This window comes from Syzygium oleosum, unplaced genomic scaffold, assembly GCF_021117445.2.
Source record: "Syzygium oleosum isolate NSW1041296 unplaced genomic scaffold, Sole_v2.1 Sole_v2.42, whole genome shotgun sequence".
Classification (NCBI taxonomy): Eukaryota; Viridiplantae; Streptophyta; class Magnoliopsida; order Myrtales; family Myrtaceae; genus Syzygium; species Syzygium oleosum.
Window position 1 is genome coordinate 631220 of NW_026607526.1, and position 59863 is coordinate 691082.

A 59863-nucleotide genomic window follows, 5' to 3' on the forward strand; every position below is an offset into this window, starting at 1 on the left:
GGCGGAGTTGCAGCCGGCAATGTAGGAGTCCAGGAACCACGGGTGCTCAGGGCTACTGTTGACGGGCCAGTCGGCGAGTGTGTCAGCAATGACATCGTCGTGGTTGGCGAGTGTTGTCACCTATTTTTAATTGCCTAATTAAATTACACAAAATTAATAATTAAATTTTTGATTCCTAAAACAAAAATATTTTCATTGCATGGCATATAAACAATATGTGCATATTTAATTAATAAAAAAAGGGAAATTAAATTTAAAAATTATTTTTAAAAAAAGGGGGAGACTAGGCCGAGGAAGGCCCGACCCGACCTCCCTTCTTCTTCCCTTTCGTCTTTCTTTCCCGGGCCCAACTCTTCCTTTTTTTCTTTTCCTTGGCTCGGCCTCCTTCCCTCTCTCCTCCTCCTTCCCCAACCCGGCCACGCTCCCCCTCTTCCTCCTTCCTTCTCCCCTACAGCCGACCACCGTCTGGACAAAGCGGAGAAGCAGCTCCGCCACGCAAAAAATGGCCATCAAAGTCAAGGAATTGTTGTGGAAAACTCCTATTAATTTTGAAGTTGACAAAACCTTCCACATAATTATAAGTCTGATACTTATTCTGAACTAATTTATTCAAGGTATTTATGTTGGAAACTCGGAAGGAAATTATTCGGACTTTACAAAGCATCCAAGTATGTTTTGAAGACCCACATAATCTAGGTTACGAGATTCGGACGCGAAGTTATTCGGATCTGGATGCAAAAGCGAAGTTATTCAGATGCGGATGCGAAGCGAAGTTATTCGGATGCGGACGGCGAGAATTTCTTGAGCCGGAGAATTGAACGAAACACAACAGCTAGTGATCTGGCATGGATTTCACAGAAGGAATGTTCTGATTGTCTCAATCTCAATCAAATTGATTGACAATCAAACATCTCGACAAGAATGCATTACAACGGACAAAGCTCTACTTATGGAAACCAAGATTCTGATTGTATGGGCGACCAGAATCAGCGGGATTCAAAATCTGTCATCCAACGGCTACTCAATCCTTATTATACAAATCTGTCCAAGGTGAAGATTGGAAGATGATCCTCTGAAAGCTGTCCAACGGCTAGTAGAAGAGTATTTAAGGAGATCAACGAGCAGCAGAAGGAACACAAAATCAAGAATCAACAAGTCCAAAGTTTGAGCATACTCCAATCATTTCTCTTGTCGTTCTGAGCAAAACATTAAGATCTTGAGGGACACTTTGTAAGAGTGATTGTGTGAGATAGAGAGTCATATCATACACAAGAGTGTTAACACTCAGAAGTTGTAATTCCTCTTGATTACATAGTGAAATCCAGCCGGTAGGCTGTAAGCGTGGGAGAGTGGACGTAGGATTGCTATAAGCCGAACCACTATAAACTTGTGTGCAAATTCTCTATCCCTTATCTCTTACTTTACATTCTGCACATCAAGAGCACCGTCTATATAATCTGTCTTGAATCTGAATTTTATTCAGACTCTTCTGTGATTTATTTTGTTTCTGCATAAATTATTAAAAATTGGTTAAGATCACCTATTCACCCCCCTCTAGGTGATCCTTGCTAGCTACATCATGAATGAGGGTAGGCCGGTGCAGAGCAGTTAATGGAGAGGATAGGAGGGCAGAGGGCAGGTGGCCGTTGGCCATAAAGAGAAGAGGAGGGGGAGCTCAGCAAGAGGGGAGTTCAGTTTTGGGGAAGCGATAGAACAGAGGGGGCCGTGAGAGAGAGACCTAGAGAGATTCTGAGCAACAACCAGAGAGGGAAGGGCCTCTGCCGGCAACCACCACGCCTCAGCTTAGCCACCAATCCTCGCCGCCGAACCGGGGCGGCTACACATAGAGAAGGAAAACAGAGTCATGAGAGGTGAACGGCAGAACAGAGGGCCACGCGAGAGTGAAACCAGAGAGAGATTGGGGAGCCAAGGCGTGAACCAAGTGATACACGGGGTTTCCAGTGGCCACCACGTTGGAATCGCAACCGGCGAACCACTGCCGACTCAGGTAGAGAGCCCCTGGTCGACTGCCCCTGTTTGCCCTGTTTTTCGGGCGTCTTAGGCTAGAACTCGCAACCGTTCGGTCCACGCGAGCTCTGGCCCATGCCGCTCCCATATTTCATTCCCAGACCCTGCACATCCCATATCTAGGGTCCTAGCGGGAGTTCAAGTCTCCGTGAAGCCTAGAATGCTTCGTTTTGAAACGCTCGTTACCTGTTTGCTAAAATGCTCAAACGAGATTTGGTTTTAAGTTTTCTATTTTCGCCAGCATTGGGTCGTCCGATCACTGTCTCGTCCAATTGAGGTGTCTTGACGGCGTTTTGGCATATTTGGGTGTCAGCCGTTTGGCTGTTTCGTTGCATCCCAAGCATCCTTCACTGTGATCGTGATTGGTTGAGAAGAGGCGCTCTCAGCCGGTAGTGTCGGGACCGACTAGGAGGAGGCTGGCGTCTCTCGACCTGGGTCGACCAGCGTCAACCATGGCCGGGTTGAGGCATCGGATGCCCTTCGCGTCGATCATCTCTGTCCCGAGAGAAATGGCTGCACGGAGGAGCCGAGAAGCAAGGGAGCGCAGGGAACCGGGTCTGTGGCTGCTTCCGGGTTGGGTAGAGTCGAGTCGGAGCAGGGTTGGGCAAAAAGCGTGACCCGATTCCCCTTTTTTATTTATTTATTTTTGGGTTAATACACAAAAAAAAAACCCCAAACTATGCCCATTGTGACATATTTACCCTAAACTTTTTTATTTATACCAAAAATCTCAAACTATGCCCATTATAACACATTTACCTCAAATTCTTTTTTATGACACTAAAAACCCCAAACGATGCATTTTGTGACACATTTAACCTTCGGAATTGAATCTCCAAAATCCCCGTTCATCGCACTGTTCATCATCTTCTTCATGAAATTTTTTACTTTTCATCGTCTTCTCCACAGCTTTACGAGGACTGTTCATCACGTTCGCTTGGCCAAACTCCTCTGATGCTCTTTGCTTCTCTGCCCACTGCTACCTAGCATAACAAATTACTGTTCATCGTCTTCTCCGTGAAGAAGAACGGTACTTTCTTGTCCACAAAACGAAGCTTTGAGATGGTTGAGCTTGAGTGGTTGCCATGACTGCTCTAGCTTGAAGCTTGGCTTGAGGGTCTAAACTCGACCTTCGAAGCTCGCGGGCAGTCGCAAGTGGCCAAGGCCAAGCTTCAAAGCTCGCGAGTGGTCGCAAGCCGCCATTGCCAAGCTTCGAAGCTCGCGGGTGCCATGACCGCTCTAGCTTGAAGCTTGGCTTGAGGATCTGACCTCGACCTTCGAAGCTCACGGGTGGTTGCAAGCGGCCAAGGCCAAGCTTCGAAGTAGCTTGAAGATCAAGCTTCGAAGCTCACGGCCACCATGGCCACTCGAGCTCGAAGCTTGGCTTGAGGGTTGGGTCTCACCTCGATCTTCGAAGCTCGTGGATGGTCGGGCAAGCGCAGACAAGAGCCGCCGAAGGTCGAAGTAGCAGTGGGCAGCGAAGGAAGAGCGTCGAAGGAGGAAGAGTGCGATGAACAATACTTCACAAAGCTGTGGAGAAGACGATGAATTTCAGTAACAGTGCGATGAACGGTGATTTTGGACAGAATTGTAACGGAGGGTAAATATGTCACAAAATGCATAGTTTGGGATTTTTGATGTCACAAAAAAGAATTTGGGGTAAATGTGTCACAATAGCCATAGTTTAGGGTTTTTGGTGTCACAAAAAAAAATTGGGATAAATGTGTCAAATGGGTATAGTTTAGGGTTTTTGGTGGTATTAACCATTTATTTTTTAATTCCTTTCTCCTTCTGGGTCAGGTTTGGGTCGGTTCTGACCCGATCCGGATCCTCCGACTTGACCCGGTTGAATATTATATTAATATTATATTATTTTTAATTAAAAAATATTGTTTTTTTAAAAAAATTAATTAAATTTTTTATTAAATATATAAAATATAAAAAAATCTTTCTTTATTTTTATTTTAAAATTAGGAAATAGTTTAGAAATTAATATTTTTGAATATTTTTCTAAATTATGTGAATTATTTGATTAATAATCATGCTTAAATCGAATAAGCCTATAGGGCTATACGGTAGTATTTTGCGTGTTATTTTTACTACTGTTGTATTATTATTATACATGTTATTTCTAATTAGAATATAATTGCATAATTTGTTATGTTTTGAATGTTGTCGCTTTAGTTAGGATTAAGGCCTTAGGCTGCATATCTATCTTGACTGCTAGTCGCTTATGATCGTGCACTCGCTTGATCATCTCACATGTTAGGAGATAGATCCTAAAATTAATCCAAATTTCCTGACAAATGTTTTCAAAAATGAATAGGGTAAAAAGATACCGAAAGGGCACTAGTCACCCAACTAGTGTAAGCAAGTCCCCGAACTCATTTAATCTCTGGTTCATAGGATTAGGGTGATTCTCCCATCATCTTAATTGGGTTTCTAATCAACTCACTCCAAATTGATTGGTGGTGACTCTAGATAAAACTTCACTTGCAGGTTAAAAACTTAAATCATAAGTTGCGATATGGTATGGCTTGAGAGAGCCCGTCCCAGATCTAAACTTAGCGCATACCAGGCGAGACCTCCCTTTTTTAAAACCGGAGGTCGGTCACGACTGCGAGGAAGGCGAGAGGTAATTCACAATGTAGCGCGTCAGTAGGTGGATGCCGCCGTTGGGGACAGCTGATTGCTTGGCAGAGTCCTTCTGGATGGCTGCCTCAAAGTTGCCAAGCGTCCCGCGGACCACCTCTCCAAGCTTGATCAGTGAATTGATTGCATGGGATCGGACAGCGGTTGTTGCGGCGGAGGAGAAGGTGGACTCAATGTCTGAACAGAGGTTTGGCAATGGCCTTGTAGAGGTCGAGATGGCGGAAGATTTTCACTGGAGACCTCTCGATAGCCTTCGCTGCCCCCTCTGCGAACCCAAACAGTGCGACCACGGCGTCCCGTGCAATGTTGGAGAAGACGGAATCCCTGACCGACGCCACGGTGAAGACCTTGTCACAGAGGATCCTCTCACTAGAGAAAAGCCTCTGGACTGCCGGCTTCAATTTGCTCGGCTAGCTCTTGACCTTCACTTCCAGAACCTCCCCATCCATCTTTTGCATCTGTGAATGTCCAAATGACCTCTCGAACCCTAGATGATACAGTTCCTCGTTGACGACTGGTCTTCGCACGATTTTGTAGATGTTCATGCACTCTTTGCCGTAGCCGCAAGCGATCATGCAGTCTGCGATGGCCTTTAGATCAAAAACCCCTGCATTAGGAACTCGCTCATTGTTGACACCTATTTTTAATTTGCCCAAAATTAATTGCACAAAATTTAGGAATTAATTTTCTTTAATTCCTAAAACAAAAATATTTCAATTTAAATGCATTGCATATAGAAATTAGGTACATTTGCACTAATAGAGTCTATTATAGAGTTTATTTAAAAAAAAAAAAAAAATCGAGTCGGGCGGGTCGGAGCTGGGCCGACCCGGCCCATTTCTTTTTTTTTCTTTTTTTTCCTTTTTCCCCCCGGGCCCGGCCCCTTTTCCTTTTCTTTTTTTCCCTTTCGCACGGGCCCGGCCCGCTCCCTTTTCTTTTTCTTTTCTTCCTCCCCGCGCGGCCCAGCCCATTCTTTTTTTCTTCTTTCTTCCGCGCCGGCTGGGCCTGGCCTGGCCCGGCCCTCCTCCTTCCTTCTTCCCCCGTCGCTCTCGCCGCCCCTGTTCGCCTCTGTGCTCGACGGCAGCATGACGCACGGCGGCGCTGCTCCTCGGCGTCGCTATCCGGCCAGAGCAGGGCCGGATGAGCACGCCGACGGGACTGGCATTAATTGCCAGTCCCGTCCTCGCCATCTTCCCGGCTCGCCCTTATCCCCTCCTCTCTCTCGGTTATCTGTTCTCTCCTCTGCATCCCGGAACTGACACCCCCTCTGCACCGGCCTATGGCCGCGGACGTCGCGGGAGCCTAGGCCGGTGCAGGCCATCGTCACGCAGACGCCACGGAGAGGGAAGCCATCGTCCGTCGTCCGGCTATAAATAGCCAGAGGGAGAGAGAGAGCCCCGGTCGGCGAAATTGAGAGAGAAACAGAGAGAGAAAAATTGAGAGAGAAAGAGAGAAAATTGAGAGAGAAAGAAGGGAAAGTCGGTTTTGCGGAGTTCCCGGCCGCGTCGCCGTCGCCCCGATCAACGGAAAGCCCCCAGCGCGCCGTCGACGGTGAGCTCTCGGTCCGGCCCGAACCGCCTCTGTTTTGCTCTGTTTTTCTGCTCGGTATGGCGGGACTCGCGCCGGCCGTTTCGCGCGAATCCGGCCCATACCGTCATCCCCCGCCGTCCGTGTGTCCTCACCGAAGGTAGGTTGGTCGCCTGAATCCTCCGGTTCGCCGGAGCAGGTCGGGATTTGTTGTTTTTGGAAGCGCGCACCATACGTTCGACAAAAGTCCTCAATGAAACCGGTTTTTGTTTTGGTCGCCGGCCGTAGCGCGGTCGGACGGTGACCGGTGGGTGGAGAGGCTTGGTTTTACTCCCGGGAGGCCGATTTGGGGCGGCGCGTGCAGGTCGGCCGGTGAGGCCGTTTTGGCTTCGACGGGGGCTGCTCCCACCGGTTCGGCCTGACCCGGTTCAGTTGACCCGACCCGGTCAACGCCCCGGGTCGGATCTGTTGACCGGGTCGGTCCAGCCGACCGGTTTTCGGCCGGTCAACGGCCGGGTCGGATCAGTTGACGGTCGGTCAGGACCGGTTCGGCGATCCGACCCGGTCAACATCAGTCGGATCAGTTGACCGAGTCGGTTGGCTGAGCACGATCCGAGGATCCTTTTTATTTATTTATTTATTTATTTTTATTTTATTTTATTTCTTGCTTTTAAAAAAAAAAAATTTAAAAATTTCAAAAAAAAAAGTTTTTTTTTTTTCTTTCTTTTTCTTTCTTTTCTTTTTTTTTTATTTAAAAAATATTTCGTATTTTATTTTATTTTTTTTATTTTATTATTATTTTTTTTTAAAATTTTTTTTTTTATTATTTTATGTGATATATTGTTGTTGTTTTAATCTAATGTGATATTATTTTGTAAGTTTTTGTCTTATTTAAATTAGACAAGCTTGAGGTTGCGCGGTAGTATTTGCATGTTAGTTTTTATTACCGTTGTATTGTTATGCATGTTTTTAATACAATTGCATGAATGTTGTGTTTTTGAATGTCATCGACTTAGTTAGGGTTAGAACCTTAGGTGCATGAATTCTTTGTGTTCGATTGCGATCGTTCGATTATGCACTCGCTTGATCACCTCACATATTAGGAGAAAGGTCCTAAAATCAATCCAAATTGCACGACAAATGTTTTCGAAATGAATAGGGTAAAATGGTACCGAAAGGGCATTAGTTATCCAACTAGTGTAACCAAGTCCCCGAACTCATTTAATCTCTGGTTCGTAGGAATAGGGTGATTCTCCCATCACCCTATTTGGGTTTCTAATCGACCTACCCCAAATCGATTAGTGGCGACTCCTTGATATAAACCACTTGCATGTTAAAAACTTAAACCCTAAGTCGCGATATGGTATGGGCTTGGGAGAGCCCGAGTTAAGTCCCGAACCTAGACTTAGCACGTACCAGGCGAGCCCCCCCCTTTTTTGCATGTTGTTTAAAAAAAGGGCTCGGGAGTTCGGTCGCGACAGACTGGCGACTCCGCTGGGGACTTGTTTTTTTTAAAGTGGACTTAGGCCAAAAATTTTATCCTGTTCAAAATGATTTTTGTTTGGCAGCAAGGACTCCAGGTATGAACCTGACATTAAGGTGTTATTTGTTCTTGCAGGTTCGAATTGATTGTTTATAATTTGTTGTGCATGCTTTAATGATTTAGCACTACACCGTTGCACACACAACCACGCTGCCGGACCTGGGCCGCGATAGGGCATCCTAGGATGGTGTTAAGAAAGATACGACCTCGAACGCGAGTCCGCGATGTAGAGGTTGCCTTTCTTTTCCCCGGAATTTATTTCTAAAAAATCGTAAAGAAGTATCTTTAGCCGCTATTCGCGTGACTATAAGATATTCCTTTCGATTCGGCCGAGGTTAAAAGGACTTGACACCAACGCGAGACTGCGACGGTCAGGCACCCTTTTAACTTCATTTTGCTGGGCCAGTCTAGATAGAAATCGAACCTCACTCCTCATGTGTATGTCATTGTGATTGCCATGGTTCAAGGAAAGGTATATATTCTGTCCCTTTTCATTTTATTATCCAGCGTACTTATTCATTTGATTCGTTTTTTTTAGGCCACCCGTTGATTGCATTTTATACACGATGGGAAGAGCTGATGTCCAATTTGTCCCCACTCCTAAAAAAGAGCTTCTGGCATGGTGGGACCGACTCGATCAAAATGGCCAACAGTATGTTAAAGCAAGAATTGGTCGCCTACTCCCCTTGCTCAAAATCAACATCCATTCTGGCATGATGCAAGCATTAGCACATTTCTGGTGTCCACAAACATCCACTTTCATATTCGGTAAGTTTGAGATGACCCAGACCCGGAGGAGTACAGCGTTGTCATTGGAAAGCCTTTGGGATCGAACTCATCAAACCACTTTTGGGTGTGTCCCCTCTATCCGAATTATCCCAGTTTTTGCGAACCGATAGCAATACCGTGAAAAGAGTCGTTAAAGCCTATTGCAATGCCTGCCCCTGGTTTTTCCTAAATGAACGTTTTGAAAGTCAACCCATGAGCCAAAAAGCTAAAATTTTTATCCTTGCTTTTGTTGGGTGTGTCATTTTCCCCCATCGTAGAAATTCAATAAACCCTTCAATTGCGTATGTGGCCAAACAAATTTGCACCGGCTTGGGTTATGTTAACTCGGTTCTAGCAGAAACATTTTTGTCTTTGAACCGTTTTAAACAAAATGATGATAAAATTATGCGGGCCGCCCCAGAGATTTTACAAATCTGGTTTTTATCTCATTTGAGAGGTTTTGGGCATCTCATGCAGCTTTTTGAAGTCGATGACTTCATGCACCCGATTCAAAGGTTCGAGGTTTTAGAAAATAATTCCCCTCATAAGGATTATTCTACCTGGATAGATTTTTTGAAAAACCCCGATCCCGAGGCTTTCTTGTGGCATGCTAAATGGTTCCATGAGGGTCAGGTTCGGTATGCTCACCAGTTTCACAACCCTGTCCCTTTGCTCGGGTTATCGGCATCACTTCATACTACCCCTACCGGGTAGCTCGCCGATCTGAGGGCCCTCGGGAGATCCCGCCACCTCTTACGACATTTGCTTCGAACCCGATTCACTCGCTCAAATTATAATTACGCGACGAAATTGGTGTCATCCAGAGAAAATGGGTGAATGTCAACTTGAGATCATTCTTGTGCCTAAACTGTTGAAAGGGCAAGAAAAAGTCCACCATGCCTCTTTATTCTACATCATACATCACAAAATCCCGGCAGAGCTACAGCCAAAAGTCCCGGATGTACCCAACAAGCCCAGTCGCCAAACACAGATCGACCAGCTCGAGAGGACCGTGGGGACAAAGGATACGCTTATTGCGGAGCTTGTCCGTGAAAATAAACGGCTCCGAGAGACTGTAGCTTCCCCATCGTCTATAGAATGAGCATCCGGGAAAGGGCATCTTCTTGTTAAAAGCCCTGTCTTTTATATGTCCCTGTATTTATGTTTAGGGGTTTTGAATATCTCCTGTAAAAATGTTTATGGTTTGTACAAATGTTAATATAGCTCGGGCCGCTTTTTATACTTTAAATAATTTTTTTTGCCCCGTACTGACACCACCGCGGCCTTCGGCCCAGTGGTATCCGGGGATGTAGCCTCAGGGTCCGAGGCGACCGGGGTTCGAACCCCGGGGACGCCACCTGTAATGATATATAAATAAAACCTTTTTTTTCTCTCTTTTTTCTTTGCAAATAAGTACATTATGCAATAATAATATGACTAAGTCATAGAATGATTCTTTATTGGGCATTATACTCATTCATATACGCGTTTTCACAGGTAGTTACAAAAAATGGCCGAAGAAAATGTCCGCCTCAATAATATGGAAGATGAGATGAAAATGGTCATCAATGCGATCCAAAATCTCACAAAGCAGGTGGAATCCATTCATGGCAAGCTTACACCTACGCCTGCAGCAGTTGAGGTGGTGTTATCACCACCGTCTACCGGAAAAGACAAAGCTTCTGCCAGTGACAATAAAATGCCCCCGCTAGAGGACGATCCGCTTCCCCTTGCTGTTAGGAAGCCTGAACTCGAAGCTGTACCAGTGACGGAACAGGACAAACGCCTTGCAAAGGTCGAAGAAATGCTGAAACAGCTACAAGGCCCGCAACATGCCGTTCCACTTGACCTGTCCATATACAAACGGGTCAAAGTACCAGAAAAATTCAAGATGCCGGAATTCGAGAAGTATGATGGCACTTCATGCCCCAGACATCATTTGCACATGTATCATGTGCGGATGACCCAGTACGTTGACAATGAACCCCTCATGATTCAGACCTTTCAAGCGAGTTTGACGGGGCCAGCCTTGACGTGGTATATGTCGAAAGATGTGGATGCTTTTAAGTCTTGGGATGATGCCGCTGATGCATTCCTCAAGCAATATCAGTTCAACCTTGACGTCACCTTCACTCGTGACGATCTGGAACGCACGGAAAAGAAGAAAAGCGAGTCATTCAAGGAGTATGCCACCAGATGGAGGAACTTGGCCGCCCAGGTTACCCCACAGCTCATTGATCATGAACAAGTAAAATTGTTCATAAAATCGCTTCCATACGAATACAGACACCGCCTGGTTGGCGCCACTGCTGAATCCCTTAATCGTCTCGTCCCTGTGGGTGAACGAATTGAAATGGGACTGCGTGACGGATGGTTCACAGATCCCACTTCCACAAGTAAGAGACTCCACACACGAAAAGAGAAGGAGCCCCTGACGGATGGAAACATTGCGTATACCCAGACTGTTCATCCTCCTCGGACAGTCCAGGTGAACAGTGAGCAGCAGCCTACCTCAAGTCGCCAGCCTCAGAGGCGATATAAGAAAAGACAATTCACTCCCCTGCCTGGATCCCCTTCTCAAGTCCTGGCCATACTCCGGAAGAAAAACCTGCTTTCTACCGAACCAAAACGACCCAACTCAGAAAGCTTTTCGAATTATGATCCGTCAAAAAAATGTGACTATCACATGGGCGAGGTGGGGCATTCGACTGATGACTGCTATACCCTCAAACACCGAATCCAAAACTTGCTCGACACCAAAGCCTTTTCATTCCAGACATCCAAGCCAAACATACAGAACAACCCGCTACCCGAACATGAAAACAGAATCAATGCCATATCTACTTTCAACGTCGTCGATTCAAGAGTGAGAGAGCACGCCTTGTTGATGTTTATAATGCTCTAGTGAAAGCGGGGTATTATCCCTGCGGTGAAATCTCGCCTCTGTCCCTAATGAAAGAAAGGGTTGCCGGCAAAGCGAAAGCGAGGTTTGATTGTGTACGCCGACTATACCGATATAGTAGCCACCATCTCTGAGGTTATCATCGACTGGGACAAAGAATTTTCAGCACTGAAAGCCGAAACAAGTGAAACCATCCCCACGCTTGTGAACGAACCTTTGTCTAATAGCCCAGACGAGGAGGAGGAGCTGACGATTGAGGTACCCTTATCCGCAGAGCATATAGTGATCGAAATACCTCAGCCCTACCATTACGAGAATGACAAAGCGGTCCCATGGTCCTACGAATTGGATGTGGACCTAATCACCAGGTCAGGACGAACGTATGCCCAAGCCGACGCTCAGCCTCCGAAGCCTGTTACCGACGAAGAAGCCAAAGAATTCCTGGCCATCGTTAAAGCCAGTGAATATAATGTGGTGGATCAGCTACGTAAGTTGCCCGCTCAGATTTCCTTATTAGAGCTCCTCCAAACGTCCGTAAAGCATCAGAAAGCTCTGATGAAGGTACTCAGCGAAGTAAACGTACCAGAGACAATCGAGCACACCAAGCTAGAAGCATTTGTGGGGTCTATCCTTTTGAAGGATCAGATAACATTCTCGGAGGATGAATTTCCCGCTGAAGGAAGGGGACATACTAAAGGTCTCTACATTTCCGTCAAATGTAGAAACTCCCACGTAGCTCGAGTTCTGATAGACAATGGGTCCGCACTGAATATTTGCCCGCTGGCAACCTTGCGCCGTCTTAATGTGGACACATCTAAGCTCCGTGCCTCCAAAACATCCGTCCGAGCTTTCGACGGAATGAAGAAAGACACTGTGGGTGAGATCGATCTTGATGTCCAGATTGGCCCAACAGTATTCAGCATCCTGTTTCAAGTAATGGACATCCCCACTGCCTTTAGCTTTCTACTGGGGCGTCCCTGGATTCACTCTCTGCCGGAGCTATACCTTCAAGCCTTCACCAAAGTGTAAAGTTTGTGGCCCAAGGGAAGCTGATCACGGTCCTTGGAGAGGAAGACCATCGAATCTACCAAGAAACCGCCATCCCGTATGTCGAACCAAGCGGTAAAGTCGAATCTAGCTATCAGTCCATCGAGCTTGTTTCGACTGTACATGGATATCGAGGAACTGCTCCTCTTGTCCCCGATATGTCAAAAGCCTCGGTCATGGTAGGGAAAGTTATGGTTGGGAATGGCTTCACCCCAGGTCAAGGACTCGGCAGAGGAGGCCGGGGCATTCGAGAGCCTATTCAGGCTGCCAAGAATCACCGCACTGCTGGTCTAGGGTATCGCGGAGGAAACCCATCAGCCAACAAGGGGCATATAGCGGGTCAAGTCGGTTTGCCACTTCCCCATATCCGGGAAACTTTCCCGTCACCTGCTAAATTACTGCAGGATGAAAAAATTTATCTTAACCTCTCAGGACAATCAGGAGAGGGGTTCAAGCATCCTGCCGAATCTTCAAGTCAACCGAACTCCTCGATGCTTCCCCTAAATATTGCTATTGACCGACATCGGAACCCAGACGAGCTACCGATTGAGGAAGATTGTGGACGAGAAGAAGCGCTGGATAATGTGGTCACCCTATTTGACGACATCTTTATAGGAGCCATACAAGAAGACTCGGCCTCTCAGACAAGTACAAACCCGCCTGATTTGTTTGCACGTTTGCAGTGTCGGTTAGGGGAGCTACGAGATTTGCTTGCGTCGTTAATGGATACTATCGGCCAAATCTCGGATGTATTACTGCCGTTTCCCGATCAGGAGCAGGTGACCCAAGTAAATCGTCCCGAAGAAAACCCGCCATCGGGAGCCCTTCCCGACACGACTTGGCGAGATGTCCAACTCCTACAGTGGCAGGGCAATGTACGACGATACTCGCCGGTTCCCAAATCCATGGATGTGATATTTTCTATCCTTTCGCGAAAGGGGCTGATCACAAGGAAGCCAAAACACCCTACTCTGAATACTTCATTAATTATGATCCCTCCGGATCTTGTGACTTTCACTCGGGAGAGGTCGGGCACTCATTGGATGATTGTGACGCTACGAAGAATAGAATTCAAGATCTCTTGGATGCTAGGGCATTCACTTTTCGTGCCCCATGGTTGTGTCATGGTGAAGATGACCTCTTGGTGGTACCTAGCCTTCGTGTGTGTGCCCCGAGCTTTCGATAAGGCACGCAAGGGAAAGAAAATTATGGATACCCTGGGCCAGCCCAGTGGTAAGTTCGATTATTACGTTGACTACCAGATGCCATCAAGTTTTTATGAAGACCAACAGAACAGCATTCCTATCGGATGGGACGACATGGAAAAGCTGACACCAGTGAAGAGAAGAGCCGATGAGCTAGACTCCTGGAACGATGATTTCGAAGATTTCTTCGTCGGCGCAATAGACGAAGGACCGGTGGAGGGAATGGGCGCAAGCCCGCTTGAGTAGAATTCCTCTTCTCCTTTCTGCATGAATCCCTGGAAAAGGGGCTATCCTTGTGTTTTGTTTTTCGTAGTCATTTCTGCTGGAAGGAATGTCTTTTTGAACTCACCCTCTTTTGAGGTTGTAAATCCGTGTATTGTAAATAAATAATGTTTTGAGGGCATGAGGTAGTATACCAAACCGGCCCGTTGATGATATCCAGCCACGAAAAGGAAAGTATTCTGAGGCCCGGGCTATCTCATGCTTCCTCATTTTAAAAAGAAAAAAGAAAAAAAAAAAAAAAAAAAAGCCTCTTTGAAAATCAAAGACGTTTCACAATTTCCTCAAAAAAATATCCTAAGTGGAAGAGGACAATGAAAAAATCCATATCTCCATTTGTTTTTCTAATCAAGTTACCCTGTGTTTCAGGTATAATCTTGCGACTTGCGAGGGAGTTAGTACGGTCCAGCCTGATGATGTAGATATTGACGGCAGCGATTCTGACGATTCAAGCGATGATCCCGCTGAAATCCAAAGAAATTGGGAGCAATATGAACAAATTAAACCCCTTACAATCGAAGATACTGTTACCATCAATTTGGGTGGTACTCAGAAGCCAAAAGAAGTGAAGATTGGGGCCAACCTTCCCGAAGAGAAAGCCACACGTTTAACTGCTCTCCTCAAAGAGTATCAAGACGTCTTCGCATGGTCTTATTCTGATATGCCAGGACTGGACCCTCGGATTGTGGAGCACAGTTTGCCTACTAATCCCGACATGCCTCCCAAAAAGCAAAGGTTACGAAGGACCAAACCCGAACTGTCGAAAAAGATCGAAGAAGAAGTGATGAAGCTGTTGAAAGTAGGGTTCATCGAAGTTTCGCAATACCCTGATTGGGTAGCGAACATCGTACCAGTGAAGAAGAAAGACGGTCGAATTCGAGTTTGTGTGGATTACCACGACTTGAACAAGGCCAGCCCAAAGGACGACTTCCCGCTCCCCTACATAGACGTCCTTGTGGATAGCACTGCTGGTTTCGAATTATTTTCTTTCATGGATGGATTCTCTGGATACAACCAGATAAGGATGAACGATGAAGACAAGGAGAAGACGGCGTTTATCACTCCATGGGGGACTTTTCACTACAGGGTTATGCCTTTTGGTTTGAAAAATGCTGGGGCAACATACCAACGTGCTATGGTCACTCTCTTTCATGACCTAATGCACAAAGAAATTGAAGTCTATGTCGACGACATGATCGCCAAAACCAGGTGCGGAGAGGATCACATTGAAGCTTTGAAGAAGCTATTCAGCCGGTTGCGTGAATTCAAATTACGCCTGAACCCTGCAAAATGCATATTCGGGGCGACCTCTGGTAAGTTACTCGGATTCATCGTGAGTAGCAAGGGGATTGAGGTCGACCCCTCGAAAGTTAAAGCAATATGTGAGTTGCAACCCCCGTCCACAGTTAAGGAAGTCAGAAGCCTTTTGGGAAGGTTGAACTATATTGCTCGGTTCATCTCCCAACTATCTGAGACTGCGCGGCCTTTCTTCAAACTCCTCAGGAAAGGCGCTCAAATCAACTGGGATGAAGATTGTCGGGAAGCATTTGAAAAGCTGAAGCAGTATTTGATGAGTCCCCCCGGTACTAATCCCACCAGTTCCAGGGCATCCTCTAACTCTCTATTTAACGATTCACAGTGAATCATTAGGAGCTCTATTGGCCCAGAGCCACCCCGATGATGGAAAAGAACGAGCAATCTATTATCTGAGTAAGAAGTTCACCGTTTCGGAACAGAATTATTCCGAATCAGAAAAAACATGCGTCGCATTGGTGTGGGTGTTGCATAGACTCCGACAATATACTTTGCACCACCGGACGTTCCTCGTGCGAAAACGACCCTATCCGGTATTTGCTCAACCGACCAGCATTAGTGGGAAAATTAGCTAAATGGCGGATTCTAATTTCGAATTTGACATCCAAACGTCATCGCGAGAGGTCGGTGAAAGGCCGGGTGATCGCGATATCTTTGGTTGAATGCCCTGGGGAAACGCATGAGGATGGTCTTCCAGATGATCGCATTTTATCAACGGAGGAACACACATGGACCATGTTTTTCGATGGAGCAGTAAACCTGTCTGGCTCTGGCACTGGGGCGGTCTTGATATCCCCAGATGGGCAGCATTATCCTGTGGCCGCGAAATTGGTGTTTCCTTGCACCAACAATATAGCCGAGTATGAAGCATGTATTCTCGGTTTACAAGCAGCAATTGATATGAAAATATCCAAGCTAAAAGTGTTCGGCGATTCTGCCTTAATTATACTCCAGTTGTGGGTGAATGGAAGACCAGGGATACTAAGCTAGTACCCTATCGTGACTATCTGGAGGAATTGGTTTCAGAATTCAACGAGATCTCGTTTGACTACCTATCTAGATCTCATAACCAATTCGCCGATGCACTGGCTACACTATCATCCATGTTGCAGGTTACCAATGGTTTGGAAATAGAACCTCTGAAAATTGAAGTTCTAACCAAACCGGCCCATTGCATGACCTTGACTGAAGAACCCGATGGTAAACCATGGTACTCCGATATCATGAATTACATCAAGGAGCAGCAGTTCCCTGAAGGGATTAGCTCTACAGACAGAAGGTACATAATGAAGATGGCGACGAAGTTCTTCGTCAGTGGTGAAAGCTTGTACAAGAGGTCCTATGATTCTATTTTGCTAAGGTGCGTCGATACAACTGAAGCAACACGAATTATGCAGGAATTGCATGAAGGAGTATGCGGTCCACACATGAATGGACACATGTTGGCTAGGAAAATAACAAGACTAGGTTATTACTGGCTTTCCTTAGAAAGCGATTGCATCCGACACGTTCGAAATTGTTACCGTTGTCAGATCCATGGAAACAAGATAAATGCCCCACCAACTGAATTACATCAGTTATCTGAGCCATGGCCATTTTCAATGTGGGGCATCGATGTGATCGGCCCAATTAATCCGAAAGCATTAGATGGACATCGCTTTATCTTGGTCGCAATTGATTATTTTTCTAAGTGGATCGAGGCTACGTCATATGCCAATGTCACTGCTCGGAATGTGATGAAATTCATCAAGCGGGATATAATCGCCCGCTATGGCGTCCCTGGAGCCATAGTTACAGATAATGGGACAAATCTGAACAACAAGATTGTTGATGATTTACTCAGTGAATTCAAAATCCGCCATCTGAATTCGTCTCCTTATCGTCCCCAAATGAACGGAGCTGTTGAGGCTGCCAACAAAAACATCAAAAAGATCTTAGCCAAAACTGCTGAGAACTACCGAAATTGGCATGAAAGATTGCCTTTCGCATTAATGGCTTACCGAACATCAATTCGGACTTCCACCGGGGCAACCCCTTTTTCCTTGGTATATGGCATGGAAGCAGTCCTGCCTGTTGAGGTAGAAATCCCCTCACTGCGGGTATTGTCCCAAATGAAACTGTCTGATGCAGAATGGAAGCAGCAAAGATTGGAGCAGCTGAATATGATTGATGAAAAGCGATTGAAGGCTCTTTGTCATGGACAATGCTATCAACAGAGGGTAGCCAGATCGTTCAACCGGAAGGTACGCTCCAGACACTTTGAAGCAGGCGATCTTGTCCTAAGAAAGGTGCTACCACTACCCCCTGAGCTTGGAGGTAAGTTCGCTCCTAACTATAAGGGTCCCTATGTCGTGAAAAAGACACTCCCGGGAGGAGCTTTGATTCTGACTGAAATGGATGGACGCCAATTCTCCAACCCGGTCAACTCGGATCTTTGTGAAGAAGTACTATCCTTGAAATAACTCGTGTCCCAACTTATAACAAGGGAATTGGCGCGAAAAGTTATTGACAAGGACAGTCTTGGTGGCAAATCTAACCGGAAAGGATTTCGCACATGACAAAGTGGCGTCAAGGCAGATCCTGACAACCACAGAAGTATCGATGGTAGTCATGCCCATGTTCGTCAAAGACCTTTAAAGCAGAGATTAGCTTTGCTGCGAAGTTCTCCATGCAAGCAATTGCACATGCCTTGCAGTCTAGAATCAGAGCATCCACAAGAAACTCCTCAACATGCTGGAACCACATTGACACAGCATGCGCTGACAATAGAACCCTCTATTCGGGAATACCTCTAATTATAGAGGATCTCATTCGAGCTTCGTGACCAAGAGTATGGAGGAGCAGGCTGAGACAGAGAAGGCTGAACAAAGTAAAGAGGAGAAAAGACTCTGCTAGCTTTGAAGGCAAAATGGAAGAAGGGTAATCTGTATCGTTCTCAATTTACCCTCAATCCTCTCATTTCTAACATAAGCTCCTGTTTTTGTTAGGAGGGAATTATCGACATCCGAGGAAACTCAAGGAGTTGCCAATTTAATTTCAAATGAAGGGAATCACGAAGGGTAATGTGGTATCGTTCCCAATTCCTGTCCCTCAAAGAGCATTTCATTAACACGGTCTTTCTCATTACCTTGCAGGTTTGCCCTACTGTTGCAGCATAGGTAAGTATCTCTTTCTCTAAAAAATTCTCTCATACGAGTACAAAAAAACAAAGGAGGAGGAAACATGTTAAAGCAAACAAATGTTTAACCTTCCCCCAAGTGCATTGCATGTCTATTGGAAAGAATTTCGCATGGTAATTTTACCTGTTTAATTCACCAATTCCCTGTGAAAATCTGGACAATTCAACGAATGGTGTCGAACTGCTCCGATGTACTGAACGAGGTGTCTCAGGATGATGAGAGGCAATCCTTAGCCTAAACACATTCTCAAGTACCAAACCCTTGCAAGATGAGCAAAAAGGTTTCACTTCTACAAGGTAAAGAGATTTCTCGCATAAGGTACGGTAGCCAAAATGACGAGAGGCAGTTCATTTCTCTGCCCCTTACACTACCATTAATCCTTTGCTTGACCATTTGAGCCCATACACTTGGAGGTTCTTTTTAAATCACCCCTGTCAAGAACCACCCCACATTGGGGCAGCTTGAGGTAAATCAGCATCACAGGGAGAATTCAAATTCAGAGGGAGCAAGAGGAGCGTCCCTCCCTTTCGATCACTACTCCCGTGGTTTCGGCCTTGTCGTCCTTACGGATCCGGCGGTCCTCGACAGAGTCCTCCAAGACAAGCACACCATCGCAATTTGAACAATCGAGGCTAAGAGGGCTTTGTCAAGAGAGAAGCTGACAAACTAAAGCTTGTCCAAAATGCCAACATCTTATTGATAATGGTGATGAGCAAGACAAGAAGGATGAGGAGTTTGTAATATCTAAAATTTTCTATGATCATCAGCTGCATCAGCTCACACAAGGTGAAAAGATGAATAGAAATTTTCTTGCTTTCATTTGCATTAATCTTTGAGTGTTTTTATTGCAGATGAACTCTCACAATAATTTAAGTGCCCTAGGATGACGAAGAGCGGTTCTTCTTCTATCCCATACACTTATATCCCTTGCTAGCCCAATTGAGCCGGCGATTTCATTTCGTACCAACCCAGTTGGTGATCATCCCCTACACCGGGGCAAGGCAAAAGTCACCACAGCTTGAGCATCAGGGTCTAAAGTACCGAATCAAGATGAAGACTCCAAGAGCCTAATAACATTGTTCTGCTCAAACTTGTTTAGGCTAGTCCTGACAATACCAAAAGAGCAGCAAAAAAATGCTGAAAACTAGGGGCATGAAAAAGCAGTGTGCCTGGTAAAAGCAAGGCCAATGCCCATGAATAAAAAACAAAGAAAAAGAAAAAGGAGAAGAAGAAAAACGATGAAAAGACGACCCCAAAGGGTTAAACTTGAGTTCTTCTTCGATACAAATTCCTACTTTAGGAACTCTGTCTTGACAAAGATCGTCACGAGAGATAGAATGGTATCCGAGGAAAATGCTTTGGACGCGAAGCTTCTCAAGAAAAAGTTGTCAAAGAAGCTAAAACAAGGGATTACCCAGGGAGTTTTCCAAAAGAGTCCCAACGGTGGAGAAAAAGGCTGGTGACAATGCCAAGATGATCACCAACTCTCACCCTTACACACATTTTTGAGCCTAACGATCCTTTCGTTTCTCAACCTGTGAACCGAGCCCACGTTACGTCCCTCAGGAAGTCTCTTCTGAATAGGACACTTGAATTAACGTGGAATTTCAAATGTTTATAAACAACGCTCGAGGAAGTGCGAGCAAGATTATTTCTATCTCGTTTTGCAGGGTTCTTGACTTGTAAACCCGGAGATGATTGCAGAATATTTTCTTTCATGGCATTGACTTGAACAGTCACCTTCATTAAGCCATTGACCAAGCCTACATTACGACCCTGAAGAAGACCTCTCAGATTGGCAGCGTCGTACCGCTTGCGAGAAAACTCAGACCCTTGCGGATGTGATAACGGTCAGATTGAGTGTTTTCGATGGTCCCGCATTAATGGACGGGACAAATAGCCCTTTTCAACGAGAGCGAGTGGAAAGTCCTTTCTGACTGAGAATCCCTCGTTCAGCATCTTGAGAAGTCCACCTCCCGAGTGAATATTGTCTTGATTGACCCTCAGTGGATGTTTGGTGATGCAAACATGGCGAAATCATCATGCATGAATTTTCAAATGCGCATTACGGAATAGCATAGCTTGTCTATCCTTGATGAATGCATGCATGTTTGCGCTAACTCTCTTTGAGTAAAATATTTTCAAAGACTCAAAGAACATATGACCTTTGGAGCGTCTCCAAAGATGTCACAAAAATTTCTTCGTTCCCCAAGTGGAATTGACACAATGCTTTGCAGCTCAAAGTTCTAATCCTCGGTGATAGAACACGCAAATTCGGGCCTTGGAGAAGCCCGATTATCATCACAAAGAGATGCCCCGAAAAGGTCGGGTATTCAAGAGATAATACATCAAACCTCCGGGTAAGAAATCCCAGGTATTTCATCAAATTTCTTTTCAAACTACCCAGAAGGTAAACAGGGTATTTCTTTGAAAAAGAAAAGCATCTTGACCAGCTGGTCAAGATATTTCATACGATATTCAAGAATAGCCTCAGTTGTCTATTTCTCCGATGAATACGTATGTCTTTGCACAAAAAAATTTGTCTGACAGGAGACACGCCCTTAAGAGGCAGGAACGTGCCCAGGTAAGTACATTTTACCCATGCCTGATTCCAAAAATCCATGTACCTACGATTGTTATGGTACCCTTTGAACATCGGAGTGACCCCGTTGTTCACCCTCTGAACATCGGAGTGACCCCGTTGTTCACCAACTGAACATTGGATTGACCCCTTTGTTCACCCTCCTGAGCACAGGAATAACTCCCTCTGTTCACATCAAGTCTTTTCAGGTACCCCTTATGATGCAGGTACTTTGGTAAAGCAAAACCCAGTCAGTCAAGGCGACCGAAGAAAGGTTCGGGTCCTAGACAGGCAAAATCCAGTCAGTCAAGGCGACCGAAGAAAGGTTCGGGTCCTAGACAGGCAAAATCCAGTCAGTCAAGGCGACCGAAGAAAGGTTCGGGTCCTAGACATACAAAATCCAGTCAGTCAAGGCGACAGAAGAAAGGTTCGGGTCCTAGACAGGCAAAATCCCGATCGATCAAGGCGACCGAAGAAAGGTTCGGGTCCCGGGACGAGACAAAATGAAATCCAGTCAAGGCGACCGAAGAAAGGTTCGGGTCCTAGGTAAGCGATTTCCCGGTCGAGGCAACCGAAGGTAGATTCGGGTCGAGACAAATGAAATCCGATCAAGGCGACCGAAGATAGGTTCGGGTCCTAGGCAAGCGATTTCCCCGGTCAAGGCGACCGAAGAATGGTTCGGGTCCGAGACAAATGAAATCCGATCAAGGCGACCGAAGATAGGTTCGGGTCCTAGGCAAGCGATTTCCCCGTCAAGGCGACCGAAGAAAGGTTCGGGTCCTAGACAAAAGCAATTCTCGTCAAGGCGACCGAAGACAGGTTCGGGTCCTAGACAAACCATTTTTTCCGTCAAGGCGACCGAAGACAGGTTCGGGTCCTCGACACACAATATCAACTATCCGGAATTACTCTACCCTTCGGCAAGGTAAGTAGCCCCAGGTATGTTTTTACTTGCTTTAGCATGCATCATCTTATATCGCATCATAAAAATGGGACTCCGGTCTCGCCAAAAATAACATTCATTGAACATGCATGGGCCAAATTTAGGTGTCATTTTATCTTTGAACGTAACCTCTGCGAGCTCAATCTCTGCGAGCTCACCTTCAAAGAGGGGCAGCTGTTGACACCTATTTTTAATTTGCCCAAAATTAATTGCACAAAATTTAGGAATTAATTTTCTTTAATTCCTAAAACAAAAATATTTCAATTTAAATGCATTGCATATAGAAATTAGGTACATTTGCACTAATAGAGTCTATTATAGAGTTTATTTAAAAAAAAAAAAAAAAAAATCGAGTCGGGCCGGGTCGGGGCTGGGCCGACCCGGCCCATTTCTTTTTTTTTCTTTTTTTTCCTTTTTCCCCCCGGGCCCGGCCCCTTTTCCTTTTCTTTTTTTCCCTTTCGCACGGGCCCGGCCCGCTCCCTTTCTTTTTCTTTTCTTCCTCCCCGAGCGGCCCAGCCCATTCTTTTTTTCTTCTTTCTTCCGCGCCGGCTGGGCCTGGCCTGGCCCGGCCCTCCTCCTTCCTTCTTCCCCCGTCGCTCTCGCCGCCCCTGTTCGCCTCTGTGCTCGACGACAGCATGACGCACGGCGGCGCTGCTCCTCGGCGTCGCTATCCGGCCAGAGCAGGGCCGGATGAGCACGCCGACGGGACTGGCATTAATTGCCAGTCCCGTCCTCGCCATCTTCCCGGCTCGCCCTTATCCCCTCCTCTCTCTCGGTTATCTGTTCTCTCATCTGCATCCCGGAACTGACACCCCCTCTGCACCGGCCTATGGCCGCGGAATTCGCGGAGCCTAGGCCGGTGCAGGCCATCGTCACGCAGACGCCACGGAGAGGGAAGCCATCGTCCGTCGTCCGGCTATAAATAGCCAGAGGGAGAGAGAGAGCCCCGGTCGGCGAAATTGAGAGAGAAACAGAGAGAGAAAAATTGAGAGAGAAAGAAGGGAAAGTCGGTTTTTGCAGGTTCCCAGCCGCGTCGCCGTCGCCCCCCGATCAACCGGAAAGCCCCAGACGCGCCGTCGACGGTGAGCTCTCAGTCCGGCCCGAACCGCCTCTGTTTTGCTCTGTTTTTCTGCTCGGTATGGCCGGGACTCGCGCCGGCCGTTTCGCGCGAATCCCGGCCCATACCGTCATCCCCCGCCGTCCGTGTGTCCTCACCGAAGGTAGGTTGATTCGCCTGAATCCTCCGGTTCGCCGGAACAGGTCAGGATTTGTTGTTTTTGGAAGCGCACACCATCTGTTCGACAAAAGTCCTCAATGAAACCGGTTTTTGTTTTGGTCGCCGGCCGGCGCAGCTGCGGTCGGACGGTGACCCGGTGGGTGGAGAGGCTTGGTTTTACTCCCGGGAGGCCGATTTGGGGCGGCGCGGCGGTCGGCCGGGTCGGCGGTGAGAGGCCGTTTTGGCTTCGACGGGTGCTCCCACCGGTCAACTGCATCGACCGGATTGATTGACCTCGAGCCAACGCCCGGTCGGATCCGTTGACCGCCGGTCGGTATCCGACCGGTCAACGGCTGGATCCGCTGGGTCGGTTCCGACCCGGTCTGGATCCTTTTTTTTTTATTTTATTTTATTTTATTTTATTTTACTGCTTTTAAAAAAAAAAAAAATTTAAAAAAATTTCAAAAAAAAAAAGTTTTTTTTCTTTTCTTTCTTTTTCTTTCTTTTTTTTTTTATTTAAAAAATATTTCGTATTTTATTTTATTTTTTTTTTATTATTATTTTATTTTTATTTTTAAAAAAAAAAAATTTTTTTTTTATTATTTTATGTGATATATTGTTGTTGTTTTAATCTAATGTGATATTATTTTGTAAGTTTTTGTCTTATTTAAATTAGACAAGCCTGAGGTTGCGCGGTAGTATTTGCATGTTAGTTTTTATTACCGTTGTATTGTTATGCATGTTTTTAATACAATTGCATGAATGTTGTGTTTTTGAATGTCATCTGACTTAGTTAGGGTTAGAACCTTAGGCTGCATGAATTGCTGTGTTCCTGACTGCTGATCGTTTCTGATTATGCACTCGCTTGATCACCTCACATGTTAGGAGAAAGGTCCTAAAATTAATCCAAATTGCACGACAAATGTTTTTGAAATGAATAGGGTAAAATGGTACCGAAAGGGCATTAGTTATCCAACTAGTGTAACCAAGTCCCCGAACTCATTTAATCTCCGGTTCGTAGGAATAGGGTGATTCTCCCATCACCCTATTTGGGTTTCTAATCGACCTACCCCAAATCGATTAGTGGCGACTCCTTGATATAAACCACTTGCATGTTAAAAACTTAAACCCTAAGTCGCGATATGGTATGGGCTTGGGAGAGCCCGAGTTAAGTCCCGAACCTAGACTTAGCACGTACCAGGCGAGCCCCCCTTTTTTTGCATGTTGTTTAAAGAGGGCTCGGGAGTTCGGTCGCGACACTCATCTTCCTGCGTCACTGGCTTAGCAGCAAACTGCTTCGCCGATAACTCGTCCTCCGACTCATATTCAAAATCCGAGAAGCTTGACCGGGTAGAGGTTTGCGAAGACCGGCTTGAGACCGATTCGGCATGGTCAGAATACTGGAGATGCAACGACAGGACCTGGCGGAATTCCTGAGAGAGCCATCTCACTGCAGTCTGCAACAGCTCATGAGGCCACACGATCACGCCTGTCTTCACCGATGCAGTGTAGCATCGCAGAGTGCAGGTCCTTGACGCGGCTGAGGTTGAGCTTGGCTTCGTGGCAGCCTTCACGGAAGAGATAAGCCGCACAGGCGTATCTGGAGGTGGACGAGGACGGCGAGGGCTTGGGATTGGAGGAGTTGATAGCCCACTTTTCGATCAAAGGCTTTGTGCTTGCGATTCTGTTGAAATAATGATCCAATTTCTAGAAGTTTCTAGCATGCTCAAGATCTTTGCAGAATAGATATTTAGATGAATAGTCTAGAAAGTTGTGAGAAATATCTAGAAGAGTTTCTAGAAAATATCTATGATATTTCTAGAAGACTAATGTGATATATATATAGAAAACTTTAGAAAAATATCTATGTAACATGCTCTAGATATTTCCTTAATGGCAGTGGAAGAGGGCTATAAATAGCCAACCCCTCTCCACTTGAAGGATACGCCCATCAGAAGAAAAAACTAAGTCCGTTGTACAGTTCTGTTCTATAGTTGCTCCAAGTCCGCGTACCAACACTTGCACTCACTAAATCACTCACTCACTTACAAAACAAATCACGCTTCCGTAAACACTAACAGATTCGCTCCGCCATTAATGTGTCAGCAAAAGGGTCGTGGCCGCGCATCGATGTAACGGGTCTTGCAGGAGAGTCGGAGGGCGATGGCTTGAAGAAGCCGGTCCTCATTCCTTTTCTCGGCATGTCTTGTGTTGTACGTGAGTGTGTCTTCGTATCAGCTTCTCTGAACTCTGCAGATTTCAGAGAGAGTTGTGTTGCGGTGAGGGTTGATTTGAATGGTGAAGAGGGCTTGGAAGGGGGATATATATAAAGAGAGGGAAAGGGAGACAGAAAGGGAGGATTGTGGGTGAGGAAAGCGGAGAGATTGTGGGGGGAAATTGGAGGCATAGCGAGTGAAGCTTGACTAGAGATGTGCGTGCGTGTGGGGATCGTGTGGAGTGGAGGACTGGAACGCGGATAACGGCTACGTGACTGTGTTTGCTCACTTGGGCTGACGCCACCAAAAGGACACGCCATGAAAGCAACGTCACGACTGTTTGTTTGCCCCAGAAATTTCTACACCACAGTACACAATCTGCAGTCAAACCGAGAGGAAAGGGTCGAGTGGGTCGACAAAGACTCTGCAGCAGAAATCGTTGTGGGTCGGAGCGGAGCAATACGGAGGTGACACGATACAAAGCAGGCAAGCAGGAGAGACAAAACAAAAGATGAAACGCTAAACAAACACGAAAAGACCGACCCGCGTATTCTCACAGCTAACCATTTCCCCCTCACCGAACTGCAGTTTGTAACCGCGCGTTTTCTGATCCGTTCTCGTTCGGAGAAACTTCAGTGGGGACGTACCCAACACAAAGAAAAGGCTAAAAGGAGGAAAAGAGAAGCTAGCTCCAGACCAGTCAGGGAATTAATAATGGTCTGGTGTGAGGATTAGGCGGTCTTCTTGGCAATTATTTTTTAAACGAAAGCACCAGCAGAAACACGAAGGAAGATTAATGCATTGCCAGCACCAAACCCAACTCAGCCACTCCATTTAAGCATATGAAATGGACATCATTATATAAACCCAACTATTTCTTCCTCCGATCATCATCTTCACAATCATTATCAATTCACCAATATCTCCTTCACAAAGGAAAGAAGAAAGCTTCTCAAGAGCCATTTTGCTTAATCCCTCTTGATTTTGCTCAATGACTGCTCGCAAGTCTGTGCCCGCTCAACTAAAATCCGCAGCTTCTTTCCTTCTGTCCGCTCTCGTCATCCAATGCGTCACGTGTTCTCGATCTCTCACCGATGATGCGACTTCATCCGCTCCCAATGCCGTGCCATCATTAGCAAATCCAGCTAAGACGGCACCGCGCAATCCCGCTGCTCCTGTGGCACCGCCTGCGACTACAACCCCCACCACAAGCACCACGGTGGGAGGCACCGAGCTTCATCAGCTGACGTTCTACATGCATGACATACTCGCGGCTCGAATCCATCAGCTTGGGCCGTGACTGGCATTGTGGCTAATCCAGCGCTCAGTGCGCAAGTCCCCTTTGCCAAGCCTAATGGCGCAAACCTCCCTATCAATAATGGCATTCCGCAGAAAAGCGCCACTAACGGACTCATCAACAACAACAACAACAACAACGTTCCTGACTGGATTGAGCGGAAACACAGGTAACGTGATTTAGAATCAAAACACTCACCGCGAAACCTTGAAAGACAAATCTTTATTTCACAAGAAAACTGAACCATGAAAGACAAAATCTTTTTTTCACAAGAAAACTGAACCATGAAAGACTTAATTTTATCCACAGGCCAAGCAAAGCACTAGAACAAGAAGAAACAAATGAGAAAAGCGAAGCATCTTCTTTAACCGGTTTCCTCGTCCTCCTCCTCGTCCTCATGTTGCTCAAACACATTCACGAACCGTCTTGGCCATACGATCCGCCCCCTCGCGGTATTTTCAACCACGAGATCATCTCGCTCCAACCAATCTCTGAACTCTTGTGAACTTTCCTCCTCATCACTGCTCTCATCACTGCTCTCATCACTTTCCATTACAAGGTTCAGCCAATTGGGTGCGAACATGAGGATAGCCGGAAACGCCACGGGGTAATAAGAGAGATACATTAGTATTAGCGCCCGCAGGATGTCCACTGGGCGGATAATCTCCCCATTACGTTTGCCTATCAAATCTTGATGGGGTGTCATTGTCCCCCTAGGATCATCCTCATCAGGACCAGGAGTGTTCATTTCCTCCGGCTCAATTTCCCTTGTTGCAGTTTGATGATCGCCGGCCCTCGAAATTTCTTCACGCATTTGTTGATCAAGAATCTTTTCTCGATCTGTTGTTACTGTTACCCTTGGCTCATCGTCATCGCTGTCTATGTTTGGCATGGACTGGGGACTATCCCGTTCATCACCCGTCGAAACTTCTTCAGGCGACTCGCCCGTGACGACATCGTCCCTTTCCCTTTGGCGCGATCCCTCCGCCGATTCTTGATCTTCATTCCTTGCCGTCTGGTCAAGCTCAAAGCAATTACCAAAGCAATCACCCATTGCTTCTTCCTTACAAGAATCTGTGGTAACCGGCTCTCTCTCTCTCTCTCTCTCTCTCTCTCTCTGTCTCTCTCTGTCTCTCTCTGTATCTCTCTGTGAAAAATGATGTCAAGGTTTAACGAAGCGCGAGCGAAGGTTTTGAAAATCAGTTGAATATCAGAAGGTTTTGAAAATTAGTTGAATATCAGTTATGCATTTATTAACGGTTTGTTTCGGTGAAGGAGGAGGAGGTGGTGGGAAGCAAGAGAGAGAAGAAAGGCAAAGATCGTAGCTTTGATGTCTAATAACAAAACTCATAATCCTACCAAAAAAAAACTCATAAGAATTATAAATTAGGGAAGGCAAAACATAATTTTGGATTCTTAATGCAAAGACGAGGAGAATTCTTTCTAGTTTTTCTGTTTTTCCCAACTTTTAAGTAGAGAAGCTTGCGCATGTAATGGACTAGAAGATATTCTATATAAGTATGGCAATCGGTCGAGTCTAATAGGGTACCGGACTCGTCCCGAATCCTAATAGGGAATTAAATTGGTTCATGGGATGGGTTTGGGATTTCATCCGCAAATCCCATAGGGTTCGGGACGGATTTAGAAAATTTTCTTGTGGATAACCCGAATTCGAGAGCCATTTTACTATAGTATTTCTACCCTTCTGATGAACATAAGGCCACATAAGTAACAAGATAGACTGTCTTCGTGCAGGCATATAGCACGAGACAAAGGGTCTAAAGCGGCCCCGAGTCAGAACTTCCTCATCGGCCCTGCTTTGGCGAACGTTATCTTTGCGTAGAGCATGATGGGTTACGTACCTCGAGTGAGTGACCAAGTAGAGAATGGGAGGAGGACCTCGGGAGGGTGGAAATTCGGCGAAATAGATCATGTGACTGTATAGCTAGCATTGTTTGTAGTTGTATGGGAGACCAAGGAGTTATTTTCCTTCTTGGAAAGATTTTGTGCTGTTTTCCATTCCGTTCGACGGTTCATACATCTCACGAGGGAAGCATTTACATGCGAAGTTTGATAACTACATATGGTGAACAACATGGTATTTCTATTTGTTAAATCACCTCAACGCTTTCGGCGGAGGACTCGGAGGAGAAGATCTTGCCGCGGTTACCGGTGGAGTAGAATACTTGAAAAAATGTTTCGTCATTACTAATGGCATGTTATATAAACAGTATCGTTATTATACTAGACTCCGCCGCATAGGTAGGCATACCACACCAACATAATCTTGGGCTTTGTTGGACTTGTGCGTTGGAAGTAGAATTCGAGTACTAGTAGAAATTCGGATGCTAAACAAGCAACTCTCATTGGCACTGTGATGCGTTCGAAGTAAAATTCGAATACTAAACAGACATTTTATACACTCTTCGAATGTCCCAGGCGAAATCCGAATATCTCAAAAGGTTAATATCATGAAAAACCCCAAACCAGAATACATGTGACAGATTTACTCAAAACTAATTTTTTAACCACTAAAAACCACAAACTGATACACTTGTGACAGATTTACCCCAAACTAATTTTTCGTGGTATTAATCCAATTTAACAGAAACTAATAGAGGGCAAATTTGTCACATATGTACCAATTTGGGGTTTTTGGCAGTAAAAAAATTAGTTCGGAGTAAATTCGTAACAAATATATCAGTTTATGGTTTTTCGTGGTATTAACCCTATTTAAAATTCATTCTAGATAAGATTTGCATACTTAGAAAAATATCTAGACTTTTTTTTTTGGTAAGGAAAAGACAGAAATAAAAAATATCTAGACTTTCTGATCAGGTTTTCCTAAAAATAATAGGATTAATTTAAATTATTTCCTAGATGTTTTAGGATATTCTTCATTTATTGTAGTTTTCATTTCATTAAATTTTAATTACGAATTTTAAAGAAAAACGCCAAAAATATCATTTGCATGCATATCACATAATATAGATTGCATATTTGCCATGTCATTTAGTTTGCCATGTCGTACAATCGCTATGTCATGCACGTGCCATGTCATTTAGGGTTGCCATGTCATTATGCCATGTCACTCATTTCATGTCATGTCATATTGCCATGTCATTTTTTGCCACGTCACTATGTCATGTCATCACAAGTGTGCCACATCATTGTCATGTCATTAGTCTTGCCATGTCACTAATGCCACTTCATTGTCATGTCACTATTTGCATGCTATTTAGATTGCATGTCTATATTCATTCATTTAGTTTGCATGTCTAAGTTCATTAATTTAGATTGCATGTTTAGGATCATTTAATTAGAATTGCATATCGTTCTAAATAAATTCCATTTTTTGCATGTCATTAAAGTTAGGTCATTTAAATAAATGTATTGCATGCCGTGTTATAATAGCAAGCATTTTTTTATGTCATTTTAGTGTAACTGCATTTAGCATGAGTTTGCATTCATGCATTGCATATAGAATAGTTTTCATTTGCCTAATTGAAAAAAAAAAGAATCAATTTGAATTGCTATGTGAATGCTAGGGAATTAGGTTGCTTGCGTCGAGGTACGTCAATTTCTTCCCTTTACTAATAATTTATTTATTGCTTTGATTTTTTAATATTAAATAATGTTTGTGCACCCGCACAATTACTTCGCATGTTAGTGCTTAAGTTAAAATGAATCTTAATTGCTGCAAAAGCATTTTCATGAAAGAAAAGGTACCGAAATTGCATTAGGGTAACCTAGCGTAACCAAGTCCCCAAACTCATTAATCTCTAGTTCGCAGAAATAAAGTAATTCCCCGATCCTTTACTTAGGTTTCTAATCGACCCACCAAAAAATAGATTAGCGACGACTTCAAATTGAAAATCTTTGCATGTTAAATAACTTGAATGATAAGTTGCGAATTGATAAGGGCTTGAAAGAGCTCGAGCTAGGTTTATACTTGGTAATCCATTAGCCAAATAGGTAGTTTACCTCATGGTAGGTTACCACATGTCTATTTTTGTGGATACAAGCACTTATTATTAGAAAAATATTTTTTAATTTATTTATTTTTCATGAAACAAAAGTAGTCGTGGTCACCCTCAAACGGATAATCCCTCTCTCGAAGCCTGGTGAGTTGCTTCTAAAATGATGCTGGGCTTTAACGGGAAAAGTACCAAAAAAGTCATAAATTTATTGTATTTGTACGAATTTAGTCCTAAACCTTTCAATTTTGCGAATTTAGTCCTAAGCTTTTTCATATTTGTACCAATTGGGCCAATTTAGACCAGAATTGCTGACGTGGATGTCGGCAATTGTACTTGCCAAGTTGCGCCTGGGCAAAGGCGAGCGCCGACAATGCCCCCTTGCTAGAAAAAGGGAAGGGAAAAAAATAGAAAAATTATAAAAATTATTAAAAAAATTGTCCTTGTCAGCACCAACTGTGCCACGTAGGATGGCCAATATCAACATCAGCAATTTCCGGCCCAAATAGACCGGATGGACTAAATTGATACCAATGTGAAAATGATTATAACTAAATTAGCCAAATTGAAAAGTGTATGATAGAATCAGTACCAATGAAATAAATTTAAAACTTTTTTGGTACTTTTCGCGGACTCTAACCACAATGTGTGGTTTGCTCCTCCCTGTACCTGTCTTTTGTCAGAATACTTTTCCACTTTACTCCCAAGCGAGATCACTGTTTGAGCGTTGGGGTCTTTGAGGAATATGAATTTTACATATACTTCTCATTAGATTATATTGCTCACAGAAATAAATAAATGAATGAAAAATATTTTTATTATCGACATTAATTTTTTAAGTGATTTAATTTATTATTTTTTAAGAAATATTTTCTAAATCCTGAGTTTTTCGTGGAACAAAGGCACCCATTAGATTATAATGCAAAATCATCAATTACCCAATAGGTTATAGAATTGATTTCCAAGATGTGATTATTGTGAGTTTTGGTAGATTGTTTCGACTACGATTTGGACATATGTATTCTTCACCTTAGGCTTGATGTATGGGGTTGATCTAATCTAATGCGTAATGATGCACATTAACCCAGAGGGCGTATATGCGCAAGAATTCTTTGCATCAAATTTGAGATTTGAGGGTTTGAGCCAACGTTCTCGTTGGAAGAACATGCAAGTTTCGATTATGTTGCATTTGATATCGGCTAATGATAAATTTCTTATGCAAATGAAGACTCATTCGAATCGAATCCGATGGATAACGATTTGAATCCATTGTTGGTTTTGCTTTCTCCATGCTCACTTAAGTTTGCTTCGATCGTGAATAAGACATGCCCGAGTTACATATTATACTGTAAATATTCTAGGATCTTCAAGAGAGAGGAAAATAGACTCAATAAATACTACACTTTTACTCAATTGGCTTGACTTTACAAGTGATTAGAGGAGGGTATTTATACCCGAACAATATGCATAGGAAAAGAAATAGCTATCTTGGAGAATCATGAAATATTAAATAATATTCCCAATATCTAATAATATCTCTAAAAATCTAATCTCCATAAATATACTTCATCACTCCTCCTCAAACTGGTGCATCCAGCTTGCATATGATTGGTTTAACTTTCTTTGAAAGACTGTGATCAAGCGTCGTGCAAGCCGGACCTTACACTCAACAAACCATATTTGACAAGCGCTAAAGCAACACATACTTAGGAAGTTGACATTTTTCTCACACAACCTTGATAGAATTGTGTAGAAACCCAACTTGAATTGTAGCAAACTAAATAGCATCACCCAACAATGCTCATCTTTGGTTACTTGATGAAGGTATGCTCATCTCCGGTGCTCATAGCTACCTTGATGACATCCCCCCCACAACGCTCATCTTTGGCTGCTTAATAAAGGTGTACTTGACTCTGGTGCTCACAGTTACCTGGATATTTGATGGCGACTTCGCTCGTCGACATTGCTCGCAATTAGAAGAGAGTATCATAACGAATAACGTCCGTAGTAGCGTTGTTGACTGTTGACAAAATTAGACAGCATAAAGGAAGAAAAAGCAAAGGTTTGATTTAATTCCTTCTCTTACTAGGATCTTCAAGAGAGAGGAAAAGAGAATTAATAAAGACTACTTTACAAGTAATTAGAGAAGGGTATTTATACCCAAACAACATGCATAGGAAAGGAAATTAGCTATCTTAGATAATCATGAAATATTAAATAATATCCTAAATATCTAATAATCTCTCTAAAATTATACTCTAACAAGGAAATATCTAATCTCCATGAATATACTTCATCGTGAACCTCCAATTCGTTTCCACAGGAGCCCAACATCGTCTTCTTGCGATTATAAAAAAAACACTTTAAATACAAATTATCTTTATAGAAAACAAATCAAGACTCCCCGCTCTATCCTATTTTCTAATTATTTGAACAGATAGTGATTATCTTTATAATAGAGATGATAATTATGATCTTATTATTTTCTTTCTTCTTCTTCTTCTCCTCCTCTAGCCTTAGAAAAGGAACATTTCAAGCCCCACTCCTCTCTCGAATCCCCCCCGAGCCCTAGAGTCTTAGATTCTTCGTCGCGATCGGCTTCGTGTTCGTCTCCTCCTTCATCGCCGTCCGTCCCTCCTCCGTTCTCGCGAGCGAGCGAAGATGGTGTTGGCACAGTTAGGCGGGACCATAACCCGCGCGATACAGCAGATGAGCAATGCGACGATCATAGACGAGAAGGTTCTGAACGGGTGCCTCAACGAGATCAACCGCGCCCTCCTCAGTGCCGACGTCCGGTTCCAGCTCATCCGCGACATGCAGAACAACATCAAGCGCATCGTCAGCATCGACGATCTCGCCGCCGGGCACAACAAGCGCAGGATCATCCAGCAGGTACGTGTTCTTTTTTTTCTCTCTTTTTTTTTTTGGATTGAGTTAACTATAAGCTGCCCGTGAATTGACCCGGTTTTCTTCGACAAAAAAAAAAATTGGCCCGGTTTTCCTCCGGGCACTCCGATTAATAATTTCTTATTTTTTTCTTTTCAATTTTTTTAAATTTTTCTTTTTCTTTTTAGCGAGGCTCGAACTCTCCTAACGAAGAAAAAGAAAAAGAAATAAAAAATAATTTAAAATTCAATTTTTTTAGGAATGAAAAGACAAATATAAAATATAAAAATGAGTGTACAGAGGAGAATGAGCTTGGTCTGGGTGAAACAAAGAGTACAGAAAATATTTTCCTCTTTTCATAAAGATGTTTGAGGGTGTTTTTTGCATTGACGGAAAATGTTTTCTTTGACTTAGTTTATTTTCCGTGAACCAAATCCCGAAAAATCCGGAAGTCGGAGCCTAAGTTTTCTTTGACTAAAGTTGGAAAATATTAAATTTTATTTCTTCAGGAATATGTCAATTTTGAGGATGTTTTACATTTCGGACTCCAAATTGATAGGCTCACATTCTGAATATGTGCCTTGATATGAAGCGTTGATTAGGAAACGTCCTACTTTACTAAAGACTACTTTAGAAGAGAGTACCATAATGAATAATGTCCATAGTAATGTTGTTGTGTGTTGACAAAATCAGACAGCATAAAGGAAGAAAAAGATAAGGTTTGATTTAATTCCTTCTCTTACTAGGATCTTCAAGAGAGAGGAGAAGAGAATTTTTTTTTTGGTCGAAAGAGGAAAAGAGAATCAATAAAGACTACTTTACAAGTAATTAGAGAAGGGTATTTATACCCGAACAACATGCATAGGAAAGGAAATTAGCTATCTTAGATAATCATGAAATATTAAATAATATCCTAAATATCTAATAATCTCTCTAAAATTATACTCTAACAAGGAAATATCTAATCTCCTTGAATATACTTCATCGTAAACCTCCAATTCGTTTCCACAGGAGCCCAACATCGTCTTCTTGCGATTAATAAAAAAAACACTTTAAATACAATTTATCTTCATAGAAAACAAATCAAGACTCCGCTCTATCCTATTTTCTAATTATTTGAACAGATAATGATTATCTTTATAATAGAGATGATAATTATGATCTTATTATTTCCTTTCTTCTTCTTCTTCTCATCCTCCTCTTGCCTTAAAAAAGGAATATCTGAGAGATCAGAACCTTTCAAGCCTCACTCCTCTCTCGAATCCCCCCCAGCCCTAGAGTCTAATATTCTTGGTCGTGATCGGCTTCTTGTTCGTCTCCTCCTTCGTCGCCGTCCGTCCCTCCTCCGTTCTCGCGAGCGAGCGAAGATGGTGTTGGCACAGTTAGGCGGGACCATAACCCGCGCGATACAGCAGATGAGCAATGCGACGATCATAGACGAGAAAGTTCTGAACGGGTGCCTCAACGAGATCAACCGCGCCCTCCTCAACGCCGACGTCCAGTTCCAGCTCGTCCGCGACATGCAGAACAACATCAAGCGCATCGTCAGCATCGACGATCTCGTCGCCGGGCACAACAAGCGCAGGATCATCCAGCAGGTATGTGTTCTTTTTTTTTTCTCTCTTTTTTCTTGTGGATTGAGTTATCTATAAGCTGTCCGTGAATTGGCCCGGTTTTCCTCCGTGCACTCCGATTAATAATTTCTTATTTTTTCTTTTTAATTTTTCTTTTTCTTTTTAGAGAGGCTCGAACTCGCCTTATGACGAAAAAGAAAAAGAATAAAAAATAATTTAAAAATCAAAATTTTTAATAATGAAAAGAAAAATAAAAAATAATTAAAATGAGTGCACGGAGGAGAATGCGCTTGGTCTGGGTGAAAGAAAGAGAGAGAAAATGTTTTCTGTGTTTTTTGCATTGATGGAAAATAACAGAGCCTAAGTTTTCTTTGACTAAAGTTGGAAAATATTAAATTTTATTCTTCAAGAATTTGTCAATTTTGAGGATGTTTTACATTTTGGACTCCAAATTGATAGGCTTACATTCTGAAATAAGGTTCTTTGATATGAAGCGTTGATTAGGAAACGTCCTACTTTACTATCTAGGTGTGTGGTTAATTTTGATTTGCTATATGGGGGATAAAATATAATGTATCGCTCCCGGTGGCATCTCGTTTGGAAGAACTTTAGCTCATTAAGACATTAATGTGACTGTAAATGCTGGTTATTATGTTTAGTATTGATGTGATCTTTGCTTTCAGCATAGCTCTATTACAATTACTTTTTCGTGTTTTGGGGATGGGTGGAATATCCTGGAGATGTGTATATTGTGTTATTTGATCTGTCTGGTCATTTTTTAAGGACATATCTGTCACTGTTGTTAGACTTTAGTCTCTCATCCGTCCGAATGTGATCAAGAAGTACCCATGCGGTTCGCTTGTGGCTACTTTTGTTGCAGGCCATATTTAGTGAGCTGTGCAACATGTTGGATCCGGGGAAGCCTTCCTTTACTCCTAAGAAAGGAAAGACAAGTGTCATTATGTTTGTTGGTTTACAAGGTACTTAAAGATCTCCTCCAACTTGAGTTGATGTTTGCGAATTTAGTTACTTGGGATATGGATTATTCATTGTTGCATCCATGCATTCTGATCAAGTGGTTACAATTTGTTTGGAGGCTTTATATACTGCTTATGCTTCGATGTGTGAATATGCATTGTTATGACAGGATCGGGTAAGACCACGACGTGTACCAAGTATGCACATTATCATCAAAAGAAAGGTTGGAAGCCAGCTCTTGTCTGTGCCGATACTTTTAGAGCTGGTGCCTTTGATCAGTTGAAGCAGAATGCCACCAAAGCTAAAATTCCATTTTATGGAAGGTACTTTCTTTCGCGCGTTGCATTTTGATCTGCTCCTGTATGCAGACACCTAGTTCCTCAAACAAAATGAGTAGGACTGTCAGATTTCGTAAAAGTAAACTCAAGGTCTCCAAGTGCACATGTTTTCATCATGCATAAATTCTTTCTCGTGTTGATTAGTTTATCCTTCATTTACTCACGAGTGGGCTCACAGAATTTAACATTTAGGACTGTCATGTTTCGATGCAATTTCTTGGCCATCAATGATGCAAGTTCTGTGACAGTTACACGGAATCGGATCCTGTGAAAATTGCTGTTGAAGGTGTGGAGACACTTAAAAAGGAAAATTTTGATCTCATAATTGTTGACACAAGTGGGCGTCACAAGCAGGAGGCTGCTCTTTTTGAAGAAATGCGTCAAGTTTCTGAAGCAACGGTAGCATATGATCCTTTTGGGCATTTTCAGTCGGATCTCTGCTTCTTTAAGATTTTAACATGTTGCATGATATGCTGCAGAAACCAGATCTCATTGTATTTGTTATGGACAGTAGCATTGGTCAAGCTGCATTTGATCAAGCACAGGCATTCAAGCAAAGTGTTCCTGTTGGGGCTGTCATTGTGACTAAGATGGATGGTCATGCAAAGGGTGGTGGTGCTCTTAGTGCGTAAGTGTTATTTTGGTTAAGTCAGAGACAAACAATTCCATTTTCCATATTTTCCCTCTTCACAGTCGCCACCATTGAAGTGGTTTTCTAGTATTCAAATGGGGTAATGGAGTGGATTCATGCACAAAATGTCTGTAAACGGTTGCAATACGAGTCTTCGGAGTAGATTGCTGCTATCTTGCAGTCGCATATATATGTCGTGCGTATGTCTGTGTGTGTTTCTTTAAATGGCGGCGGCTATGATCCTATTCTGAATTATAGCTCACGAATGAATATCGCTGGTTATATTCTTCGTCGGATTCTGATCGTTAGATCTTCGTACTTTATGGGTTATGTTAATATATGTCAGTTTAGGTGAAAGATCACATAAAGAAACATTTATACTCGTTTAATTGAAAGCGATTATTAGTTTCATGGGACCGAAGGTGAAGTATTCTCTACAGAAAAAAAAAAAAAGAAATTTAGTTGGGAATCCAGCATGGATAAGTTTTACCCGTCGAAGGTTACTTAGACTTGAGATACTTTTGGGAACATAAAAATGCTTACGGATCTTCCTTTGGTCTGAGTTCATTTGTTTGCATTTGCAGTGTCGCGGCAACGAAAAGTCCTGTGATCTTTATAGGTACTGGAGAGCATATGGACGAGTTTGAAGCGTTTGATGTTAAGCCTTTCGTCAGCCGGCTATTAGGTAGGTAGTTTCATTCGGGTTCTGTCTTTCAATGTGTCTTGTTTATATGCACGCATTCTTTTAGCGGTTCAATATTTTGGTGGAAACTATATTCTTCCACATAGGTATGGGCGACTGGTCTGGGTTTATGGACAAAATTCGCGAAGTGGTGCCTGAAGATCAACAGCCTGAGCTTCTACAGAAGCTTTCCGAAGGGTACTTTACCTTGAGAATTATGTACGAGCATGTTCAGAACATTCTTAAACTGGGTCCGATAGGCCAGGTTTGTGTTCCTTCCCCATCATTGGATACGATGCTCTATCTTGTCATCCCGTGCTTTTTTGTTTTGGAGATTCGCGCAAAGTTGAATTATTCGTGCGTGCATCAGAATGCACGAGCATGCACCGTGTCAAAGATCAGTCGATGATCTAGGCTAATACGGTTTGGTTGTCTCGAATCAAGGTTTGCTCCATGCTGCCGGGGTTCAGTTCTGAAATGATGCCGCAGGGTCGAGAGAAAGAAAGCCAGGCGAAGATCAAAAGATACATGACCATGATGGACTCAATGACAAACGAAGGCAAGTCATGCTGTAGTATATACATAGTTCAGCTGTTTATGTTATTTTGTCTTACGGTTGCGGCGAAGGTTTTAAAATTCAAATCCTTGCCTCCGAGCCTTGATTAAACTGAGTTCGATTTGTTCCAGAGCTAGACAGTTCAAATCCAAAGATCGTGAACGAATCGAGAAGCACGCGGATAGCGAGGGGTTCTGGTTGTGACGTCGGCGAAGTCACGGAAATGTTGGAAGAGTATAAGCGGCTCGGGAAGATTTGGCACAACATGAAGGGGCTTAAGATCCCGACGCGGGGCGCTATGAATGCGCGGTCTCGGAACATGTACGCGCGACACATGAGCAGAGCTCTCCCGCCTCAGATGCTACAGCAGATGGGTGGCATGGGAGGTTTACAGAAGTTGATGAAGCAAATGGAACAGTAATCCGTTTGGTGACGCAATTTCATTTTTCTATTTTCGAGATTAAATTGTTAGTCCGGAAATAGATTTAGAACAGAAATATAAATTTTTGACTTCATCGAGTGACAAGCGATACGGCGCTATGATTTAGACTAGGGAGAGCGAGTTCTGGTGGGAAGGTTCGATGCATTTGATTCGCATTCTTGTGTAACTAATCAAAAAGCTGCCTGGAATAGTTAGGTACAGTATTTTTGTTCTTTGAGTTAGGACGATGGAAGAGCAAGTGCATATTTTTTTCATAAAGTCAGCTTAAATGTATAAATGAAGTTTTTCCGAGTTTTTCCTCCCTTTGTCGGGTGAATTTCTTGGTGCCATCTGACAATGCTCGGTGGTGGTACGGGTGTGGAAACCAAAACCGAACCGAAATTTCGTGCCATCTGGCAATGCTTAGTGGTGGTAGGGGTGTTGCGACCGAAACCGAACCGAAATTTCGTGCCATCTGACAATGCTTGGTGGTGGTAGGGGTGCCATCTGATTCGTTTTGGTTTTGGAAAAATAACCGTTCTTTTTTTCCGGTTCGGGTTCTCAACAAAAAATTGAAAGAGGACGGAAAAATCGAAAACCGAACGGTGTTCGGTTCGATTTAGTTGATTTTGTTTCTCTGCTTCAGGCCAGGCCAGAATTTCAAAAGGACAGTCGTTCTTCAACGAGATGATGTTTCAGGGTGAAGTTCAAAAAATTTGCTCGATTCGTCTATTTCAACCAGAAAGGAACACGGAATGTTTGCAAACATCTTCGATCTCCAAAGCATATAACTGTCTTGTAGTAACATTCGTTTCATTAAAATATCAAATAATGTTCCTTTCCATTTAAGAAAAGGAAGAAAGAATCAAACAACATTCTCCACAAAAATTTCTGTCCTTTTTTTGTTTTATTTTATTGTTCTAACAAAAATCACGCATCGCCGGCTCTCGACTTTTCTCAACGACGCCCTTTGACCAGACGAAACGGGGACAGCCAGTGACTGGGCGACCGCGACGACGGACTCCCTGAGCCACCGCCGCCGCCGCCATCGCCCCCGCCACAGGTGGCACACAACATGCCAACCAAGTAATTATCCAAATCATCAGGGGAGTATTTGACCGCCGAATCTCCGGTCGGACAGTTGTTGTAGAGCCGCCGATAAGCCGGCACGAGCTTCTCCGCCGGCGACAGCGTGGTCTCGTCCCTCAGCTTCGAGTCGGGCACGGCCCATCTCGCCTGCTTGGCCCGAACCTCCTCCAGCGCCGCATTGAACTTCCTCAGTGATTCCTTCGCCTGGCCGAAAGATATCTCGACGGTGAGATCGGCCAATGATGAGAAGACCTTGCTCCATCCCATCCGTTCGTAGTTGCTCGCGTAGAGCTTCACCTTCGACTCGTGCTTCTCCACCCAGTGCTCACCGAGGAGGTGCCTCAAGTTCGACCGAGCCACCTTGTCGATGACGTACCAGAGGTTGTTGGCGAGGAAGAGGCAAGAGAGAGCCACGTCCTTGTACTGCTCGGCCTTCACGTCGAGCTTGCACAGCAAGACGAGAACGAGCCATGAAAACCGCGCGAACATCGCCGACGCATCGCCATCTCTGGGCGGCGACGGAGGCGGCGGAGTCGCAGCCGGCAATGTAGGAGTCCAGGAACCACGGGTGCTCAGGGCTACTGTTGACGGGCCAGTCGGCGAGTGTGTCAGCAATGACATCGTCATGGTTGGCGAGTGGTGACACCTATTTTTAATTGCCTAATTAAATTACACAAAATTAAGAATTAAATTTTTTATTCCTAAAACAAAAATATTTTCATTGCATGGCATATAAACAATATGTACATATTTAATTAATAAAAAAAGGGGAATTAAATTTAAAAATTATTTTTAAAAAAAGGGGGAGACTAGGCCGAGGAAGGCCCGGCCCGACCTCCCTTCTTCTTCCCTTTCGTCTTTCTTTCCCGGGCCCAGCTCTTCCTTTTTTTCTTTTCCTTGGCTCGGCCTCCTTCCCTCTCTCCTCCTCCTTCCCCAACCCGGCCACGCTCCCCCTCTTCCTCCTTCCTTCTCCCCTACAGCCGACCACCGCCTGGACAAAGCGGAGAAGCAGCTCCGCCACGCAAAAAATGGCCATCAAAGTCAAGGAATGAGGGTAGGCCGGTGCAGAGCAGTTAATGGAGAGGATAGGAGGGCAGAGGGCAGGTGGCCGTTGGCCATAAAGAGAAGAGGAGGGGGAGCTCAGCGAGAGGGGAGTTCAGTTTTGGGGGAGCGACAGAACAGAGGGGGCAGTGAGAGAGAGACCCAGAGAGATTCTGAGCAACAACCAGAGAGGGAAGGGCCTCTGCCGGCAACCACCGCGCCTCAGCTTAGCCACCAATCCTCGCCGCCGAGCCAGGGGCGGCTACACATAGAGAAGGAAAACAGAGTCATGAGAGGTGAACGGCAGAACAGAGGGCCACGCGAGAGTGAAACCAGAGAGAGATTGGGGGAGCCAAGGCGTGAACCAAGTGATACAGGGTTTCCAGTGGCCACCACGCTGGAATCGCAACCGGCGAACCACTGCCGACTCAGGTAGAGAGCCCCTGGTCAACTGCCCCTGTTTGCCCTGTTTTTCGGGCGTCTTAGGCTAGAACTCGCAACCGTCCGGTCCACGCGAGCTCCGGCCCATGCCGCTCCCATATTTCATTCCCAGACCCTGCACATCCCATATCTAGGGTCCCAGCGCGAGTTCAAGTCTCCGTGAAGCCTAGAATGCTTCGTTTTTGAAACGCTCGTTACCTGTTTGCTAAAATGCTCAAACGAGATTTGGTTTTAAGTTTTCTGTTTTCGCCAGCGTTGGGTCGTCCGATTACTGTCTCGTCCAATTGAGGTGTCTTGACGGCGTTTTGGCATATTTGGGTGTCAGCCGTTTGGCTGTTTCGTTGCATCCCAAGCATCCTTCACTGTGATCGTGACTGGTTGAGAAGAGGCGCTCTCAGCCGGTAGTGTCGGGAACCGACTAGGCGGAGGCTGGCGTCCCTCGACCTGGGTCGGCCAGCGTCAACCATGGCCGGGCTGAGGCATCGGATGCCCTTCGCGTCGGTCATCTCTGTCCCGAGAGAAGTGGCTGCACGGAGGAGCCGAGAAGCGAGGGAGCGCAGGGAACCGGGTCTGTGGCTGCTTCCGGGTTGGGTAGAGTCGAGTCGGAGCAGGGTTGGGCAAAAAGCCTGACCCGATTCCCCTTTTTTATTTATTTATTTTTGGGTTAATACAAAAAAAAAATCCCAAACTATGCCCATTATGACATATTTACCCTAAACTTTTTTATTTATACCAAAAATCTCAAACTATGCCCATTGTGACACATTTACCTTAAATTCTTTTTTATGACACTAAAAACCCCAAACGATGTATTTTGTGACACATTTACCTTTCGGAATTGAATCTCCAAAATCCCCGTTCATCGCACTGTTCATCATCTTCTTCATGAAATTTTTTACTTTTCATCGTCTTCTCCACAGCTTTACGAGGACTGTTCATCACGTTCGCTTGGCCAAACTCCTCTGATGCTCTTTGCTTCTCTGCCCACTGCTACCTAGCATAACAAATTACTGTTCATCGTCTTCTCCGCGAAGAAGAACGGTACTTTCTTGTCCACAAAACGAAGCTTTGAGATGGTCGAGCTTGAGTGGTTGCCATGACTGCTCTAGCTTGAAGCTTGGCTTGAGGGTCTAAACTCGACCTTCGAAGCTCGCGGGCAGTCGCAAGTGGCCAAGGCCAAGCTTCAAAGCTCGCGGGTGGTCGCAAGCCGCCATTGCCAAGCTTCGAAGCTCGCGAGTGCCATGACCGCTCTAGCTTGAAGCTTGGCTTGAGGATCTGACCTCGACCTTCGAAGCTCACGGGTGGTTGCAAGCGGCCAAGGCCAAGCTTCGAAGTAGCTTGAAGATCAAGCTTCGAAGCTCACGGCCACCATGGCCACTCGAGCTCGAAGCTTGGCTTGAGGGTTGGGTCTCACCTCGATCTTCGAAGCTCGTGGATGGTCGGGCAAGCGCAGACAAGAGCCGCCGAAGGTCGAAGTAGCAGTGGGCAGCGAAGGAAGAGCGTCGAAGGAGGAAGAGTGCGATGAACAGTACTTCACAAAGCTGTGGAGAAGACGATGAACAGTAACAGTGCGATGAACGGTGATTTTGGACAGAATTGTAACGGAGGGTAAATATGTCACAAAATGCATAGTTTGGGATTTTTTATGTCACAAAAAAGAATTTGGGGTAAATATGTCACAATAGGCATAGTTTAGGGTTTTTGGTGTCACAAAAAAAGATTGGGGTAAATGTGTCAAATGGGTATAGTTTAGGGTTTTTGGTGGTATTAACCATTTATTTTTTAATTCCTTTCTCCTTCTGGGTCAGGTTTGGGTCGGTTCTGACCCGATCCGGATCCTCCGACTTGACCCGGTCGAATATTATATTAATATTATATTATTTTTAATTAAAAATATTGTTTTTTTAAAAAAATTAATTAAATTTTTTATTAAATATATAAAATATAAAAAAATCTTTCTTTATTTTTATTTTAAAATTAGGAAATAGTTTAGAAATTAATATTTTTGAATATTTTTCTAAATTATGTGAATTATTTGATTAATAATCATGCTTAAATCGGATAAGCCTATAGGGCTATACGGTAGTATTTTGCGTGTTATTTTTACTACTGTTGTATTATTATTATACATGTTATTTCTAATTAGAATATAATTGCATAATTTGTTATGTTTTGAATGTTGTCGCTTTAGTTAGGATTAGGGCCTTAAGCTGCATATCTATCTTGACTGCTAGTCGCTTATGATCATGCACTCGCTTAATCATCTCACATGTTAGGAGATAGATCCTAAAATTAATCCAAATTTCCTGACAAATGTTTTCAAAAATGAATAGGATAAAAAGATACCGAAAGGGCACTAGTCACCTAACTAGTGTAAGCAAGTCCCCGAACTCATTTAATCTCTAGTTCGTAGGAGTATGGTGATTCTCCCATCATCTTACTTAGGTTTCTAATCAACTCACTCCAAATTGATTGATGGTGACTCTAGATAAAACTTCACTTGTAGGTTAAAAACTTAAATCATAAGTTGCGATATGGTATTGCTTGAGAGAGCCCGTCCCAGATCTAAACTTAGCGCATACCAGGCGAGACCTCCCTTTTTTAAAACCGGAGGTCGGTCACGACTGCGAGGAAGGCGAGAGGTAATTCACAACGTAGCGTGTCAGTAGGTGGATGCCGCCGTTGGGGACAGCTGATTGCTTGGCAGAGTCCTTCTGGATGGCTGCCTCAAAGTTGCCAAGCGTCCCGCGGACCACCTCTCCAAGCTTGATCAGTGAATTGATTGCATGGGATCGGACAGCGGTTGTTGCGGCGGAGGAGAAGGTGGACTCAATGTCTGACCAGAGGTTTGGCAATGGCCTTGTAGAGGTCGAGATGGCGGAAGATTTTCACTAGAGACCTCTCGATAGCCTTCGCTGCCCCCTCTGCGAACCCAAACAGTGCGACCACGGCGTCCCGTGCAATGTTGGAGAAGACGGAATCCCTGACCGACGCCACGGTGAAGACCTTGTCACAGAGGATCCTCTCACTAGAGAAAAGCCTCTGGACTGCCGGCTTCAATTTGCTCGGCTAGCTCTTGACCTTCACTTCCAGAACCTCCCAATCCATCTTTTGCATCTGTGAATGTCCAAATGACCTCTCGAACCCTAGATGATACAGTTCCTCGTTGACGACCGGTCTTCGCACGATTTTGTAGATGTTCATGCACTCTTTGCCGTAGCCGCAAGCGATCATGCAGTCTGCGATGGCCTTTAGATCAGAAACCCCTGCATTAGGAACTCGCTCATCTTCCTGCGTCACTGGCTTAGCAGCAAACTGCTTCGTCGATAACTCGTCCTCCGACTCATATTCAAAATCCGAGAAGCTTGACCGGGTAGAGGTTTGTGAAGACCGGCTTGAGACCGATTCGGCATGGTCGGAATACGGGAGATGCAACGACAGGACCTGGCGGAATTCCTGAGAGAGCCATCTCACTGCAGTCTGCAACAGCTCTTGAGGCCACACGATCACGCCTGTCTTCACCGATGCAGTGTAGCATCGCAGAGTGCAGGTCCTTGACACGGCTGAGGTTGAGCTTGGCTTTGTGGCAGCCATCACAGAAGAGATAAGCCGCACCGGCGTATCTGGAGGTGGACGAGGACGGCGAGGGCTTGGGATTGGAGGAGTTGATAGCCCACTTTTCGATCAAAGGCTTTGTGCTTGCGATTCTGTTGAAATAATGATCCAATTTCTAGAAGTTTCTAGCATGCTCAATGTCACACCCCAAACTCAACAAGAATAAGGGCATGACACGGCCATCCTTTAACAAAAGGACGCAGCCTAAACATAACCAAAACTCACATGATATCAAAATATACGCAACCACATATATACATGATATAAAGTTTATTTGGTTACAATATCAGAGTTAACTACAATCCACCAAAAAAAGCTAAGTACATTAAGCTCCACATCCATGTGTAACTCGTACCAAAAAGTCCCAACTATCAAAATGTTCTCCCCGACACCGGAACTCTCACGCCTACTAGCGTCTCGGTGAAGAACCTGAAAAACAAGTTAGATGAGAGGAATGAGCTACCACGGCTCAGTGAGTAATACATTTCTTCTAAGTAGATCGAGCACCTACTATGCACACAGTTGTAAGACTAAACAAAAACTCAAATAACACAACATATAACCAACTCCAGATTCAAAATACGTTGTATACTACTTTAAACATCACATTTTCACAATAGGAAAGCTCATTCCAATTAATAATATCAAAGAAGAAACCAATGGTCAAATCCATTGGCCAATCTCGTCGAAAAGCACACGCCAATGGTCCATTCCATTGGCCAATCTCATGCTCAGAAATCTAAGTATGATCACGGATAACGCCCCGTGAAAGGCGACCAAGATTCCCCCCTTGGCAAGGTCTCCACCTACTATAAGCCGGTGGCTCGGCCCACAAGGATATCCTAGACTAGTATGCGCATACCCACAACCCCTCATTTGGGTTCACAGAGACACTGAGCACCAAAATCCACAACAATATCATCCACCAATCTACAAAACCAATTCCAGAAATCATTTCATAAACCATTTCATAAACCGATATAAAACCCTTCATAAGCCACATTCAAATGCAAGAACTCCTCATGAGTCTTTCTCAAAAGGTTTCGCAAACCTATTTGCATTCAGTAAATTCAAACCGAAATCAAAAGATAATCTTTCATTTTAAATACACAAAATGGCAGTAAATGCTCGATCCAATTTTATGCAATCAAAATGCCATTTCTTATATGGTAACATGTCTAATACATAACATTTTATAAATATGAGTTTACAAATTCAAAGAAGAAATAGTACCACTCACCTTGAAAAGCTGAAAAACTAACCTACAGCGATTTCTCGAGCCGACACACTTGAATACCTAACAATAAGTCGAAAAACGGTATCAAAACCGAGTAAAATGTTACTTCAACTACGACTCGGCTCAACTAGGCTTAGATGCTAATATAACGACTAAAAGACGCCCTCAAAACGCTCATCTAACGCGATTATCCAAAATCGCCCACAATACAACGCCTAAGTTCAAAACTTGATTGCGCCATAACTTTCTCCAGTAAACTCCAATCCAAGCAAGTTTATAGTCAAAAGAAAGCTTGTTCGGAGCACTACAGGAACCCCAACTTGGCAGTCCCAAAATCGAGCCGAAAACCGACGAAAATCGGCCTAAAAACCACTGTTCGCGTACTGTTCACTGTGCGCACTCAACTTCAAAAATTCATATCCAGCAAATCGCAAGTCCAAATCAGGTTCCGTAAAACCCCACGGCTCCGCAACACTATAAACTACCAATTCTATAAAAATATGCAGCTGAACGACTCAAAAATCAGACTTCGCCGCTTGAATTTCCCAAAATTCCGAATTTAAACCCTAAATCGGAAAACTTCTCCAATCAAACGAACGAGGGGCGCGAGTACTTACCGAGCGTTGCGATTCGAAGTCGAATCGGCTAGGCGAGGTCCGCGCGGTGCAAAACCCTCTTCTCTCTTCTCTTTTTCTTCTTCTTCTTCCCTTTCCTCTCCTTTCTCCTCTTTTCCGTTTCTGTTTTTCTCAGCCAAGGAGCTCTCGGCCTCCTTTTTAATTTGGCCGAGAGTCCACTGTAGCTTCTGTTGACTTGTTGACCTTTTTTTTTTTTTTTTTTTTTCAGAACCCATATTTTACATTCTCCCCTCCTTAAAAAAAATTTCGCCCTCGAAATTTAGAGCGAAATTTAGACGTGCCTCAATCATCGAACAAGTGAGGGTATTTGCGTCTTGCCTCCTCCTCAAGCTCCCAAGTGGCCTCCCTCTCAGTGTGGTTTTGCCATTGAATCTTTACGTAAGGAATAGTGCATTGTCGTAGCACTTGATCTTTTCTATCAACAATGCGTACTGGTTGCTCGTCATACGATAGGTTTTCCTTTAACCGCAAAGGTGTAAAGTCAAGCACATGTTCAGGATTTGGCACATATCTTCGCAATAAAGACACATGGAACACATCATGCATGCCCGATAACGCTGGTGATAAAGCCAATTTATAAGCAACTTCACCAATTTTCTCTAATATTAAGAATGGTCCCACATATCTTGGACTTAACTTACCACGAGTGCCAAATCTCATAACGCCTTTCATTGGAGAGACTTTGAGGAATGCATGATCTCCCACATTGAACTCTACCTTGCGTCTTTTGAGGTCAGCATAGCTTTTCTGACGGCTTTGTGCTGTTCTCAAATGCTCTCGAATCACCCTGACTTTCTCTTCTGACTGCTGAATAAACTCTGGACCGGTTAATCTTTTCTCACCAACATCATCCCAACATACGGGAGTTCTGCATTTTCGACCGTATAGAGCTTCAAAAGGAGCCATCTTGATGCTAGAATGATAGCTGTTATTATAAGAAAACTCCGCCAAATGAAGGTGTTCGTCCCACGAACCGCCAAAGTCAATAACACAGGATCTTAGCATGTCCTCTAATGTCTGAATCGTTCTTTCAGACTGTCCATCTGTTTGCGGGTGAAAAGCCGTGCTAAAGTTGAGTTTAGTACCCAATGCTCCTTGCAAACTCTTCCAAAAGTTAGACACAAACCTGGGATCCCTGTCAGAAACAATGCTCACTGGCACCCCATGAAGCTTCACTATCTCATTAACATACCGCTTCGCCATATCCTCAAGTGAAAGACCGAATCGATATGACAAAAAGTGAGCAGATTTAGTCAATCGATCGACAATCACCCATATAGCATTCTTACCACTAGGTGTCCTCGGTAGACCGACGATGAAGTCCATGGTAATATGCTCCCACTTCCACTTAGGTATTTCAAGTGGGTGTAGCTGTCCACCTGGTTTCTGATGCTCAATCTTTACTTGCTGGCAAACCAGACACTGGTCAACAAATTTCACGATATCTTTCTTCATGTTGATCCACCAAAAATTCTCTCTCACATCCCTGTACATTTTAGTGCTTCCCGGATGGATAGAGAATCTCGTACTATGAGCTTCCTGCAATATCTCTTTTTTCAATCCCGAATCATCAGGAACGCATAGCCGACCATGAAACCTCAATGACCCATCCGCATGGATACTGAAGTCCTTTTGTCTCCCAGCTTCTACTCCTTCTCTAATCTTTCCCAACTGAGAATCCCCATTCTGTTTAGCCTTAATTCTATCAATCAACATTGGTTGTACTTGAAGATTAGCTAATCGAGCACCAAGCTGATGTACCAATACCTCCAAGTCCAACTTCCTCATATCCTCAAGAATAGGCTTCTGAGAAGTGAGCAATGTAGCCATGTTTCCATAAAATTTACGACTTAGGGCATCGGCTACTACATTTGCCTTACCTGGATGGTAATTGATAGACAGGTCGTAATCCTTTAAGAGTTCTAGCCATCTCCTCTGTCTCATGTTTAATTCTTTCTGAGTAAAGATGTACTTCAAACTCTTATGATCAGTAAAGACCTCACATTTCTCACCATACAAGTAGTGCCGCCATATCTTCAAGGCAAACACAACCGCTGCTAACTCTAAATCATGAGTGGGATAGTTTTTCTCGTGTACTTTCAACTGTCTAGAGGCATAGGCTATAACTTTACCATTCTGCATAAGAACACAACCTAAACCTTCCTTAGATGCATCACAGTAGATTGTGAAACCACTAGTACCTGAAGGCAATGTCAATATAGGAGCCGACACTAACCGTCTCTTCAACTCTTGGAAACTATGCTCACATTGATCGGACCATACAAATTTAACTCTCTTCTGAGTTAGGCGAGTAAGTGGACCGGCAAGTTTAGAAAATCCCTCCACGAACCGCCTATAGTAGCCAGCTAGACCAAGAAAACTTCTCACTTCAGTGACATTGGTAGGGCGACTCCATTGGACAACTGCTTCAACTTTCCTCGGGTCAACCGAAATGCCATCCTTCGAGATTATATGGCCTAAGAATTCTATATGATCAAGCCAGAAATCGCACTTACTGAATTTAGCAAACAACTTCTTTTCACGCAAAGTTTGCAACATAAACCTCAAGTGTTGCTTATGTTCCTCCAAACTCTTCGAATACACCAAAATATCATCAATGAATACCACAATAAACTTATCAAGATATTGCCTGAACACCCTATTCATCAAATCCATGAAAGCAGCAGGTGCATTTGTTAATCCAAAAGACATGACAAGAAATTCATAATGGCCATACCTCGTCCTGAAAGCAGTTTTAGGTACATCATCTGCCTTTATCTTCAACTGATGATACCCAGAACGAAGGTCAATCTTAGAAAATACCTGAGCTCCCTGAAGTTGATCAAACAAATCGTCAATCCGAGGTAAAGGATATTTATTCTTGATCGTCACCTTATTAAGTTCTCGATAATCGATGCAAAGCCGCATACTACCATCCTTCTTTTTCACAAAAAGAACCGGAGCTCCCCAAGGCGAAACGCTGGGTCTAATAAAACCTTTATCCAACAACTCCTGCAGCTGAATTTTTAATTCCTTCAATTCAGACGGTGCCATCCGATATGGCGCCTTAGAGATAGGCGTAGTACCAGGCATCAAATCAATAAAAAAAATCAATCTCTCTATCAGGAGGCAAGCTAGGCAAATCTTCAGGAAACACATCTGGAAATTCTCTGACAATAGGAATATTTTCAAGCTTTACAACATCTTTACTTGTGTCTTTTACACAAGCCACATAACCACAATAACCCTTCCTCAAAAGCTTCCTCACTTGTAAAGCTGATATCAATCTTGGCAAAGTGTCTTTACAACTTCCCGAAAAAGAGAATTCGGGTTGATTTGGAAGTCGAAAGACAACCTTCTTAGAATAGCAATCAACAGTTGCATGATATGTGGATAACCAATCCATTCCCAAAATAACATCGAAATCCCGTATATCTAACTCCACCAAATCGACAGGTAATACTACATCATTAATCTGGAGCAAACATCTCTTGAACACACGGTTAGCAATCAGGAAATTTCCAGTAGGAGTATCAACATACATTTCATGCTCAAGAGGCTCAGGCAACACATCAAGTTTCCTTGCGAAGTCAATGGCAATAAAGGAATGCGTAGCACCCGGATCAAATAGTGCATACGCATATTGAGAGGCAATACAAATATTACCTGCAACAACTGCGTTGGACGCCGCTGCATCCTCCTTTGTTATCGCAAAAACTTTCCCAGTCGTCTTTTGCCTTTCCTGATTTCCTTGGGGCCTACCAGCTGAAGATGCAGTTTTCCTCATAGAACAAGCAGATGCTAGGTGCCCAGGCTGCCCACAAACAAAACACACTCTATTATCTCCAGGGATATCCTTCTGTGTAGGACAATCACGTGCCATATGTCCCATTTTCCCACAAAGGAAGCAAGCTCCTGTCTTGCGGTAACAAGGACCGCTATGACGCTTGCCACAAGTAGCACAAGGACCCGGATTACTCTGAATCTTGGGCCTTCCTGACTGATTGAAATCCCTCTGCTTTTTGCTACTATTGGTCCGACTATCATGATAATCAGTGGGCTTAAACCTCCTGTACTGAGGTGTACCCTATACGCCGCTCTCCAACATGTCTTGCTCCACCCTAATCGCTCGATCCAAGACATCTTTATACGTAGTCAGCACAAAAGGCGTGAGAATACTGCGAATATCAGGTCGAAGTCCTCGCTGAAAGTGTTCTGCCCTCCGCTTTTCACTAGCCACGAAGCCTTCCTCGAATCTACTAAGCTGATTAAAGCGGGCTGCATACTCCATAACTGACGAGCTACCTTGAGATACATTTGCAAAGTCACTCCTCATCTTCGCTTGGAATGACTCGGGGAAGAATTGGGCATTGAATGCTTCAGTGAAGTCCTTCCAGGAAATGATTACATCAGTACCTCCAAGGGCAGGTCTAGTCCCCTGCCACCAACATATAGCTTCACCTTCCAAATAACGAGTGGCAAAGTTAACCTTTTGATTGTCATGAACATTTTCCGCTCTAAAGATTTCCTCTATGCTTCTAATCCAACCATCGGCCTTAAGAGGATCAAACTTCCCATCAAACTTAGGTGGATCTGCCTTTCTGAATTGTGCGAAGGTGCATGAGTCAGTGGTGCCACCTTCACTTAATTCCTTCGCTTGACGATACCGATGAATCATTGCTTGAGCGAAATCAGTCGGGGGATTAGGCTCTTGGGGTTCTTCCCTAGCTTCTGGTGAGTCGGAACTCACTTCATATTGGTCCTCCCGTCTCCTCTTTAAAGTCACACCTTAAGAACGTTGAGGCATATCTCTAGAGTCAGAAGTAATGACTCGCTTGCCTTTATTCTTCTTAAGAACTGAGGCAAGTGGCTCCGAGTCAGAACTCATGATCGCCTGAATCCAAGAATGAAATACCACTTAGTATATAAAAAATCTAGCGCAAAAATCTATCACACAATCTCACAACGTCTCGTATCTATACTCCAAAAATCAAAACTTATGCTCTGATACCAATAAATGTCACACCCCAAACTCAACAAGAATAAGGGCATGACACGGCCATCCTTTAACAAAAGGACGCAGCCTAAACATAACCAAAACTCACATGATATCAAAATATATGCAACCACATATATACATGATATAAAGTTTATTTGGTTACAATATCAGAGTTAACTACAATCCACCAAAAAAAGCTAAGTACATTAAGCTCCACATCCATGTGTAACTCGTACCAAAAAGTCCCAACTATCAAAATGTTCTCCCCGACACCGGAACTCTCACGCCTACTAGCGTCTCGGTGAAGAACCTGAAAAACAAGTTAGATGAGAGGAATGAGCTACCACGGCTCAGTGAGTAATACATTTCTTCTAAGTAGATCGAGCACCTACTATGCACACAGTTGTAAGACTAAACAAAAACTCAAATAACACAACATATAACCAACTCCAGATTCAAAATACGTTGTATACTACTTTAAACATCACATTTTCACAATAGGAAAGCTCATTCCAATTAATAATATCAAAGAAGAAACCAATGGTCAAATCCATTGGCCAATCTCGTCGAAAAGCACACGCCAATGGTCCATTCCATTGGCCAATCTCATGCTCAGAAATCTAAGTATGATCACGGATAACGCCCCGTGAAAGGCGACCAAGATTCCCCCCTTGGCAAGGTCTCCACCTACTATAAGCCGGTGGCTCGGCCCACAAGGATATCCTAGACTAGTATGCGCATACCCACAACCCCTCATTTGGGTTCACAGAGACACTGAGCACCAAAATCCACAACAATATCATCCACCAATCTACAAAACCAATTCCAGAAATCATTTCATAAACCATTTCATAAACCGATATAAAACCCTTCATAAGCCACATTCAAATGCAAGAACTCCTCATGAGTCTTTCTCAAAAGGTTTCGCAAATCTATTTGCATTCAGTAAATTCAAACCGAAATCAAAAGATAATCTTTCATTTTAAATACACAAAATGGCAGTAAATGCTCGATCCAATTTTATGCAATCAAAATGCCATTTCTTATATGGTAACATGTCTAATACATAACATTTTATAAATATGAGTTTACAAATTCAAAGAAGAAATAGTACCACTCACCTTGAAAAGCTGAAAAACTAACCTACAGCGATTTCTCGAGCCGACACACTTGAATACCTAACAATAAGTCGAAAAACGGTATCAAAACCGAGTAAAATGTTACTTCAACTACGACTCGGCTCAACTAGGCTTAGATGCTAATATAACGACTAAAAGACGCCCTCAAAACGCTCGTCTAACGCGATTATCCAAAATCGCCCACAATACAATGCCTAAGCACAAAACTTGATTGCGCCATAACTTTCTCCAGTAAACTCCAATCCAAGCAAGTTTATAGTCAAAAGAAAGCTTGTTCGGAGCACTACAGGAACCCCAACTTGGCAGTCCCAAAATCGAGCCGAAAACCGACGAAAATCGGCCTAAAAACCACTGTTCGCGTACTGTTCACCGCGCGCACTTAACTTCAAAAATTCATATCCAGCAAATCGCAAGTCCAAATCAGGTTCCGTAAAACCCCACGGCTCCGCAACACTATAAACTACCAATTCTATAAAAATATGCAGCTGAACGACTCAAAAATTAGACTTCGCCACTCGAATTTCCCAAAATTCCGAATTTAAACCCTAAATCGGAAAACTTCTCCAATCAAACGAACGAGGGGCGCGAGTACTTACCGAGCGTTGCGATTCGAAGTCGAATCGGCTAGGCGAGGTCCGCGCGATGCAAAACCCTCTTCTCTCTTCTCTTTTTCTTCTTCTTCTTCCCTTTCCTCTCCTTTCTCCTCTTTTCCGTTTCTGTTTTTCTCAGCCAAGGAGCTCTCGGCCTCCTTTTTAATTTGGCCGAGAGTCCACTGTAGCTTCTGTTGACTTGTTGACCTTTTTTTTTTCTTTTTTTCTTTTTTTCAGAACCCATATTTTACACTCAAGATCTTTGCAGAATAGATATTTAGATGAATAGTCTAGAAAGTTGTGAGAAATATCTAGAAGAGTTTCTAGAAAATATCTATGATATTTCTAGAAGACTAATGTGATATATATAGAAAACTTTAGAAAAATATCTATGTAACATGCTCTAGATATTTCCTTAATGGCAGTGGAAGAGGGCTATAAATAGCCAACCCCTCTCCACTTGAAGGATACGCCCATCAGAAGAAAAAACTAAGTCCGTTGTACAGTTCTGTTCTATAGTTGCTCCAAGTCCACGTACCAACACTTGCACTCACTAAATCACTCACTCACTTACAAAACAAATCACGCTTCCGTAAACACTAACAGATTCGCTCCGCCATTAACGTGTCAGCGAAAGGGTCATGGCCGTGCATCGATGTAATGGGTCTTGCGGGAGAGTCGGAGGGCGATGGCTTGAAGAAGCCGGTCCTCATTCCTTTTCTCGGCATGTCTTGTGTTGTAAGTGAGTGTGTCTTCGTATCAGCTTCTCTGAACTCTGCAGATTTCAGAGAGAGTTGTGTTGCGGTGAGGGTTGATTTGAATGGTGAAGAGGGCTTGGAAGGGGGATATATATAAAGAGAGGGAAAGGGAGACAGAAAGGGAGGATTGTGGGTGAGGAAAGCGGAGAGATTGTGGGGGGAAATTGGAGGCATAGCGAGTGAAGCTTGACTAGAGATGTATGTGCGTGTGGGGATCGTGTGGAGTGGAGGACTGGAACGCGGATAACGGCTACGTGACTGTGTTTGCTCACTTGGGCTGACGCCACCAAAAGGACACGCCATGAAAGCAACGTCACGACTGTTTGTTTGCCCCAGAAATTTCTACACCACAGTACACAATCTGCAGTCAAACCCAGAGGAAAGGGTCGAGTGGGTCGACAAAGACTCTGCAGCAGAAATCGTTGTGGGTCGGAGCGGAGCAATACGGAGGTGACATGATACAAAGCAGGCAAGCAGGAGAGACAAGACAAAAGATGAAACGCTAAACAAACACGAAAAGGCCGACCCGCGTATTCTCACAGCTAACCATTTCCCCCTCACCGAACTGCAGTTTGTAACCGTTTTCTGATCCGTTCTCGTTCGGAGAAACTTCAGTGGGGACGTACCCAACACAAAGAAAAGGCTAAAAGGAGGAAAAGAGAAGCTAGCTCCAGACCAGTCAGGGAATTAATAATGGTCTGGTGTGAGGATTAGGCGGTCTTCTTGGCAATTATTTTTTAAACGAAAGCACCAGCAGAAACACGAAGGAAGATTAATGCATTGCCAGCACCAAACCCAACTCAGCCACTCCATTTAAGCATATAAACCCAACTATTTCTTCCTCCGATCATCATCTTCACAATCATCATCAATTCACCAATATCTCCTTCACAAAGGAAAGAAGAAAGCTTCTCAAGAGTCATTTTGCTTAATCCCTCTTGATTTTGCTCAATGACTGCTCGCAAGTCTGTGCCCGCTCAACTAAAATCAGCAGCTTCTTTCCTTCTGTCCGCTCTTGTCATCCAATGCGTCACGTGTTCTCGATCTCTCACCGAGGATGCGACTTCGTCCGCTCCCAATGCCGTGCCATCATTAGCAAATCCAGCTCAGACGGCACCGCTCAATCCCGCTGCTCCTGTGGCACCGCCTGCGACTACAACCCCCACCACAAGCACCACGGTGGGAGGCACCGAGCTTCATCAGCTGACGTTCTACATGCATGACATACTCGCGGCTCGAATCCATCAGCTTGGGCCGTGACTGGCATTGTGGCTAATCCAGCGCTCAGTGCGCAAGTCCCCTTTGCCAAGCCTAATGGCGCAAACCTCCCTATCAATAATGGCATTCCGCAGAACAGCGCCAATAACGGACTCATCAACAACAACAACAACAACAACGTTCCTGACTGGATTGAGCGGAAACACAGGTAACGTGATTTAGAATCAAAACACTCACCGCGAAACCTTGAAAGACAAATCTTTATTTCACAAGAAAACTGAACCATGAAAGACAAAATCTTTTTTTCACAAGAGAACTGAACCATGAAAGACTTAATTTTATCCACAGGCCAAGCAAAGCACTAGAACAAGAAGAAACAAATGAGAAAAGCGAAGCATCTTCTTTAACCGGTTTCCTCGTCCTCCTCCTCGTCCTCATGTTGCTCAAACACATTCACGAACCGTCTTGGCCATACGATCCGCCCCCTCGCGGTATTTTCAACCACGAGATCATCTCGCTCCAACCAATCTCTGAACTCTTGTGAACTTTCCTCCTCATCACTGCTCTTATCACTGCTCTCATCACTGCTCTCATCACTTTCCATTACAAGGTTCAGCCAATTGGGTGCGAACATGAGGATAGCTGGAAACGCCACGGGGTAATAAGAGAGATACATTAGTATTAGCGCCCGCAGGATGTCCACTGGGCGGATAATCTCCCCATTACGTTTGCCTATCAAATCTTGATGGGGTGTCATTGTCCCCCTAGGATCGTCCTCATCAGGACCAGGAGTGTTCATTTCCTCCGGCTCAATTTCCCTTGTTGCAGTTTGATGATCGCCGGCCCTCGAAATTTCTTCACGCATTTGTTGATCCAGAATCTTTTCTCGATCTGTTGTTACTGTTACCCTTGGCTGATCGTCGTCGCTGTCTATGTTTCGCATGGACTGGGGACTATCCCGTTCATCACCCATCGAAACTTCTTCAGGCGACTCGCCCGTGACAACATCATCCCTTTCCCTTTGGCGCGATCCCTCCGCCGATTCTTGATCTTCATTCCTTGCCGTCTGGTCAAGCTCAAAGCAATTACCAAAGCAATCACCCATTGCTTCTTCCTTACAAGAATCTGTGGTAACCGGCTCTCTCTCTCTCTCTGTATCTCTCTGTGAAAAATGATGTCAAGGTTTAACGAAGCGCGAGCGAAGGTTTTGAAAATCAGTTGAATATCAGAAGGTTTTGAAAATTAGTTGAATATCAGTTATGCATTTATTAACGGTTTGTTTCGGTGAAGGAGGAGGAGGTGGTGGGAAGCAAGAGAGAGAAGAAAGGCAAAGATCGTAGCTTTGATGTCTAATAACAAAACTCATAATCCTACCAAAAAAAAAACCCATAAGAATTATAAATTAGGGAAGGCAAAACATAATTTTGGATTCTTAATGCAAAGACGAGGAGAATTCTTTCTAGTTTTTCTGTTTTTCCCAACTTTTAAGTAGAGAAGCTTGCGCATGTAATGGACTAGAAGATATTCTATATAAGTATGGCAATCGGTCGAGTCTAATAGGGTACCGGACTCGTCCCGAATCCTAATAGGGAATTAAATTGGTTCATGGGATGGGTTTGGGATTTCATCCGCAAATCCCACAGGGTTCGGGACGGATTTAGAAAATTTTCTTGTGGATAACCCGAATTCGAGAGCCATTTTACTATAGTATTTCTACCCTTCTGATGAACATAAGGCCACATAAGTAACAAGATAGACTGTCTTCGTGCAGGCATATAGCACGAGACAAAGGGTCTAAAGCGGCCCCGAGTCAGAACTTCCTCATCGGCCCTGCTTTGGCGAACGTTATCTTTGCGTAGAGCATGATGGGTTACGTACCTCGAGTGAGTGACCAAGTAGAGAATGGGAGGAGGACCTCGGGAGGGTGGAAATTCGGCGAAAGAGTTCATGTGACTGTATAGCTAGCATTGTTTGCAGTTATATGGGAGACCAAGGAGTTATTTTCCTTCTTGGAAAGATTTTGTGCTGTTTTCCGTTCCGTTCGACGGTTCATACATCTCACGAGGGAAGCATTTACATGCGAAGTTTGATAACTACATATGGTGAACAACATGGTATTTCTATTTGTTAAATCACCTCAACGCTTTCGGCGGAGGACTCGGAGGAGAAGATCTTGCCGCGGTTAACGGTGGAGTAGAATACTTGAAAAAATGTTTCGTCATTACTAATGGCATGTTATATAAACAGTATCGTTATTATACTAGACTCCGCCGCATAGGTAGGCATACCACACCAACATAATCTTGGGCTTTGTTGGACTTGTGCGTTGGAAGTAGAATTCGAATACTAGTAGAAATTCGGATGCTAAACAAGCAACTCTCATTGGCACTGTGATGCGTTCGAAGTAAAATTCGAATACTAAACAGACATTTTATACACTCTTCGAATGTCCCAGGCGAAATCCGAATATCTCAAAAGGTTAATATCATGAAAAACCCCAAACCAGAATACATGTGACAGATTTACCCAAAACTAATTTTTTAACCACTAAAAACCACAAACTGATACACTTGTGACAGATTTACCCCAAACTAATTTTTCGTGGTATTAATCCAATTTAACGGAAACTAATAGAGGGCAAATTTGTCACATATGTACCAATTTGGGGTTTTTGGCAGTCAAAAAATTAGTTCGGAGTAAATTCGTAACAAATATATCAGTTTATGGTTTTTCGTGGTATTAACCCTATTTAAAATTCATTCTAGATAAGATTTGCATACTTAGAAAAATATCTAGACTTTTTTTTTTTGGTAAGGAAAAGACAGAAATAAAAAATATCTAGACTTTCTGATCAGGTTTTCCTAAAAATAATAGGATTAATTTAAATTATTTCCTAGATGTTTTAGGATATTCTTCATTTATTGTAGTTTTCATTTCATTAAATTTTAATTACGAATTTTAAAGAAAAACGCCAAAAATATCATTTGCATGCATATCACATAATATAGATTGCATATTTGCCATGTCATTTAGTTTGCCATGTCGTACAATCGCTATGTCATGCACGTGCCACGTGCCATGTCATTATGCCATGTCACTCATTTCATGTCATGTCATATTGCCATGTCATTTTTTGCCACGTCACTATGTCATGTCATCACAAGTGTGCCACATCATTGTCATGTCATTAGTCTTGCCATGTCACTAATGCCACTTCATTGTCATGTCACTATTTGCATGCTATTTAGATTGCATGTCTATATTCATTCATTTAGTTTGCATGTCTAAGTTCATTAATTTAGATTGCATGTTTAGGATCATTTAATTAGAATTGCATATCATTCTAAATAAATTCCATTTTTTGCATGTCATTAAAGTTAGGTCATTTAAATAAATGTATTGCATGCTGTGTTATAATAGCAAGCATTTTTTTATATCATTTTAGTGTAACTGCATTTAGCATAAGTTTGCATTCATGCATTGCATATAGAATAGTTTTCATTTGCCTAATTGAAAAAAAAAAAGAATCAATTTGAATTGCTATGTGAATGCTAGGGAATTAGGTTGCTTGCGTCGAGGTACGTCAATTTCTTCCCTTTACTAATAATTTATTTATTGCTTTGATTTTTTAATATTAAATAATGTTTGTGCACCCGCACAATTACTTCGCATGTTAGTGCTTAAGTTAAAATGAATCTTAATTGCTGCAAAAGCATTTTCATGAAAGAAAAGGTACCGAAATTGCATTAGGGTAACCTAGCGTAACCAAGTCCCCAAACTCATTAATCTCTAGTTCGCAGAAATAAAGTAATTCCCCGATCCTTTACTTAGGTTTCTAATCGACCCCACCAAAAAATAGATTAGCGACGACTTCAAATTGAAAATCTTTGCATGTTAAATAACTTGAATGATAAGTTGCGAATTGATAAGGGCTTGAAAGAGCTCGAGCTAGGTTTATACTTGGTAATCCATTAGCCAAATAGGTAGTTTACCTCATGGTAGGTTACCACATGTCTATTTTTGTGGATACAAGCACTTATTATTAGAAAAATATTTTTTAATTTATTTATTTTTCATGAAACAAAAGCAGTCGTGGTCACCCTCAAACGGATAATCCCTCTCTCGAAGCCTGGTGAGTTGCTTCTAAAATGATGCTGGGCTTTAACGGGAAAAGTACCAAAAAAGTCATAAATTTATTGTATTTGTACGAATTTAGTCCTAAACCTTTCAATTTGGCGAATTTAGTCCTAAGCTTTTTCATATTGGTACCAATTGGGCCAATTTAGACCAGAATTGCTGACGTGGATGTCGGCAATTGTACTTGCCAAGCTGCGCCTGGGCAAAGGCGAGCGCCGACAATG

At 43.7% G+C, this 59863-nt stretch overlaps 2 protein-coding genes, 2 long non-coding RNA genes and 3 pseudogenes across 4 annotated transcripts; 3 read left to right on the forward strand and 4 right to left on the reverse strand.

Moving 5' to 3' along the window:
* The first annotated feature begins 26391 nt into the window (after positions 1-26391).
* On the forward strand, positions 26392-26880 carry LOC130136106 (dirigent protein 24-like; annotated as a pseudogene).
* A 7985-nt stretch (positions 26881-34865) lies between these two features.
* Positions 34866-38740, forward strand: LOC130136112 (signal recognition particle subunit SRP54 2-like). Its single transcript, XM_056306193.1, has 9 exons — positions 34866-35158; positions 36015-36114; positions 36282-36435; positions 36699-36849; positions 36930-37078; positions 37666-37766; positions 37871-38028; positions 38208-38322; positions 38451-38740. The coding sequence occupies exons 1-9, from the start codon at positions 34928-34930 to the stop codon at positions 38738-38740; spliced, it is 1449 nt and encodes a 482-aa protein (XP_056162168.1). The 5' UTR covers positions 34866-34927.
* A 957-nt stretch (positions 38741-39697) lies between these two features.
* Positions 39698-44905, reverse strand: LOC130136113 (exocyst complex component EXO70H1-like; annotated as a pseudogene).
* Positions 44906-45264: 359 nt separating this feature from the next.
* Positions 45265-46827, reverse strand: LOC115669180 (uncharacterized). Its single transcript, XR_004004310.2, has 3 exons — positions 46781-46827; positions 46167-46223; positions 45265-45355 (listed from the first exon to the last, which is right to left on the reverse strand). It is a non-coding gene; the product is annotated as an uncharacterized LOC115669180 (long non-coding RNA).
* Positions 46828-50885: 4058 nt separating this feature from the next.
* Positions 50886-51686, reverse strand: LOC115665550 (uncharacterized). The gene is made up of 2 exons (XM_030587417.1): positions 51638-51686; positions 50886-51586 (listed from the first exon to the last, which is right to left on the reverse strand). The coding sequence occupies exons 1-2, from the start codon at positions 51684-51686 to the stop codon at positions 50886-50888; spliced, it is 750 nt and encodes a 249-aa protein (XP_030443277.1).
* A 317-nt stretch (positions 51687-52003) lies between these two features.
* Positions 52004-53585, reverse strand: LOC130136100 (uncharacterized). The gene is made up of 3 exons (XR_008815153.1): positions 53533-53585; positions 52919-52975; positions 52004-52107 (listed from the first exon to the last, which is right to left on the reverse strand). It is a non-coding gene; the product is annotated as an uncharacterized LOC130136100 (long non-coding RNA).
* Positions 53586-55235: 1650 nt separating this feature from the next.
* On the forward strand, positions 55236-57163 carry LOC115668883 (dirigent protein 25-like; annotated as a pseudogene).
* Positions 57164-59863: the final 2700 nt, after the last annotated feature.

Excerpts from the sequence above, each read along its gene's own strand:
- LOC130136112 (XM_056306193.1), top strand. The coding sequence starts at position 34,928 with ATGGTGTTGGCACAGTTAGGCGGGACCATAACCCGCGCGATACAGCAG. Across the intron at positions 35,159-36,014 it reads AGCGCAGGATCATCCAGCAG|GCCATATTTAGTGAGCTGTG; the intron begins GTATGTGTTCTT and ends CTTTTGTTGCAG. Across the intron at positions 36,850-36,929 it reads GTCAAGTTTCTGAAGCAACG|AAACCAGATCTCATTGTATT; the intron begins GTAGCATATGAT and ends GATATGCTGCAG.
- LOC115665550 (XM_030587417.1), bottom strand. The coding sequence starts at position 51,686 with ATGAGTTCTGACTCGGAGCCACTTGCCTCAGTTCTTAAGAAGAATAAA. Across the intron at positions 51,587-51,637 it reads AGTTCTTAAGAAGAATAAAG|GTGTGACTTTAAAGAGGAGA; the intron begins GCAAGCGAGTCA and ends AACGTTCTTAAG.